This window comes from Hippopotamus amphibius, chromosome 2, assembly GCF_030028045.1.
Source record: "Hippopotamus amphibius kiboko isolate mHipAmp2 chromosome 2, mHipAmp2.hap2, whole genome shotgun sequence".
NCBI lineage: Eukaryota > Metazoa > Chordata > Mammalia > Artiodactyla > Hippopotamidae > Hippopotamus > Hippopotamus amphibius.
In genome coordinates this window covers 35,676,119-35,747,409 of record NC_080187.1, presented here as the reverse complement: position 1 = coordinate 35,747,409, position 71,291 = coordinate 35,676,119, and the positions used below count along the sequence as shown (strand labels likewise).

The window sequence follows — 71,291 nt, the reverse complement described above, 5'->3', positions numbered from 1 at the left end:
CCTTGCTGGCTGTGCACCAGATACCACCCTCAGTTCCTTCTTTTGGGGGCCTTTCCGGTATGGCAGCTTGTTTTATCAAAGTATGCAAGCCAAGAAGGCAATAGAGTCTGCAAGCAAGAAGGAAGTCATGAGCTTGTAACCTAATCATGGAAGTGACATCCCACACGTTTGCTGCACTTTATCCATTAGAAACAAGTCACTACTTCCACTCCAGGCTCCTACCCCAGGGGAGGGAATTACACAAGGGCATGATTATTAGCAGGTGGGGATTATTGGAGGCTGTCTTAGAAGTCTGCTTATCCCAGCAGGGGGCTGGGCTAGAGCCCAGGGTGTGCAGCTCTTAGTCTGGCCCTTCTTCCTGGACATGGAGATGTGTTGGCACGGTGGACGGAGGTGGCAGGTGGCGATCTTCCCTCGTCAGTGCTCTAGGGAGGCTCTCAGGGCCATGCAGAGCCTGGGCTAGACTTTTCCATCCCAGGAAGAGAGCCGGCCCCATTTTAATTACATTGTCGCCCCCAGGGAAGCCTGTGCTCTTCTCCAGATAGTTTAGCTCCCCCTTTACTGCCATTGCTGTCTTTAAATCAAAGCCGCTCTCTGTTCAAGGGCTCCTGGCCACAGGCAGGGTGAGGATTTATGAGTGGGTCATCCGGAAATGTAATACAAAGGAGTCAGGACCCAGACAGTAATGTAAACTGAGAGGTCCTGGGGAGGCAGTCGGCCAGGGCTCAGTGACCTCTCAGGCTCCGCAGCCATCACTGCCTCCCCCTTTATGAAACTCTTCCATCATCCATTCTTCCTTCTGCCTACCCCCACTGTCTCTTCTTACTGCGCGTGCTGCAGCCTCCCCCGCCACAGCCAGAGCCCAGGTCACCTGCATCTGCCTCAGGCTGCCTTTCTAGAACTGCTTCTGCTGTCCTGCTCTCTCCTGTGTCCCTTCTTACATCCTTCCGGGCTCCAGTCTAGGCGAATAGACTCCTATCTCGATGCCTTTGCTCAGGCTGTTTCCTCTCCTGGGATTATCCTTTTCCCCAAGCACTGGAGATGAAACCTCCTTTAGGACTCCTTCCCTGACCTGTCATTCTCTGTCCCTCTCTCAAGGCACTGAGCACTGTGAGCCTTAATATTGGAGTTTGTTACATCCATGCTATCCTTCTTGCATTAGACTGAGGCTTCCTTAAGGGTAAGAGCTGGGTTGGAGCCCACCATGGTTCTACCACTACCTGACTCATGGGAGGTGATCAGTCAGTGTTGGAATAATTGGAAAAGTCAAGGTCAGAAAACACTAGTTCAAAATGATACATGCACCCCAAAGTTCACTGCAGCATTATTTATAATTGCCAAGATATGGAAGCAACATAGGTACCCACTGACAGAGGAATGGAAAAAGATAATGTGGTACACACACACACACACACACACACACACTGGAATATTACTCAGCCATAAAAAAGAATGAAATCTTGCCATTTGCAACAGCATGGATAGACCTGGAGGGTATTATGCTAAGTGAAATAAATCAGAGAAATACTGTATGTTTTCACTTATACGTGGAATCCAAAACCCCAAACAAACAAATATAACCAAACAGAAACAGACTCACAGATACAGAGAAAAACAAGCGGTTGCCAGAGGGCAGGGGAGCAGGGGGAAGGGCGAAATAGGTGAAGGGGATTAAGAGGTACAAACTATCAGTTATAAAACAGACAACTCACAGAGATGTAATGTACAGCACAGGGAATGTAGTCGACACTTTATAACTGTGTGCTATGTAACCTATAAAACTATTGTCACTATGTTGTACACCTGAAACTAATGTAATATTGCAAGTCAACTACACTTCAATTTAAAAAAAAATGGAAAAGTAAAAAAAAAACCAAACCAAACCAAAACAAAGAAAAACACACCATCTTTGAGCAAATAGTGCTCTCCCTTTACCCATTCCACGTATGGTCAGTGACTGGCCCCCCACTCCTTTTCTCCTCCCTGGGGTACTCTCCAGTGTCAGGCCTGCTGGGTACAGCACCCCGACCCTGCCACGTACCACATGTTCCAAGCACCTATTCTACACCTCCCACACACGTTTGGGAGACTGTGGGTGGGAACATGACAAAACCACCTTCCCAGACAGACATCCAGAGGGACACAGACACGTGTGCTCAGAAGATGCCACCTCACCCTCTCCCGCTCTCTACCTGACTTAGTTGCCTGGCCATGGGCTGCTTGGGTGACCTGGGAGTCACTCTGACTGCTGCTTCTTCCTCAACTTTTCACCAGTCTCCAGTCAGTCCCATGTTCCATAAGTTCTACCTTTTGTTGAACATGCTCTTCCCCTTCTCCATCCCAACTGCCACTGCCCCATCCAGGCCACCAAGGATCCCTTCTTTGTTGCTCTTCCTGCCTCCACCTCACCCTACGCATCTATCCTCCACTCAAGTGGCCAGAACCATCATTTGTACCAAGTCCCTTCCTTGCTCAAAACTCCATGGCTCCCCCCTGCCTGGGAACAGCACTCAAGCACTGCACAATCTGGCTGTTCTGGAGCTTCTCTGGCCTCATCTCCCATTCGCCCATCATCTCCACCCACACTCTCGGGGGCCACGCACACTGGACCACCTCTCGTTCCCCAGTGCTCCTGGTGCTTTCCCACCTCCACTTGGAACGCTCTTCCTCCTCATCTCTGCCCATATAGCCCTACTGTCCTTCCAGGACAGCACAAAGGCTGCCTCCTCCTTGAAGCCTTCTTTGACCACCTTCCAGGAGGCAGTGAAATAACTTTCAGTCCTCTGAGCTCCCAAAGGTTTCGCGTTGAAGGTATAAAAGGCATTCTTTTCTTGCCACATTTCACACCCAATCGTGAGCTCCCAGGGGGCAAACACTAGCCTCAGCTCCTTCTTTTCCAAACCCCACCTCCTGCTGCTGCTGCCTCCTCCGCGGAGACGAAGACAAAGGCTTCCCTTGGGGGAGGGGAGCTGCCTTGAAATCTCTTGGAGGCTCCTGACAGCTCAGTCCCGGAGAAGAAAGCGGCCCAGAAGGCTGCGCTCCGCGGGAGGGGTTCTCACCAGAAGGCCCAGTGCTGGGCCTGAGCCAAGGAGTGTTTGCGGGAGCGCAGGGGTGTGCCGATGGGGGAGGGGGACTTGGCAGCCACAGGGGTTGGTTGTGATCTGCTCTTGTTCTAGTTCCCTGATGTCTTTGTTCTGAATCCCCAGGGCGCTCCTCACCAGCAAGGGGTGGGGATAAGGACGGCTCAGAGAAGGGGCAGGGCCAGAGACAGGGGAGACCCGAGAAAGGGGAGGAGCCTGGAAGGAGCCCTTTTGTTACAGGGCATAGCTGGGCGTGGGTCCCTTCCTTTCCTAGGGTCTGATTCCTTCTCCTTCAGGCTGTCCTGTCTGCCTGTCCCGAGTCTCTGGCCTCTCCCTCTGGGCTGGCTCCTTCTCTTCAAACAGCCCGCCCCCACTCACGTCGGGCTCCCCTCCCCTCGCCCCGCCCAGCCCCCTTTCCTGAGGGTGTCCTTACCAAGGATGCTGTGGGTCAGGGTCAGCCCCCACCCTCCTCTTCCTGGGCCCTCAGGCCCACCCACCTGTCTGAGCCAATCTGGCCAATCCATTTTCTTTCCTGCTCACCCTCCCTGACTCTGAAGTAAAGTTTCTCTCACCATCCACACAGCCGGAGGGACAGTCCAGGTTTCCATCTTATCTCTGCCCCATAACTTATACCCAGGTGCCCTGGGCAGGTCCCTGCACCACTCAGAGCCTCAAATTCCTCACCTAAAGTGGAAGAACAGTACTTGCCTCACAGGTACTGAGGTGCTGACCAAGTGCTCAGAGCGGACCAGGCGCACAGGACTGCCCCATATCATCAGAAGTGCCCTGTCCTCCTTACTCAGTGTCACAGCCCCATGGCATCCCCTCCACAAGTCTTTCCTTGTGATACCCACCTTTCCAAGCAATCCTTCCCAGGATCTTCCTTCTCCGCCCGTCTCTCCCCTCTGCTTTCCTCCTGCTTTTCCTGGGCAAGCACAGCCACCCCTCAGCTTCTGCAGCCGTGAGGACACCATCAGCTCCCAAACCTGCATCTCCAGCCCAGTCTCTCCTGAGCTCCAGAGGCCCTTCTTTGCCCTCCCTCGGGCGCCTCAAACTCAACAGTCCCAAACAATGCATCGTCTTCCCCATCACACCTGCTCTTCCTCCTGAGTTCCCCCATCTCAGGGAATGGCCCCACCATCCATGCAGTCCACAAATCCTGAAGTGAACCTTCCCTTCAAACAGCCCAGTTTCAGTGAAAGCTCTGTCACTTGCAAGCTGTATGACTTGGGGCCTCTGTTTCCTCATCTATGAAATGGGATAATAGCCCAGAGATTGTGAGAGGGTTAAATGGCATCATTCACACAGGATGGCAGCATCAAACATGATATGGCCTAAAAGCACTGGAAGCTATTATTATGATTACTCAGTGGGCCCTCCTCTTAATCTAACAGCCAGTGTCCCTCTGGATTGGCTTGGGAGGAAGGTAGGATGATGCCCCTGGAGTCGTGGAAGAAGATATGGGAGGATGGAGCCAGATGAGGATTAGGAGGGGTTCATGGAGCATGGGACTCCTGACTGTTTGTGGGCCATGAGAGATAAGGCTCCTGAGGAAGAAGAGCTGGAATGGGACAGGGAGATGTCCAGGACATGCTAATGGGGCCCAGGTTAGTACCCAGATGACTCCCTCTCAAGTACTTTCCAGCCGTACGTGCTCCCATTCTGGGGAGTTCTCTGAGTCTGACACCATCCCCTTCCTAGAACATTAAAGTCAGAGAGGCATCTCACTGAGCTCAAGACCAGAACTTCCAGCAGAGCTGTACCCTCATGCAATAGGCTGCCTCGGCAGGTAATGAGCAGCTGGTCAAAGAAGGTATGCAAGTGGAGGCTAGTGGGCACTTGGCAGGCAGGCTCTAGAGGGGATTCAGGATGATAGGATAATGATGATAGGGAGAATGAAATGATCTTTACGTTTCCTTCTTGCCTCCTGTCCCAAGAGACTATTGTCAAAATATTCCTAATTAAACCTTGTAATAAACATAAAATATATAGGCATTAAAAAGTACTAGACTTAAATCCATACCATGGAATACTACTCAGTAATAAAAGGGAATGAACTCTGTTTTATTGATATATGCAACAACTTGGGTGCATCTCCAAGGAATTACGCTGAGTGGAAGGGTGGTGGTGGGGGAACCAATTCCAAGAGGTTACATACTGTATAATTCCATTTCTGTGACATTTGTGAAATGACAAAATTTTAGAAATGGAGGACACGTTTGTGGCTACTTGTGCTGGAGGGGGGCGTGGATGCTGGAACAGAGGCGGATGTGGTTATAAAAGCATGTATTCATTTCCTATGACTGCTGTAATAAATTACCATAGATTCAATGGCTTAAAGCAACACAGATTTATTCACTCACAGTTCTGGAAACCAGAAGTCCGAAATCAGCATCACTAGGCTAAAGTCAAGATGTTGACAGGGCTATATTCCTACTGGAGGCTTGAGGGGACAATCTGTTTCCTTGCCTTTTCTAAAGCTTCAGGAGGCTTTGCTGCATTACTTTGACACATGACCCCTTCCTTGCATCACACCAACCTCTCATATCCATCATCACATTTTCTACTTCTTTCTTTGACCTTCTTGCCTCTCTCTTACGAGAACTCTTCTGATCGCATTTAGGGCCCACCTAGATAATCCAGGATAATCTCCCGCATCTCAAAATCCTTAATCACATCTGAAAAGTTCCTTTTACCATGTAAGATAACGTTCACAATTTCCAGGGATTAGACTGTGGCTGTCTTTGGGGAGAGGTGTGGTAGCATGCTTTAGCCTACCACAAAGGGCAACACAGGGATCCTATGGTGTTGGATGCACAGACCTACACACGGGACAAAATTGTATAGAATTTGACACTCATGGAAACACAACTGAGTACAAGTAAAAATTAGTGAAGTCTGTATATATACTACCAACTGTAAAATAGATAGTCAATGGGAAGTTGTTGTATAACAAAGGGAGTCCAACTCGAGGATGGAAGATGCCTTAGAGGACTGGGGCGGGGAGGGTGGGGGGGACTCGAGGTGGGGGGAGTCAAGGAAGGGAGGGAATACGGGGATATGTGTATAAAAACAGATGATTGAACTTGGTGTACCCCCAAAAAAATAATAAATAAATAAAATTAAAAAAAAATTTTTTTTTTAAATAAAAAAAATTAGTGAAGTCTGAATAATGTTGGTAGGTTGTATCAATGCTAGCATCCTGGTTGTGATAATATACTATAGTTTGGCGCACTGGACAAAGGTGCACAAGAGCTCTCTCTGCATTATTTTTCACAATTGCATGTGAATCTACAATTATTTGAATAAAAAATTCAATTAATAAAAAAGTACTAGACTGAGGGTGTGGCAGAAGCCAATTTGTTTATCTTCTGAGTGCCTCTTCCCTGGAAACCTCAGTCCCGCCCACAGGGTGGGCTCTTAGCAGCCATGGTTGTGAGGTGAGCTTACCCTCTAGGCTACAGGGCCAGGAGTGGGCACTTGACCCAATTAGAGCCACTCCTCAGTTCTTTTGGACAATTTAGAATTGGGACACCAGAGTTGTTCTTTTGAAGGCTGGACTTACAATGCATAAACATGTACTTTGGGTGTCATCTTCCACCACGCAGAGGGAGGAGCATGGGATGCACAGCTGCAGGCAGAGATGATCAGAGCCTGTGCAGAGAGAAGCAGACCAGAGCTGGAGAAGAGGGCACCCTGGGTTCTCATTAGCTTTCCACTTCCTGTTTCTAATCCCTCTGGGGTGTGGCCTGACCGAGCCCTTGGATTTCATAATATTCTTTCTGTACTGGTACAAAATCTCCTCCCTCCCCATCCTCTAACCTCCAGCTAGCCAAAGAGGATTTCTCTTATTTACAGTCAGGAAACCCGACCTAATAAAAATGGAGCATGTCAGGACTCTGCGTCCCATGGCCTGCCTGTCCCCACCCAGGTGCCATGGGGAGGTCCATGTGCCACCCCTCCATGGTCCAGGGCAAGGAAAACAAAGGGTCCTTTTTTTATGCTGGGCTTTAACTCCTGTCTCTCACCCTCTGGGCAATGCTTGTCTGTCTGCACAATGAAGGAGAAGGCCTGGCCCAGGAGCTCTGTCAGCTCCCCACACTGTCCCACCGCAGGCACTTGACAAATGTGCATAAGGCAGAGTAGAAGCCATCCTGAGAATCCTTAGTCTCGAGGCAGAGGACAGTCTGAGGAGTGGGCTAGCCGAAGCACTGTCACATCTTAGAGAGAAGGAGAACGAGAAGAGTCCACGTCGGCTCCCCCAGGCAACCAGGAAACAATTTGCAAGATGGAATTCAACAAGCAATGCCAACAAGATCATAATGACCATATTTATGGGAGAATGTGGATGCCCGAGCGTGGGGTTTCATTATCGTGTGTACAAATGTGATCATCTCCGTGCAGCCAGCCTCCCGCTCCAGGCAGCAGCTGTTGGCTGGTGCATGGTAATTTGATGTAAATTGCCCCCAAATATGGTAATTCTCTCTTCTACCAGGGGAGTTTGAAGTCACAAACCTGGAGATGTTGGCAGCAGATGTTTTCTTACTTCTCTGCAGGCTGCTGGTATTGTGGAAAAGGGCGAGCAGATCTGGAGACAATGCTTACTTTTGCTACTTCCTGCATGCGTGCTGTGCAGACTGGAATGAGCCAATTTACCTCTCTGAACCTCAGTTTCCTCATCTGTAAAATAGGCACGATGTCTGCCAGGGTTGCTTTGAGAAATAGAGAAGATATACTCAGAGCACCTAGTACGGTGCTTTTATTAATATTATTTTTTTGGTCCTCAAAGTTGCCAGTTGTGAGGGGTTGAGCAGTCAGTGACCAGGAATGTCTCCTGGTCCCCTATAGTGAGTTTCCCCAGGCAAAAATCAACAAGAATAAGATAACTAAAATAAACATAAAAAGCACTGTGGGGGAAATCTCTGACTGAGGACAGACTAAGGATTAATATCTTTACAGTGTAAGAGCTCACTGGAATTCATAGGGAAAACATCAATACCCCAATAATGTGAATGAGCAGAGGGTACAGATAGACCATTCCCACCAGAGAAAGACAAATAGCAGTCAAACCCAAGGAACAATGTATTCTCCTTCTTTTTCTTTTCTTCTTTAAAAAGTCCTGAAGGGTGCTTCACTAGCGGTCCAGTGATTTTAGACTTCGCCTTCCAAATCAGGGGGTGTGGGTTCAATCCCTGGTCAGGAACTAAGATCCCACATGCCTTGCAGCCAAGAAACCAAAACATAAAATGGAAGCAATATTGTAACAAATTCAATAAAGACTTTAAAAATGGCCCACATCAAAAAAAAAAAAAAAACTAAAAAAAAGTAGTGAAAGACATCAAGTTGAAACAACTTTAAGATGGCTTTATTCCCATAAAATAGGAAAACTATTAAAAAATGGAACCTGATCCAGATGAAGTTTCTAGTGAGAGTGAATCACCCAGCTGTTGGGGTGACAAATTCCCCGGGCACGGACCTTTTGCAAGGTGATCTAACAGTGTGTACCAAAAGTCACAACAAGACAAATGATCCAGGAGCCTCACTAATGTATGTTTCTCCTGAGGAAATAATCCAATAGAAGTGAAAAGCCGAGTGAACAAAGATGCTGTGAAAAAATGTTAAAAAGCAGGGAATGCATCCATTAGTGGTAGATGGTGAATCAAGCCATGATGCTTCCACATGAAATACTCTGACGTGTTTAAAAGGGGAATGTTTTGAAGAGTGGGCATACCATATGGAATAATGTTTATGGTGTATTTTTAATTTAAAAACAGAGAACAAAAGGCTATTTACAGCATGATAGAAAGTATAAGCACATGTGCCTGTGTGAGGGGAGGACAGCCATTATGGAAAGGAGGAGCTCTTGAGAGAAGGGGGGTGCCAGCACAAAGGGAGACTACCTGCAGCATGAGAGCTATGTCTCTAGGTCACAAAACGTTGTCCCAGAGTAGCTGCAGCAGCAGGAGACAGACTTTGATGGCCCTGGAAAGCAGACCTGGGGTGAGAGGAGAAACTCTTTCTGCGGGCTGCTGGCAGCTCTGCTCTGGGGAAAACCTTCTTGTGGTCAGAGCCTTCTAATGATGACATGGGCTGGGTCCTGAGGTAGTGAGCTCCCAGGGGCTGGAGGTGTGCAAGCAAAGGCTGGGGCAGAGTCAAGTGCAGGTGGGCAGCTGGATGAGACGTCACCCATTTAGATGCTTAAATGATGCTAATTTCCTGCCTACTCATCGCAGCACATCTGGCTAGATATCCCCCAAACAGAAACAGGGTAAATGCATTTTTTCATGGAACACAGAAAAGAGGGAGAGAGAAAGAAGACAGAGGAGGGAGGGAAGGAATGAGGGAGAGAGCAAGGGAGAAAAGGAAGGAAGAAGGGAGGGAGGGAGGGAGGGAGGGAGGAAGCGGGAAGGGGGAAAGGAGAAGGAAGGGAGGAGAGGTGAGGCCTATCATGTGCTAAGCAGGGATCTAATCCCTTTGTAAACACTGTCAGAAACTTGTCTTCCTAATTGAAAAGCCCATGCGGTTGCTTAATCCAGTCCATGTTAATGAGACCGAAACACATTACAGCAGATATTGACTCCAGTCGTGGTAGCGCCAGGGCTGAGGACACCAGAGGGGATACATCCACAGAGGCGAGGCTGGGGCAGTCTTGGCCTTTATGGACATCATCGTGCTGTTCCCTCACTCAAACCCACCTTGTCATACACAAGGCGCTGCAGGATGTTTGTGGGGGAAAGTACCACTCCCATTACCTAGATTGTTGACCCTCTGAAATGAAAGAAAGTGGCCTCTAAAGTCCTAGATAAAAACATCTGCTCAAACAAGAATAGCAAAGTACAAATCTGTTCATGGGACAGTTGTGTGTTTTTGGGTTTTTTTTGCCTGTTTAATGACTTCAAAGAAATTGTTACCGCGTTGAAGTGGGCCGTTTGGGAGGTTGAGGCTATGTTCAACCAATTCTTCCCTCCTGCTTGTGACATTTCACCCCTCCTACAAAAGGTTACTGCTGTTATCTTCAGCCTTGCGCTTAGCAAAAGGTATCTCATTATATTTTCAATTAATTAGTGAGGCACCAAAGTGCTGTGGCCGTGGGCCTAGACCTTGGAATAGCACCAACCTTGTTCTGGCCTTGCCATCCCTCACGTGGTTCTCAGGACAACTGTGTATCAATTTCCTGCTCCAACCTCACCACCCTCCCCAGGTTATCCTCCACACAGGTTACCAGAATGTTCTTTCTTTCTCTCTCTCTTTTTTTTTTTGGCTGCTTTGGGTCTTCATTGCTACACGCGGGCTTTCTCTAGTTGGGCTACACTTCATTGCGATGCGCAGGCTTCTCATTGCAGTAGCTTCTCTTGCTGCGGAGCACAGGATCTAGGTGTGTGGGCTTCAGTCATTGTGGCATGCAGGCTCAGTCATTGTGGCTCGTGGGCTCTAGAGCGCAAGCTCAGTTATTGTGACGCACGGGCTTAGCTGCTCCGCGGCATGTGAGATCTTCCCAGACCAGGGATCAAACCTGTGTCCCCTGCGTTGGCAGGCGGATTCTTATCCACTGCACCACCAGGGCAGTCCCCAGAATGTTCTTTCTAATTTACCATTCTGATTCTGCTTAAAGACCTTCCACGCTCCAAGTTGCCTACTGGATAAAGCCTAAAATCGTTCATCTTCATTCATTATTGTTCTAGCATTAGCTCCTATCGCCACACCCCTAAGCATCACCACCCCAGTCCCCACTACTATCACACGTCCTACTATGCTCCAGCCGTTGACCTTCCAGGAGAAAGTGACCTCACTCACAGGACTGGGCTCAAACCACAATACCTAGGCCAGTGCACTTCACACTTCATAGAACATGTAGTCATCTGGTTTGAAGAATTCTTAAAAATAGAATCCTAGCTTTTCACAACACTTCTCAGTTTACCAGCTTTTTCATGTAAATATTTCATTTAATCCTGACTTCAACCAACTCCGTGAGTGGATGTTATTCATGCCTGTTCTACAGGTGAGGAGCCAGAGGCTCAGCGAGGGGGCTCAGAGGCTGGAACCCAAAGACAGGAACCAACGTCTCCGAGCACATTGTGCAGTGCAGTCTGGCCCAACGGTTCCCAAGATCCCAGGTGTTACTTCTCCTATCATACGAAAGAGGACGCTGTGGTGCAGAGGGGCCAACGAACTTGCCGGTATCACAAAGCTACTGAGTAGTGGGACTAGAGAGACCCCAGTCCATCCAGCTCAAGCCCACATCCCAGCTGCCTTTCCACAGCCGCTATAGAGAGGCCAAGTTGAAGTTACCCTTTGACCTTGGCAGTCATTCATCGTTGGGTTCTGGGAACAGGGTCTTCTAGATCATGTAGAATGTGATGGGACGCGGGCATTTAACCAGACAACAGCTGTCGTGTGAATTGAGTGACCCAATTGTCCTTGAAAAATGTGTGTCTTCTGGGAGTGCCTCCCCGCCCCTTCTGCCCCTGATCTGAGGTGACTAATGGGAAATCCATGTCCAACCCTGAACCGGGCGGCAAAGAGAAGCGCCTTAAACCTTGGACGGGTGAGTGGGGGTGCTGCACACCCTCAAGCTGTGTTTCACAGGTTGCTTAGAAATCCTAGTTATCTGCTCAGTTATCTGCTCATTCATTCATTCCACAAACATTTCTTGAGACCTACGCTGTGTCAGGAGCAAGGCGTTCCCACATAGGGAGGCGCTGTGTCAGGAACAAGGTGTTCCCACATGGGGAACCCTCAGGGGCTTCAGTCCAGTGGGGTGTTAGACAGGTACATGTGTAAGTAGGAGGCTTTCTTAGCCAGCTCCTGCCTGGGCCACATGAAGGAGCAGAGGGCTGGGGGCGGGGGAGGCCCTCCTCTGCTTTCAAAGAAGAGATCTGCACAATTTTGCATTCGAGCTGGAGACCTCACACTGGCATTTTTTCAGGGGGCTGAAGGGGTTGAAATTTCTGTTTTCCCCAAGGCAAACTGCAGGAGCGTTCCTTTGACAAGATAGTAAAACATCTGTGTTTACAAGAGAGATAAGGAGGAATCTGGCAGCTGAGGGCCTCTGAGGCTGCCTCCTGAAGGTGTTGCCTCACAAGACACAGTCTGAGGTGGAGACATCTAACGTGGCAGCCGGAGCCTGGCCCAGAGCCGCAGGTGCCGATTTCTTCCTTCTGGTCTCCCATCTTGGTGGGAGCCAGCAGACCCTGGCCCTGGACCGGCTCTGGACTTGCTTCCCACTGAGTGGTTGTTTGATGGATGGATTTTATCTCATCTCTACCCTTTGCCATCCAAAACTCAGCTCACATGGAGCTCAGAACGTTTCTTAATCCTGCTCTTTCCCATCTCCTAGATCATACTGAGCTCCTTATCTTCATAGTCAAGGCCTTTACTACGGCTCCCCATGCCAGCCTCATCTCTCCTCCTCAAACACGCCCGCATCCCGTGCTGGACCCAGATCAGAGTTCTTACTCCTGGACACGTGCCTTCTTTCCTGCAGGCCTGTGCCCTTGCTGTATGTCCCCGCTGGCGGGCACACCGTTCCCTAGGCCTCTGCTCCTGTCCATTCGGTGCCATCCTCCTCCCCGCCGGGAAGATGAGATTGGCCCCCTCTTTGTGCATGCTCCACTTCCCTGGGTGTTGAGGCGGCCCCAGAGGCATCACGTTCTGCCTGTTTCCTCTGCACGTCCCCCTGGTGAGAGTAATATGCACTGGGAGCTCTTTGGGAACCGTATCAGGCAACACACTATCAGGAACTAGTGAGAGTGTCGGTGGGTGCTTGGCTTTTCCCGGGGAACAGCAGCTGAGTCAGTCCCATGATGAGGGTGACTGACTTGCAAGCGTAAGTGCAAACAAACTCTCTGCTGTTGACACAACCCTCCGCTCTTCCACGGGGGGCTTACTTGGACTCAAGTTGTAAGTCTGTGGTTCCGTCACTGGTCATGATATTTGCACTCTCAGAGCCTTAGTTTCCCCATATATAAAGTGGGAAGGATGAACCTGTCCATTCTTGGAGGTGGAAGTGCTTTGTAGACTGTGAAGTGAGGTAAACCCAGCAGAAGGTCCCAGGCACCCAATGGCATCTGAATTCTATCCCCCTGGACCAGAGATACCCCCTGAACAGCCGCCTTTAAGCAACAAGAGGTCTCATCACACAAAGTCTCACTCGGAGTAGCCAGGAGTAATCCCACTGAAGAGATGCCAGTTGAACTCTTCCTGAGGCCTGGAGGTGCAGAGGGCTGGTGGAGGAGGACCTACTGCACACAGGAACCTTGGACGCACCACAACTGAGAACAGGAAGGGTTTGCAGGCTCGTGGTAGGGCAGGGTTGGGGGGGCCAGGGCCAGGGCTCTTGTATCATGGAAGAGAAGCTGGGCAGAGGGACCCATTCCCAATTCTCTGGGTGGTGATCTGGGGCCCAGTGAGATAAAAGGAGGGACAGAGGCCAGGGACACAGGACGTGCACGATCTGGGCCCAACTCCACCACAGGTTCACTGTGTGCTTTCGGGCAAGTCTCTTCCCCTCTCTGGGCCTCAGTTTCCTTACTTGCAAAATAAGAACAAGGTGGCCTCAAAGTCCCCCTAAAGCCCTGAAATTCTGTGGGTCAGTGAGAAATCTCCCCCAGTTAGCAATCTGTTCCTGCACAAACCTACAATGTGAAGAAGGCAAAGCAGGTTGTTCTATATTCATTTGGAAACTAATTCCCTGAAGCAGTCTCTTCTCCCCCAGATGCTTGCTACTGTCTTTCCAGATCTCGGCATCAGAACCACAAGTTCCAGGTATCTCTGCATTTGATGCAATTTCTCATTAGGCTAGAGAAAGCTCTCCTCCCAGACCACAGCCAAATGGAGCCATCTGCAACACAGAGCTGAGAATAGAACAGCAAAAAGACTGCTGTGTTGCTGTGAGTAGAGAAGAGGTCCAAAATGACCCCTCAGTCTCAGGAGGCAGAGATAACATTGGAATGCCAGCCCTTGACTACAGATGGCTCACACGGAGGGATAGTCTGTGTCCCATGAAACTGACCCTCCTCACAACAGCCTCAGGAGTTAGGTGTCATTTCACCCATTTTAGAGGTAAGGAAAGCAAGGCTCAGAGAGGTGAAGTCACCCGCCCAACATCACACAGCCAGTGGCCAAATCAAGCTTCAAAATGTTGTTACACCAAGCTACATGACCTCCCTGCCACAGACACTGATCAGTTACAAGCATGTTCCCATTAGCCGAGTGTCCCTCCAACAACAAGAGCTAGGTAGACTCAGTTCTTATTCTAGGGCTCTCAGACAGAAAAGATGCTCAGTAAATGTGGGCGGAATTGAATTGAACTGAATTTCCACAGGAGCCCACCTGACACTGGAAATTGATGGACAGGTGATCCCATCAGGGCCGTGGTGTGTATCATCTTTGCAGTGGTTCCCAGGGAGTCCGGCAGACAGACAAAGTGGTTCCGTCCCAGCAGGGGGCACAAGGTCAGACTCTTAGAAGGAATTAATAATATCCAAGGAATTTCTCTGGAACAGTAGGGGGGAATAAAGATTCTTCAAAGAAGGCCTAATAGCGAATTCTCTGGATTTTCCAGCTAATTTGAAGGTACCTACTTGGAACATTTTCTTGTCAGAAAAGATTTTAAAATACATTCATTCAGTGTGACATGATAATTGGGCTTGGCTGCCTGATGAATGCCTTTTATCTATTCCTGAGCTATTGTTCCCTGGGATCGAGCTGATGGGCTGGAACGGGCACTTTGTTAAGTGCACAAACAGAGAGACTTGCGATGATTTCTGGCCATGGGATGCAGTGGGGTCTCAGAAAGATGCTGTCGGAGGTTTATAATGATAAGGCATCAGAGAAAGAAGAAACTTTAGAGATCGGAAAAGACAACTTCCTCGTTGTTCACCTGGGGAGACTGAAGCCCAGGGAGGGACAGGACCTGCCAGTCCCACACGCCAGGGAGATGGCAGAGGTGGGACTTAGACCTGGATGTTCTGACCCAGAAGCCAAGCCTCGCCTTCCTGCCTATAGGACTCCTTTGGAGAAAACACAGCAATGGACAGTGTGTGTCCGTGCCACTCACTCTCCCACTTGATCCTCAGCCTGTCGCCTGGGGAACACTCACTTGCTTCATGCCAGGGCTTGGCTGCCAGAGCGCGATGCATTTCTGACAGCTGCCTCTTCTCAGCTATACAATACTGTTATCAAATCAGCTATTTTCACAGGCCCTTTTCCCTTTCTCCTTCTTTTATCTTTTCCTTTATTTTAATGCCTTTGTCTTATTGAAGGCAACTTTCCAGGCCTGGCCATCTGATAATCACTTGCAAAGGCTCATGCCTCTTTATCATTCTTTCTGAGAGGGAAGGACTTGTTTGGACTTATTGTTTATCTTTACATAATATTATGGCTTATATCGATTTTTCTATCTAAGTTTCTTTAGTATTTTTTTAAACCAGTTTCTGTGTTAGGGTGTCAGAGAGAATTCCATTTGTTAATAAATTGTTTGCAAAATTGTGACTTGGGTTTTCTGCTTTGTCGGAGCAGGGTGGCTATTTCTGTCTTTAAAAAACTCAGTGAACTGCCTTTCATTAACATGTAACGAATAAAACAGTTCCATCGGGAGTACGAAGCTGACATTTCCACTGTTTTCCTTAGAAAACACCGCAGTGTTAATCATCCCTCAAGGGACTCCGTTTTCCACAAATGTGAGATAACAAAGGCCCGGGCAGGTGTGCATGTATGTGCACACATGTTGGTATTTAGGCATGAATGCATGTCTGTGTTTCCATGCTTGTCTGTGTGTCTGAATGTGTATTTATGACACTTTACATGTGACTGTACCTGTCTGCCAACGTGTAATCGGCTGTGTGTATGTCTAGGTTGTTGGTGGTGGTGGGGGAGCATGTGTGTGTGTGTGTGTGTGTGTGTATAGATGAACCTGTGTGGATCTGAATGTGTGTGGGTATATGCATTGTGTGTCTGTGTGTGTCTTATGGCCATGTGACTATGTTCACGAGTCAATGTTTTCATGCACATGTGCTGGTATGTATGTATATACACATCTAACCGTGTGTACATGAGTGCTGTATGTGTGATGATTTGTGGGTTTGTGTGTCCATGTGTCTGAATGTAGGCACATGTGTGGGGATGTCTTTGTCCGTGTTTCTCTACTTGAGTGTTTGCAGGAGAGGATGCCCAGATTAGTGTTCAGAGCCTCCTGTACACATGTACACAGTACCCTCTAGTGGACATCAAAAGAAAGCATCACCAAACCCCCACAGAAAAGCAGGATCTGAATCACAGCTAATTCCACACTCGTCTGTGGCTACATACAAGGCAACGTTCCCAGGATGGTCCTTGAGAGGCAGGGAAGGGTCAGGCTCCCACTTAACACGGAACCCCCTGCAGGGTCCAGCCCACTGGCAGCTGCTTCTTAGTGTGGAGTGAAAGGACGTCCTGTCGTATGGAGGCTAGATCACTGAGCTTCCACTTGGTGGGTCAGTAGGCCGGGAAGAAGGGAACCCACAAGCCACCACATCAAGGCACAGAGGAGACTTACTCAGAGCTTTCACATTTGCTGGGGCCCTGCCTTTTCCTTTGTCGTGGTCAGGCACAATTCTAAAAACAGGTTCAGCTCCACACCCTTCATGTACCAATGTACCAGGTCTCACGTCCTGGGAAATAGGATCCCTTCACTTGAGATGCTAAATGAGTTTCCTCTTGCTTCTGTAACAAATTACCACAAATTTAATGGCTTAAAACAACCCAAATGTATTATTTTAGAGTTCTGGAGGTCAGAAGACCATGTTCCTTCTGGGGGCTCTAGGGGAGAATCTGCTTCCTTGCCTTTTCCAGTTTCTGGAGGCTGTCTGCAGTCCTTGGCTCGTGGCCCTTCAACACTGACATCTCCTTCTGCGGTCACATCTCTGTCTCTTACTCCCACTCTCCTGCCTCTCTCTTTCCTGGACCCTTGTAATTACATTGGGCCCACTTGGATAATTCAGGATATTCTTCCCATCTCAAGATCCTTAATCACATCTCCAAAGTCTCTTACCACATGAGATAACATTCTCAGGTTCTGGGTATCAGGACGCGGACATCTTTGGGGATCCATTGCTCAGCTTTCTGCAGACACCAACCCCAGAGTCCCTCATCTCCCTGTACACTTCTGTGTAGGTCAGGACAGACAGACTCAAGCACCTAGGTTCATTTGTGGAATGTTCACCCTGTGTCTGACATTGCAGACTCTTTATGGGCCATCTTGTTGGATCTTCCCAACATGTCTATGAGGTAAGCACTGTTGTTATAGTATAACTAAGACCTAGCAAGGCTAAATAATTGGCCCAAAGTCACACAGCTGGAAGTCATGGGGACAGATTTTAAAACCAGAATTTTTCAGCTTCAAACCATGTTCCTCACCATGAAAAGACATCACAAGAGGCAAACTTCCATTTTATGGATGAGAAAACTGAAACCCAGAGGCAGGGCATCTGATAATAACTTGACATCAATCAGTGCCTTACGAGAAATGTAAACATCTGTCCTTTAAGGCATAATTTACATATAGTAAATTTCACCCGTTTGGGATGTACAGTTCTACAAATTTTGACAAACATATGTAGTTTTATAACTACCACCACAATCAAGAAATAGCATATTTCCGTGACCCACCCAAAAATTACCTGGTGCCTCTTTGAACTCAAACCCCTCCTTCCGTCCCAGCCCCTCCAACCATTGACCTAGTTTTATGTTCCTTCAGTTTTTACCTTTTCCAGAATGTCATAAATGGACGCATAGATGGCCTTTTAATTCTCTTTCTTATTGGGGTCTTATTTACATGTTGTAAAATGTGTGCTTTTTGGTATAGAGTTCTACAAGTTTCAACAAAAATGCCACAGTCATGTAACCAGTGGCACAATCAAGACACAGAACTGTTTTATCACCCCCAAAATTCCCCTGTGCTGTGCTTCTGTAATCATCTTTTCTCCCCACCCTGACCATCAGTGATCTGTTTTCTGTTCCCATAATTTTGTCTTTTCCAGAATGTCATATAAGTAGAATCATACAGAATGTAGCCTCTGAGTACCTCTCCTTTCACTAGCCATAGTGCATCTGAGATTTATCCACGTTGATGTATCAGTACTTCATTCCTTTTAATTGCTGGGCAGTAGTCTATTGTATGAATGAACCAGTTTACCTGTTGACCAGTTGAAAGACATTTAGGTTATTTCCCAATGTGGCGATTATGAATTATTCTTTGTAGGTTCTGCTGAATTTGCTTTGATAATATTTTATTGAAGCTGTTTGTATTTATATTCATGAGGAATATTGGGCTATAGTTTTTTCTTTTTTTTTTAGAATGTCTTTGTCTGCTTTTGGTATCAGGGAAGTACTAGCCTTATAAAATGATTGGGAAGTGTTTCCTCCTCTTCTAATTTCTGTAAGAGTTTGCGTAGAATTGGTATTATTTGTTCCTTAAATGACTTAGAATTCACCAGTGAAGCCATCTGAGTCTGGAGTTTCCTTTGTTGGAAGGTTTTCAATTATGAATTCAATTTGTTTAACGGATACAGGCCTATTCTTGTTATCTGTTTCTTCCTGAGTGAAGCTTTGGTAGTTTGTGTCTTCCAAGGAATTTGTCCATTTCATCTGAGTTATTAAATTTATTATTGTAAAGCTGAGGAGAAAGTGCTGAATTAACCAAACAGAGGAGTGAATGAGTTACCTAAGGAGACCATAGCAAACAAAGAACAGAAATTCTGGGTTAGGAAATAATCTGAAATTCATGAAAAACTTTATGCTTTTTTGAAACGAGTCAGTTTATTAAAAAGTACAATTATGCACAAAGATGTAAAGCAGTCTTATCAAAAAACTGGAAACCACATAAATGTCAAAGAAAGTTAATAGAGTATATTCACTTGATAGAATATATCTTATATGTCATTGAAACCATGTAAAAATATGCATAGCAAAGTCTAGAAAGAAAAACACCAAAATGTTAATAGTTATTTGTTAAGGTTTTGAGTCTATGGGGTTGTCTTTTGCTTCTTTTCTATTTCCTCCTAATTTGCTATATAACATTTTTTTTATAAATTTATTTATTTATTTATTTAATTGGCTGTGTTGGGTCTTTTTTGCTGTGTGCGGGCTTTCTTTGTAGTTGTGGTGAGTGGGGGCTAGTCTTCATTGTGGTGCGCAGGCTCCTCATTGCCATGGCTTCTTTTGTTGTGGAGCACAGGCTCTAGGCACGTGGGCTTCAGTAGTTGCAGCACATGGGCTCAATAGTTGTGGCGCATGGGCTTAGTGGCTCCGTGGCATGTGGGATCTTCCTGGAGCAGGGCTGGAACCCGTGTCCCCTGCATTGGCAGGCGGATTCTCAACCACTGCGCCACCTAGGAAGCCCTATAACATTTTTTAATGGGACAAAAAATTGCATTTCCTCCCACCTCTAGTGGGGCATAACTAGAGCTCCTATCAAACACAGGACCTGACCCATAGTAGCCCCTCAGTAAATGCAGTAAAGGACCAACACCTGAGATTTGAAGGCCCTTCTCTCCTGGGGCCCTGGCTGCCGCCAGGACTGCTCCTTCTGTTGCTGCTGTCAACATCACAGATCTGGGCTCAGGTCCAGCCCTGGCTGCCTCCTTGGGTCCTAAAGCACTCCAGACTGCCCCAGCTGTAGTGTGTGCACATCAAGTGGCCAGGTCTGCTTGGTCTGCACACAGCCCTGTCCCCGTGGGGCTGAGCCCACACACGCATGCCCTGCCACCAGGCATGTCTCCCCTCTCACACGCGCGCCCCATTGTCTCATTAGACTTCATTTACAAAACACAAGTTCAAAGGTAAATTGATTAAGCGTTTCAAGACAATGGCAGAAGAACATAAAACAAATGCCCTCCCAGGAGCTCCTGACAATCCTGAGAGTCCTGGCTGGGTATTCTGTACAATGTCCCCCAGACTGGTTTAGCTCATGGTTTTCTCATTAGACTGGAGTTATAGGTTTATGGAAGCTGAAGTGCCCTTCTCATCACATCATTCCAGGTGACACCTGATGTCACTGGTGAGGTTCTCCTTGTTTGCTTGGTTGAGGTAGTGTTTGTTAGGTATTTCCACTGGAAAGTTACTATCTTTTTCCTTTCCATATTTTATTCTGTGGAAGCAAAGATAGGATCTAGAATTCTATCCCGTGTGTCCCAGAACCTATCACCATATTATAATTAAGTGGCGATTCAATGATCTGAGAATTACTATAAACATGCTACACTGTGTTACTGAGATTACAAAATAACCTCGATCATGGAGAGGTAGGATGAGAGTGTCAGTGGCACCACTTAGTGCTATTTGTCATAAGCCCTGTTCATATCTCCAAGCCTGGCTGCATCCGGCCCCCTGTGACAAATGACATAGTTGTTCCCAGGCCCCTGCTCTGTCCTAGATGTTGTCTTGGGCTCTGAGGCTTGGACCATGGAGTTGAGCTGCTTCAGCCTCCCTCTTATACTGTAGGGAAACTGAAGGCCAGAGGGGGAGAGGGCTTACCTGGAGTCAAGCAGCCCTTGAGTAGCAGAACCAGAGTTGGAACTTGTGTCTGTCACTTTCCCAGCATTCACAGTAATGCTAGTCATCATCTGGGACCCTCCTCCCCCCAACTCCTGTTCAGTCAGTAGGGGTTCTCTGCTTTTCTGCATGGCTTCCCATTCCAGTCTCAGTATCTGAGTCCCTGTTGTACAATCAAGCCTAGGTCTAGCCTGGAGGGTCCAGAGAAGGATGACCATACTTCCACACAGTCTTCAAGGAGCTCCTGGCAGGCAGGGTGACAGTTCCATTGAGGGCTTAGTACATGCCGGGCATAGAGTGGATGTAAATAACTGTTGGATGAATGGATTAGCAGAAACAAATTCACCAGCCCCTTCCACCTGGTTAAGGCCCATCACCCACCTTGAGGATAGCATACTCCAGCCCTTGAGAACACTTGGCGATCTCGACCTTTACACCAGTGGTTTGACTAAAGACCTACCAAGGGCCCCTCCTCTATAAGAACCTATACTCTGAGGGCAGGGGGCCATGTCAGTCTTGCTCACCAGCTGGATGTCAGCACTTAGCACAGAGAGTAAGCACCTAGTAGACGTTTGATGGGTGAATGAGTGAGTGAGTGAATGAATGAAGGAGGTCCCAGGCATCGAGAAGACTGGGCTGTCACATACATACAGCCAAGTCTTCTAGTGGCCCAGAAGCAGCCTCCATTTCTCACCAACTGCCAGGCCATCACATCAGACACAGGTTTTCAAATAGAAGCGAGAAGTTGAATGTTTGAAGCTAAACAAAGCAGTGGGCTGAGCCAGCTTTCCTAGAGGCAAGCTGTTTCCCCCTCCACCCCGCCTGGCACCCCCGAGCCTGCAGCCAGGCCTGTCCTGCAGCCAACCCTCAGTTTCCAAAATCTGCACCCAGTCAGGGAATATGGGGCTAGGGGCTTCTGCGAGGGAGGTCCCCCACCATCTTCCCATCCTGGATGGTCAGGGCAGACCCGGCTCTCCTCCCCCAGTCCACCGCACTGCTGGCCAACACCCGGATCCCAGGGGTGGAGAGGGGCGGAGGAAAGAAGGGAAGAAGAAAGGAAACCCCACACCTGGGCACGCACTGGGAGCTCTGCTAGGTGCTGGGCACCGCACCTGGGCTAGTTGCTTGTAGCTCATCACAGGGCAGAGGCAGGGGCTGTTACCCCTTTTTCAGATGCGGAAAAGGAGGCTCTGAGGAGAGGTTACTAACTTGCCAAGGCCACACCCCCCCACTGGTGGCAGGGCTGATTGGACCTCAGCTCTGTCTGATCCCAGAGCCTGGAGTCTTGCCTCAGGCTGTGGAGAAGCGGTTTCTGACCCCAGACTCTCTTGTCTTCCTCATTTCCAGGGTAGTTCCCTTTTCTCCTTCAGTCCACGTGAAATGCCACTAGGATGAGTCACTCCTTTGTTTGTTTAATTTGTTTTTGTTTTTAAGGTTAATGTAAGTAATGAGGGGCAGGGGTGTATTTACAGAGCTACCAGCCATTCACTCCGGTGTGAATTACTCCAATCCATTTGCTTTCCTTTTTTTTTTAAATTTATTCTATTGAAGTATAGTTGATTTACAATGTTGTGTTCATTTGCTTTCCTTTTGATTCTGACCTCCAGCTGAGTCTCCCTTGCATGGAGCAGGTGGAAATGTTAAGGAAAGAGAGTCAGGGTCACTTAACAGCCTTCATTGTAGTCAGTGGGCAGATTGGGAAACGGGGTCAAGAGCAAAGAAGAGAAATGCCCAGAAGCCAGGTTAGGAAAGCAGGCAGAGGGAGACCCCAGTTCAGGAATAGCAAAGGAGAGTCCCAACACTGGGGTGAGCTCTTCCCACCAAAGTCCCCTGGTGAAAGTGAAGGAAAAGCAAAGGTAAAGGTAGGAGGGGAGGGGTGTGAAAGGAAAGATGGAGGTTTTCAAAGAGAGGGGCTTTCTGAAAGGGACCATATCATCTGGGATACAATTGCCTGTCCTAGTAAAGGAGGCCCCAGCCCCTTCAACCCCCCTCCCCCCATCACCCCCAGCACCCACTCACTTATCTGAAGACCCTGGTTTAAAAAGATGCAAGCAATCTAACCCCATGGCAGGCAACAGCCTAGTAGCTTATAAAATTCATATTCTCCACCTGGGTTCTAGCTTCTGCTCCATCACTTACAAGGCTTGTGGATTTCTCTGAGCCTCAGTGTCCTCTTCTGTGAAATGGTTGCTTCCTTTTGAGGGAAGAGTTCATGAGTATAAAGCATGTAAGTACACTTAGTATATGATTGGCTTTCATTAAAAAGAGAAAAATTACCTTTTGTTAGGACTAGAAATGGACTTCTTACTTGATCCTCACTCTGGTTCTTCCTAGGGCCTGACTTGAAATCTCTCACTGGTCTGCACAACCCAGCAGAAACCCCTCCCAGGCAGTGCATGGAGGCTAGACCCGGGACCCTGGAAACCTGGATTTAGTTCCTACCTCTTCCACAGACATGCTGTGTGACCATGGACCTGTGCCTTCGCCTCTCTGGGCCTTAAATCTCCCATCTGGCATTGAGGATAACAGCCTCCAAGTGCTTTATTTCATTTATTCTTTATGCCTACCTTAGGTGATAAGTATTATTGACATTCCCTTTTCACGGATGGGGAACTCAGGGCACAGAGAGGTAAAGTGACGTGCCTAAGGTTATTCACCTAGTGAGAGGCAGGGTCGGGATTCAGTCAGGTCTCTCTGATTTCAGTCATCCTGGAGAACCTTAGAGCAGGAGCGGTGAGGCAGATGGTGGGCCTGGTGGGTTCCAGACAGGCTTGCGAGTCTGTGGCAGATGTGAGGAGAAGGCAAAGGTCTGAGAGGCTAGGAGGAGGTGGGGGAATGCCTGCCTCATCAAGTGAGCTGCAAGGAGAGGAGCTGGTGAGGACTGAAGGCAGTGGGTGGAGTCGGGCCAGAGCCAAGCCTGTGGCCAGGGGCAGAGGGGTCCTTTGGAGATTGGGGGGCCTCATGGGCACAGAAAGGAGCCCTGGACTGAAGTTAAAACTCCTGGATGGCAGAGGATTTGTGTCGGGGCAAAGGCTGACATAGGAGTCCTGGTGTCGGGTGCAGTGCTGGTCCATCCCATGGTTGTTGTATGTTTACAGCCCTCTTCACTGTGATCTGCAGGCATTTCTCAGTATGTCCTCATGTGGTCTGGGTGAGGCCTGTTTCATGAACGTTAGAGGTGGGTATTGAGTGGGAACAGAGAACTTAGAAAGCTTTGAGCCATTTGTTAGAGCTAATCCTGGGCTCCCCAGCAAAAGAGACGTAGGAAATCCTTCTAACTCTCAGCTCCACCGGAGAGGTTGAAAACAGGCGGCCACCAGTCAAATCCGTAATTTGTTTGTCTTGAAAAGGACGTTAAAAATTTGTGGTTAATATTTTAAAACAGGGAGATGTGGGACAACTGGACTCTCATCCACAGCTGTGAATGTAAATGAGAACAACCTCTTTGGAAAGCTCTTTGTCCTCATCTGCTGAAAGCTGAATACCTACATGCATGCCCAGTGGCCCAGCAATTCCTCTTCCAGTTGCATCTGGTCACAAAAAGACACACGTAAACATGTTCAAAGCAGCGCAATATGTAATTGACCCAAATTGGAAACAATCCAGAAGCCCATCAACAGTAGAGGGAATGAATAAATTGTGGCATAGTCACACAAAGAATATTATGCAGAGATGAGGATGAAATAACAGCTACGTGAATGACTCTCTCACGATGTTGAGGGGTAGAAACTAGATGCAGTGTCCTAGGAGTCTGTTTATAGAGTTCCATTTTTATAAAGTTCAGAAACGGGCTCAACCAGGTTATGGGGTCAGAAGTCAGGACAAGGGTCACTGTTAGGGAGGGTCACGGGAGGGAGCGCTGGGTGGGCTGGGGCCTTCGGGGCACTCACGGTATTTTATTTCTTCATGGTAATGCTGCTTTCACGGGTGCATTCATTTTGTGAAAATTCCTTAAGCTGTATACTTGTGATGTACTTAGGCATTTTTCTGTATGTGCATTATCCTTTAATTAAAAAAAAAATTTTTTTTAAAGCAATGCAGCTTAAAAAAAAACAGGGAGGGGCTTCCTAGGTGGCGCAGTGGTTAAGAATCTGCCTGCCAATGCAGGGGACACAGGTTTGATCCCTGCTCCAGGAAGATCCCACATACCACGGAGCAACTAAGCCCGTGTGCCAAAACAAAAACAAACAAACAAAAAAACCAGGGAGTTTTTTTTATAACTACGCAGATTTTCTACTTCTCTGGAGAGCAGGAAGCTCTGATTACTCTGGCTTGTGACCCAGCCTGGCTGTCCCAGTGAGAGTGTGTGGGATGTCAGCTGACCACAGTCCTCACCGCTTTGTCCCCTGTCCTGAGGCGGAGGACTGGTTACTGTTTATCAACCCAGTTGCAGCATTATTTTTCTTAGAGTAGAGACGTATTTGTATGGTCCCATCTACCAAAAATAGAACAAAAAGAACAACAACAACAACAACAACAAAAGACCAAGAGGGCTACATGATCGCAGAAAAAAATGGGAGGGACAATTCTTATTTGGCCCTTCACATGTTTAAAATACAAACCCACTTCACTCCTGGCGGGTCATCTGCCTGGCCCTTGGATGCATTTCCATTTGCAGTCCTTGCTCTGCAATATCCCTGCCAATGTCTGGCCTCTGTTTACACACACTGAGGACGGGGAACTCGTCCCCTATCAAGGCAGTGCTTTCCATTCACGAGGCAGTTGTACTGGTCGGAAAGTGCTTTCTCAGGCTGACCTGAAATCTGAGAGTCTCAGACTGTCAGAGACTGTGACACCTGGATGAGACTTGGGAGGTTTCCCAGCCAGAATTCCTTAGCCTTTTCATCCCCAGAGACCCCTGTCATTACCCATCCTCTCGGGCTCTTTGCTGGGATCTACAGTGTCTACCTCTCAAGCGGAATTTATTAAGTATTCACCTGAGAGGACATATTTTCAAGTGATAGTGTCCTCTGGAATATTTTAACTCTGAAGGGCCTTTGACTGGGAACTACTGGTCTACTCGTGCCCTTGGGCTTTGCAGGTGAACAGCAGATGCCCAGAATGGAGAAGAAACATGTCCAAGGACACACAGTAAGAACGCCTTAGCAGATACAGATCTCTGACCAGACATCCAAACCCTAATTGGTCCCTGGGGGTTGTTCTCATCTGGCCTGACCCTAGCAGAGAGCAGAAAGAAATGGGAAGGGGACAAAGAGGGGGTAAACTTCGGTGGAGAGAAAAGGAATGACACAAAGGTGAATCCAGGGCAGAGAGTGCCAGGAGGGAGGCCGAGTGCACTGGGCACGGGGCAGCCGGGTCTGAGGACACAGGCTGGATGGGAGATGAGTGGGCAGATGAGTAGAGGGCGGATTCCATCACAAGCTTACTGACCTAAACTTCACTCACTCCCTCTGAGCTCTCGCCACCCATCCTCGCCCGAGCCCTCCCTCACCTCCACGCTCTCCCCACCTCCAGGCCATTGGTCCCAGTGGTCCTTGGGCTGTTTCCTCCTCTCTCCCCTGCCCCTCAGGTGGGTCACCAGCCAACACATGCTGGACTTGGCTGTGTCTTTGGTGTGCTGGCCACCCTCCACAGTCATGGCTCTTTTAGTCCTTGCAGTGACCCTGCAGGTTGAGTGTAGTTATTTCTAACTTACAGACAAGAAAACTGAGGCTCAGAAAAAGTAGATTTTTAAAATTTTAGGAACAAAAAATATGAAATGGGGAAATGAGACTGGGACCCCAAGTCTTCAGGCTTCAAATTCAATGTTCTTTCGAATATACTTTACCATCCTGCTTTTCATGTGAAAAATATTCCAAACCATAGGCTCTCACGTATATTAATACAAAATAAAACTGGAATGGAAACATCCAAAAATGGGAACAGTGGTTATTACTGGATGATTTTTATCTGTTTCACTCCAACTTTTTCACTTCAATTCATTTTTTTACAATGAACATGAATTATTTATATAATCAGAAAAAAAAGAATAAACATTAAAAGTAAAAGTAAAATCCTTCTCATCCGCCCCAAAGCCCAGCTCAGTTTAGAAGGCGAGCTCCCTGTAGATTAGCAGCTCTGTCCCCTAAACCTTAGTAGTTATGTCCTGCCATCCCCTTGCAATGGACTGAATTGTGTCCACCTAAAATGCATATGTTGAAGCACTAACTCCCAGTAAGATTGTATTTGGAGATAGGGCCTATAAGGAGGTAACTAAGGTTAAATAAGGTCATAAGGGTGGGACCCTGATCCAATAGGATTAGTGTCCTTATAAGAACAGAGCTTTCTCTCTCTCTCTCTCTCTCTACCATGTGAGGACACAGTGAGGAAGTGGCTGTCTAGAAGCCAGGAAGAGTGTTCTCACCAGAAACTAACTCTTGGCTTCTAGCCTGCAAAAATGTGAGAAAATAAATTTCCGTTAACTTAGCCATCCAGTTTGTGGTATTTTGTTATGGCAGTCCAAGCAGAGTGAGACATCTCTTCAACAGCAGAGGAGAGTGAATCTAGAGCAGGGTTTAGGATACTCACAAGACTCCCCAGGGGTGCTTGCGGGGGACACAGATTCCCAGATCAACCCACACCCCCAGGATTTCAAGTGGGCATGTCTGAGGATGAGCCCTAAGAGATTCAGGTCCTAATCCCTGGAACCCATGAGTATTATCTTAAATGGGAAAAGGGTCTTTGTAGATGTGATTAAGTTAAAGATCTTAAAATAAGCAGATTATCTTGCATTATCCAGGTAGGCCCTAAGTGAAATCACAAGCATCCTTTGAAAGAGAAGCAGATAATACACTGCTGGCTTTGAAGATGGAGAAAGGGACCATGAGCCAAGGAATGCAAGAAAAGTCGTTCTAGAAACTGAAAAAGGCAAGGAAATGGATTCTCTCCTAGAGCCTCCCTGTGCTCAGGAAGGTGTATGGCCCTGACACCTTGATTTTGGTCAGTGAAACTCATTTCAGACTTCTGACTTCCAGAATCATGAGAGTAAACGTGCATTGTTTCAAACCGCAAGTTTGTGGTAATTCGTTGCAGCAGCAATAGCAAACCAATACATGGTGTCATATCCATTTGGTACAACCAGGAAAGTTTAGAGCAGGAAATAAACATAACCTCCGGTTCCAGAGCTGTAAGTGCTGGAGGTTTCAGGCTCACATATGCCTTTGTTGTTAAGGGGAGAAATAACTTCCCCAAAGCCCCAGTTCCTCTGGGAGAGCAATGACTGACACTGATTTCCGGCATGTTCAAGAGAGGCCAGGTGTGTTGGACATCCTGGGTTAGGATCCACCACTCATCAGCTGGGTGACCTTGAGCAAATTATGCAGCCCCATCTTTTCTTCTGACTCTGACTACACATTAGAATCACCTAGAGCATTTCAAACCATACCCGTGGCCAGTCCCCACCTTTAGAGACTGATTTAAGTGGTCTGGGATGGGGCTTGGGCATCCGTGTTTTGTTTTAAATGGATTTTTTTTGGCCGTGCCACACAGCTTCTGAGATCTTAGTTCCCTGGATCAGGTATTGAGCCCACGCCCTCAGCAGTGAAAGCACAGAGTCCTAACCACTGGACCACCAGGGAAGTTGCAGCATCAGTGTTTCTATAAAACCCCCTGGTGATTCTAACATGCAGCCAGGCTGAACAACCCCTCTCTAAATCTGTTCCTCCTCCAAGATAGAAATCCTCGTTAGGTACCTATCACATGGATGTGAGGAGCCCAAAATGAGGTAATCCATGCAAAGTGCTCAGCACACAGTAAGCCCTCAGTGAATATTAATTATTATTATACTTCGATCTCGACAGGTGGATCATCTTTCAGTGTCCCCTACTCTAGCCCCTTTCAAAAATTTCAGGATAAAGAGAAAGGCTCCGTGGATCAATAACGTGGTGTCATTTTCAGGTACACTTAAACCAGACTTAAACTCCAGGGGGACACAGGCGTGGACTAATCAGAGGTCTCTCTGGCTTTGTGGGGATCCAGTGCCACCCTCAAAGCAAAGGGCAGCATGGCCTGGCTGCTCTCAGGGGCAGGCACTCCTCGCCGCGGACCTCTTCCCTCCTGTCCTCTCGGTCAGTCACCTTACTGGCAACAATGTTTCTCACCCTGAACCAGCTCTCCGGTTCCCACGCTCCTGCTCCCGGACCCTCTGTTCAGCTGTGAATCGACGTCTCGGCCGGGAACACTGAGCTGCGCTGCGGACCCTCCGTATGTTTCTCACTCCCTCCCGTCTGCCACAGCTCCGCCGCTTCACCCTCTTTGAGCCCTCGTAGATGCCTCCCTACCGGTTATGTCAGGCTCCGTGTGGTCCTTTCTGGTGTCCAAGGCCGTCTGCTGGTGTTCAGCTGGTTCTCTGTGGGAATTATTGCGTCCTTCGGTGCATTCCCAATGCATCTGTGGAGAGGGATGCATTCCACGTCCCTCTACTTCGCCGCTATCTTTTTCTCTCCTAACACCATACACAAAAATAAACTCCAAATGGATTAAAGACCTACATGTAAGGCCAGACACTATAAAACTCCTAGAGGAAAACATAGGCAGAACACTCTATGACATACATCAAAGCAAGATCCTTTTTGACCCACCTCCTAGAATCATGGAAATAAAATCAAGAATAAACAAATGGGACCTCATGAAACTTAAAAGCTTTTGCACAGCGAAAGAAACCATAAACAAGACGAGAAGACAACCCTCAGAATGGGAAGAAATAATTGCCTATGAAACAGCGGACAAAGGATTAACCTCCAAAATATACAAGCAGCTCATGCAGCTTCATACCAAAAAAGCAAATAACCCAATCCACAAATGGGCAGAAGACCTAAATCGACATTTCTCCAAAGAAGACATACAGATGGCCAACACACACATGAAAAGATGCTCAACATCACTCATCATCAGAGAAATGCAAGTCAAAGTCACAATGAGGTATCGCCTCACACCAATCAGAATGGCCATCATCACAAAATCTGGAAACCACAAATGTTGGAGAGGGTGTGGAGAAAAGGGAACTCTCCTGCACTGTTGGTGGGACTGTAAGTTGGTCCAGTCACTATGGAAAACAATTTGGAGGTTCCTTAAAAAACTAAAAATGGAACTACCATATGACTCAGTAATCCCACTCCTGGGCATATACCCAAAGAAAACCATAATCCCAAAAGAAACTTGTACCATAATGTTTATTGCAGCACTATTTACAATAGCCAGGACATGGAAGCAACCTAAATGCCCATCAACAAATGAATGGATACAGAAGATGTGGCATATATATACAATGGAATATTACCCAGCTATAAAAAGGGATGAGATGGAGCTATATGTAATGAGGTGGATAGAACTACAATCTGTCATACAGAGTGAAGTAAGTCAGAAAGAGAAGGACAAATATTGTATGCTAACTCACATATACGGAATCTAAAAATGGTACTGATGAACTCAGTGACAAGAACAAGGACGCAGATACAGAGAATGGACTGGAGAACTCGAGGTTTGGGAGGGGGCGGGGGGTGAAGGAGAAGCTGAGACGAAGCGAGAGAGTAGCACAGACACATATATACTACCAACTGTAAAATAGATAGTCAGTGGGAAGTTGTATAACAAAGGGAGTCCAGCTCGAGGATGGAAGATGCCTTAGAGGACTGGGGCGGGGAGGGTGGGGGGGACTTGGGGGGGGGGGAGTCAAGGAAGGGAGGGAATACGGGGATATGTGTATAAAAACAGATGATTGAACTTGGTGTACCCCCCCCAAAATAATAAATAAATAAATAAAATTAAAAATAAATAAATAAAAAATAAACAGCCAACTACTTAAAAAAAAAAAAAGCAAAGGGCAGTGTCACCTAGGTGAGTGTCTCGCTCCCGGCATTGCCTTAAGGTTGCAAGAAATGACCCATTTATAAATATTCTGGAAGGAAAGGGCCTGTCTGGCAGGCAGACCAGAATTTTCAAAATTCTTCAGGTTTTAAGACCAAGAGCTTGATTTACTATGGACTCCAGGGCTGCCTGAAGGGGTGGCCTCGAGTTTTCAAAAATAATTGCTTTTCCTCTTCTGTGCTCCGCAGTGCTCTTCAGGCAGAGGGAGAAACAGTTTCCTAGCTGGAGAGAGCTTTGGAACCCAGGGGTTGCCAGCCCTGGGAGCAGGAAGCAGGGAACAAGCAGGGGTCGACCCAGGTTTTGTGGGGCCTAAAGCCTATACGTTAGGGGTAGGGTCGGGCACTCTCTGCCGCACCCGCTGCTCTGGGAAGCAGACAACAGTGATGCTGATTATAAAGGAATAATGACTAAACAGGCCTGCAAACGTTGCTTGGTGAATAAACCACCTGCCCCAGTACAGCCATTCTTTTGTCCGCAATTGAGGTCTGAGATGGGCTGTGTTGGAAGGCAACCTGAGATTCCAGCTGAAGGACTGTTCTGCCCCCTCCTCACCCCTCCTCTCTGTTTTGTTTTTGCTTGAAAACAAGATTGAATTATTCTTTCTTCCCCTCTGGCTGTTGCAAGTCGGGAAGCCTGTTAAATAAACACGCCTGTTAAAGGCACCGATCTGTCCCCGGCAGGCAGCTAATTGCAGCTCCAAGGCCACAGATGTAGTGGCTTCCGGATATGGAGGCTGCCTCTCGGTGGTACTCCGCCCTGGCCCTCCCTGGGACGCAGTCTCCTGTCCCGTACAGTCAGGGCGGCAATAATATGAACTCACAGTCACCCCATCACAGGGATGAACCCCTTGGACTCGAGTCCTAAATGACAAGGCAGGACTCATTTTCAGCTGAAAAGCAGTAGCATTGCCGTGTGGGTGCTTTAATATGAAATGATCACCTACTAGTTTGTAAGCAGCCGATGTCTAAGCTCCCAAGAGCCCACCTCCACTCTGACCTCCCAGCCCCTGCCCTGGGACCCTGCCCCCTCAAAACCTCCCCATGACTCAGAGGAGTAACGCCTAGCCGAGTGAGGGAGACTCAGGACTGGCCACAGAATAACTGCAGCCAGGCTCACATGCACTGCCAGTGCTGGATGTTCTGTTAGTCAGTGTTTTGAATAGCATGGCTGGGCCCCTCCACGGGCTCAGGCCCTTCCCAGTCTTGATATTGTCTCTCCGAGGAGCCTCTCCCACCCTTTACACCCCAGGGTGGGGCCCAGCTTGTGGAAGAACTCAGAGTGCAGCTGGGAATGAAGCCACCTCCCAGCCAGGGACCACCGGTCTGTCCACCCACCCTGCTTTCTGGTAGGTCATCTGGTCCAAAAAGTTGGCCCTGAGAGGACAGACCAGGCCAGCTGTGCTCCAACCCCATGGAGGACTCTCACCCGGCCAAGTGGAGGCCACACTCCCTGGTTCCTGTCCCTGAGTCACTTTACGCTGCCCCTTCCTCACGAGTATTCCCAGACGCCTCCGCCCAGGGGCACAGCTGGAAAGGGTCATGGAGCCACAGAGACCCCTGCAACTGCCTCAAGGGTCACCAGGGGGTGGGGGTCTAGCAAGCTACTCCTTTTTACCTGGCTTGACATTGGCCTTCTGTATAAGATTTCCCCTCACTGTGTGGACGGTTAGGCCCAGAGGGCACATAGTGAGGCAGGCAGCCGGGGATCCAGGCCTCTGGCCTCCCCACAAGTCTGGGGCTCTGCCCACTACATCTCCTGTCCTCTCTCTTCTGCAGTTCTGCTGTCCTCGTTGTGCAGACACATCGCTCTGTTCTGGGGAAGGAATATTTCATGATCCATACATAAACCATATGCACAGATGTGCAATGGGAAACACTGTCCTTATTCCAGCCCTGAGGCAATGTCACCAACCTGCAGCTGATGCCTTAATCAGGATGCAGCCTATCTGAAAGGTTTGTTTAAATACCACACCTGACATCAGGTGAGCAATAAATAAGACTGTGCCACCTGTGGGTTCTTATTACAGATGTTAGTCCAACCCCCTCCTCCACATGGATTCCCTGAAGGACCAGGAGAAATCCTTTCACCCCTCTGGGCCTCAGTCTCCCCATCTGCACAATAGTGAGGTTGAAGCGCTAACAGCCCCGTTGTTCCCTGATCTGTCCCTGATTCTATAAGACTGGGTGTGGGATTAGCCATCATGGGAATCCTCTCTGGTAGGGGCTGCTCCTCCTGGATGACACACTGAGGCAGATATATGGCAGGATCTTTAGAGCCAGATTTGGAGAGGAGAAACTCAAGCTGGGTCAGTCACTTCCAGTAGCTTGCGGGGTGCTTAAGAGAGTGGCATTCAAGGCCAAACTGTGCAATTCCAGATGTACCACTTGCTAGTGAACATTTTCTCCTCTGAGCCTCTGTGTCCTTATCTGTCAATGAAATCGGTAACTTGCCTCCACAGCAGAAGGGCCTGTAGACTCCTAGTTATCCCCCCGCCACGTCTGTCTTTCCACACTCATAGAATGGAAGCCCTCAAAATGACCACCCAAAATAAAAACTACTTTCCCAGCCTCCTTTGCAGCTAGCTGTACCACGTGACTAAGTTCTCACCAATGTGATGAAAGTGTACGTGTTTGGAGGCAGCTGTGGGGACCCTTCGTTAAAAGCAGCTGGCATGCATTCTTTGCCTTTTTATCTCCATTCCTCCCTCCATCCTGCCACCTGAAATCTGGTTGTGGTAGCTGACATTTTGAACCATGAAGACAAAGCTCACTGCTAAGATTGACAAAAGGATGAATTGCAAGGGGTAAGTATCCTTAAGGATCATTTTTCACCTTCCTAGACTGCTTACCTCTGGGCTTCTTTTCTTATTTAGAGAAATCAACTCCCATTTTGCCACTGTTATTAGAGTTTCTGTCACTCAGAGCTAAACTTAATCCTCACTCACCGCCATGGAATCTGATGAAATTAAAAGGTGCTCTCTAACCAAGGCACCCTCCTGCCTTAAAGTGCTTCTGTGCCTCCTCGGGATAACATTGAAACTCCTTAGCATGACACTTAAGGCCCTTCGTGATCTGTCCTTACAACCCCTCCAGCCTTGGCTCTCACTGATCCCCATCCTGCCTATCAAACCACAGGTACCAGCCAGCAGGAGCTACTCACAGCTCCCCGAGCCACCAAGCCGCCACCCACCTCTGCCCTTTAGCACATGCAACTCTGTCTTCCAGGAATGTCATCTCTCCCCTGGCCCTTTTCAGGTGTCAAAATTCAGCTAAAGGGGAGCCTCCTCCAGGAAGCCACCCCAGACCTTCCCAGGCTTTGTTTTGCTCCATTTTTCTTGTTTCTGTATCTGTCTGCCTCCCCATTCTGTGAGTGGCCTGAGGACAGGGCTGGTGTCTGGTTCATCTCTGCACTGCCAGGGCCTCTGTGACAGGGTCGTCAGTAACAGAAGCTGAGTGAGGGAGGGATAATGGATAGCAGATGCTTGCCAATGTGGAAACTGCTGGGTCTGATGAGGGCTGTGCTGAGGAAACAGTCTTTGAAGCGGCAAGAACTGACTCGAGACAGAGGTGAACGTCAAGGGCATCCTGAGTAGCTGCTCATCCCTGCTGCCCTACTCTGGTCACCTAGGAGCTGGATACTGCTGGATCCAAGAGACCCTGGTGTGTTCATTGGCAAATCTGCACTATGTGTCATTAATGGTGGGGCAGCATTTCAGGCTCGCAGTATCAGCAAGTATGTGAAGATACACTTGTGCTGAGATCAGCTCGGCGACTCGAGGTGAGTGACGGGTGCCGCAAGCTTGAATCAAACACAGACACAGACTGAAGAGAAAGATGGGACCAGGGGACTCAAGACCTCTAGGATCAAGAGCCTTGCTGATTCATCCCACGTTGCTTTTATTTGGTTCTTGGCTAACACTCCCAGGTTAATCCCATAAACAGTCATAGGCTTCACATGACTGGGGCAATGATCTTTGCCTCCTGGGTCCGAGTTGAGCAGGTGTGGATTTGAGCTGGGCGTGGAGAGCAAAACAGCCCTGGGGGCAGGAGACCTCTCTCAGATGGATTAGGGGTCTGTGCCCCACCCCTGTTGGCCCCTCTGCAGCGGTGCCTGTCTTAGGTTGTTCCTCCTCTGAGGAATCTTACCCGTCTCTGGCTAACCAGCCATCCTCCAGGGCCAAACAGGGTGATATGAGGTGTGCAGTGAGAAAGGGGCTGCGCCCCCAGAGACGGCCAACCCTCTGCCTATGCCCCCATAGTCTCCACGCCCCGCACCCTCAGCTCCTCCACTGCTCAAGCAGGACATTCTGAATCCCATCGCTCGGCCCACATCCTTTAACATTTTCAAGGTTTCAGAAAGGCTCCTGAATGTCTTCCCACACACTTGGCCCCTGCCAATTCTTTGTACTTCAACCATTGCCTCATTATGGCCCAGAACCAGTGAAGATAACAGGATGGGAAAGTCAGTTGACTAGGTTTCATAAGGAGCATGCATTTGGAGTCCAAAGTTTGTGGTCCAAGGACTCTGCTAACGATGAACATTATTTAGCAGCTTTACTAGAACTTTCTGGGGCCCTGATCACCTAATGGCCCTTCTGTCCATCTTACATCCCCTCCTTTTATAGTGGAGAAGACTGAGGCCAAGAGCGAGGAAGTTGCCCGAGGTCACATGGAGAGGCTGGTGCAGGGACCAAGAGCCAGGCTCTCACTGCAGCCCCCATGCCCTTTGCACAAGCCCTGCCCAGTTCTGTGACTGCTGTTCAATAAGTAACTGTGGATTTAGAAAGACACGGACCCCTTGGGGCCATTCATGAGGGTCATGAAGGGACAGATCCATTACAGAGCCTTTGAACCGGGAGGACACATCCTATTGCTATGGTAACATAATCTTTTCTTATTTTTTTAACTTTTTATTATAAGCAAATTTAAATATACAGAAAAAGAGAGTATAATGAATCCCCTGTGCCCACCAGCAGCCAGCTTAATAATTATCAACACCTGCTGTTCTTGGTAACATAACTTTTCAGGAAACCAGAGGAGACACATGCTCCAACCAGTATGATCTTTCAAATTGCAGACGGGATCGGCATCATGTTAACTGGCCTCCGTCTTCCTCAAGAGTCTAATAGGATCCCCTGCTGTCGAAAGGAAGACAGAGCAGGACCTCACACTGCCTTAGACAGCCTGTCTCTGGACTTCCTTTAAGTGAGGCAAAGATACACTTTTCTTTAAGCCACTCTTATTTTGGGTTTCCTCTTTCCTCAGTGGTTCACAAGAGTAGCTACATATTAGAATCAGTAGAGGAACTTAACAAAACAAAATGAAACAACAAAAACCAGATAACCCAGTACAACACTGAGGAAATTCCAGTTCATTTGGTCTGGAGTGTTTCTCAGGCATCAGTTTTAAAAAGCTTTCCAGGTGATGCTAGCACACAGCCTCAGTTGAGAACCTCTGTTTAATCATACATGTCTGAACTGATTCAAACGGGTACATAGCTCAGCTGAAAGGTCATCCTCTCCCAAGTAGTCCTAGGCAGAGGAAATCTGGGCTTCTTCTTTGTGCTCCCACAGAGCTGCGTGTTGATCTCTATTAGAGGTATATGGCAGTTTATTGCATTCATTTTGTTTGGGTCAGTCTCTCTGCTGTCTCCAGGTGGGACCACATTAGATTTACCCAGTGTGCCTGGCCCAGGAGTCAGAGTTCTTAACTGGTCCTCCAAAACTCTGCATGGCCCACGCCTCCAGCTCCTTCCAGGACCATTCACCCCTTTGTGCTTCCTGCTTTTGCCCCACTTGTCTTCTCCCAGTTCTTTGAGTGCACCTTGACCCCTCCCACCACCAGGCCTGGGCACATGCCTGTCCCTATTACTTGCAACTTGAACCTGCCTCTTCATTCAGTTGGGCCCTACTTGTCTTTCAGATCTCATCCTCTACCCTTGCTACTCAGAGCATGGGCTTGGCACTAGCAGCACTGGCATCACCGGGCAACTTGTTAGACATGCAGAACAGAAGGCATTTATAGTTAACAAGGTTTAACAAGGTCTCTGGAATATGTAGAATGCTATGATGGGTGGTTCTGACTCAAAAATATGATTGGGGTGAAGGCAGGAGAGGGGGGTGCTATTTTTAGAGGAAAGGAATGTTGGGAAGATGAAAGAAATGATGTCCACCATAATTATGGAGTGTCTACACGACAGAATACTGTCGACCACCTAGCCTGCTCCAGCGGGGCCAGAGGCCATAAACCCAAATGCCCACAAGGACTAGAAATGAGTGAATCAATGTATTAGTTTCCCATTTGTTAGCTATAACAAATTATCACACATTTAGTGGCTTAAAACAACACAAAATCTGAAATGAGTGTCACTGGGCAAAATCAAGGCATTGGCAGAGCCATGTTCCTTCTGCAGACACTAGGGGAAAAGTGTTCCGTTACCTTTCCCAGCCGCTTGCCTGCTTTGGCTTGTGGCTGCATCACTCAAACCTCTGCTTCTTTCATCGCATCTTCTCTGATGTTGACATCCCCGTCTCCCTTTGATGACGACCCTTGTGATCACATTGGACCCACCCGTGCTATCCAGGCTCATCTCCCTGCCTCAGGTTCCTTAACTGCAGACGCGCATGCATTGCCGCAATGTCTGCTTCCATCCCAGTGTTATCTGTGTGCTTGTGCGAGAGCCTCGATTCTAGTCGGAACCCAGACACTCATTCTCCCGTGTGACATTGGGCAAGTCTCTCTCCCTTTCTGGGTTTCAGTTTCCTCAACCATAAACTGAGGTGCGGAGGGAGGGAACGAGCCAGGAAGCCAGGCAGGTGGGAGGGAAACAGAGTTTGTCGCAAAGACTCAGGGCTGCTTTGGTTTGACAACATTCAGTTAGTTCATGTTCACAGAGTATAAATTTAGCAGAGTGTAGATGTTCACTAAGGAGAAACAGAGGGGGGAGGTATATGTTGGTTTGCTTTTACAAGCATCTTTATTTTTAAACGTCCATTTCCTGCAACTCTCTCCGTGTCTTGACCCAGTCTTCCATCTTCAGTTCAAATGCAGAGGGTGGAGGCACCTGCTATGTTCAGTGTAGAATTAACGCCCAGGGCAGCTTCTGTGTCTTTTTGTTTGGAATCTGTCTGATGCCCTCATTATCTCAGAGCCTGCAATCTTATTCAGTAACTTCCTCGACAGCCAAGGCTTCAGAACCCTGAAGGATAGAAATAGCTTCTCTTCCCCAACCAGGCCAGTGTAAACACATCCCTGGGTGACATTCCTTGCTGACAACGACCTGACTGTGGCTTGTGTTATCTCACCATTTCCCCTTTCGACCTTTTAGTCCAAACACTCACAGTGGCTCCAGATCCAACATCCGTTTTAGAGACCTGAATATTTTTTGGTAGTTAAAAAGCTGAATCTAAAACATTCCTTCTGCAAAAATAATCTGTGCATTTTACCCTGAGCCATTGCACATTCATCCTTCTCTCTAAACTATAAATGTCAAGCACTGTGGAAGGTTTTAATTTTTTTAATTTTTGGATACTCTTACAAGTGCCTTGCAATAGGACTACTCTGGTGACTTCTGGTGCCAGCCAGTTTATGAAGTGTCAAGGGTGGGCCTTCCGGATGGACTCTAGATACACACAAAGCATTCACTTGATAAGTCCCTTTCTGAAAACCATCCAGAGTGGAGTCATAGAATCCCAAAAAGCACTTATGCTAGTGCTTCCCAAATATAGTTGTGCATCAGAAGCATATGGGGAACTTCAAAAATTCCTGGATTGCAACCAACATCTAATAATTTAGAATCTTGAGAGGTAAGCCCAGGGAGATTATAAAGTTTTGTGGGTTTTTTGTTTTGTTTTGTTTTTGATGCTCCCCAGGCAATTCTGATGTGCAGCTAAGTCTGGGAACCTCTTGTCTAGTTCAGTCCTTATCTCATATTCTCCTCTACAGGATTTTGCTAAGTGGTTTTATATTCCCCCTTGTACTCCTCCAGTGATGGGGGGCTCACTGCCTTTCAAAGCAGCCCCTCCCACCCATCCTTAGCTAGCTCTGCTTTGTCATGAAGTTCTTCCTCTGCCCCCTGTAACTTCCCCCTCTTGGGTCTGGCTCTGTCTTCTAGGACCCCACAGATTACCTCTGTTTTTGCCCTTTGGAGATTTGGAGGGTGCAGTCCTGTCCCTTGAGCTCTGAGGGGCGGCCACTCCCAGTTCCTTCAGCTGCTCCTCACAGGACACAGCCTTCAACCTCTTCCCAAGGGGCCACTTCTTATTTACTGCTGGCCTCTCACACCTGCCACAGCTTTCCAAGAGGTCTGACCATATGAATACTGATACTTGCTTTGTCATGGACTCACTGCCGCTATCAATGAGGCCTGTTAATGACTGACCAAATAGTCCTTAAGTCAATCTACCATGGAGTGCCATGTCAAGTGCCCAAGCGGTGTTAGGCTGGCCATGTGCTGTGGGGGAGGCAGAAGGGGTTTTCAAGGGGCCACATGGTTGCTGGGAAAACGTGAACATAGATGTGGCAAGACACAAGATGTAGTGCTTTATTGAAGAACTAAATTTTGCAGCAAAGACTGAACATCCTAAGGATGACATGGTAACAAAAAATTCCATACAGATGTAGCTTAAGGAAAGAATTGTGTGAATTAGTCAGGTTTAAACAGGAAAATGTGAATACTCTAAATATGTGGAAAGGTAGAGTTAATACAGACATTGGGTGCTGACAGAATTGCTGGAAAGGCCAGAGGGAGGGAGAATCAGAGAGGACTTGACCTTCAGGACTGACACCCAGAATGAGATGGATGTGGCCCACCAACGTTGTTACTACCTGAGGCCACCTCTAGAGCTATTTAGCTCAAGACATAGCCTTGTAGCCATTATTCAAAGAGCAAGGGAACAGGTAGCTGGAGTTAAGGAGCTGCAGTCGCAGTGGCCACCCCACACCCAAGAAGCTGGAGAAGGATGCAGAAAATCCTCACGTTTCTGCTATCGTGCTAGTGATGACCCAAAGGGGCAGGACAATACCCTCCGCCTTCCACATGTGACAGGGGTACTGCTAATCAGCGCCACCTAGTTCACATCCAGAACTCTAGCTGCAAACAAGCCTGGGAAAACAGCTCGTAGCTTCCCAACCTCTACAACCAGGAGGAGGGTGCAGTGGAAGTGAAGCGACTGAGAGATGCAGGTTCAGGATTTAGCATCCTAAGGCAACGACAAGATGGAGACAATCTAAATGTCCATCAACAATCCACCCTACCACGGAATTCTACACCACCCCAGAGAGGATAATGTCTTTTCATTAATTAATGACATGAGAAAAGGTTCATAATAAATTGATGTTAAAAGGGGGGGGGGTGTAGCAAAATAGAGGTCACCCCATGATTTCATTTTTATTAAAAGAATTGTTGAAAAATGCAGAGGAAAAAAATACCAGCAAGATGAATGGCAACTTTTGGGTGAAAGAGTTGAAGGTAATGTTTTCTTCTTGTATCCTTTTCTGTGTTTTCCAAGCTTTCTACACTGTGCATATATTATTTGTCCTTAAAAAAAAAATGCAGCTTTTAAAAACACAAATATAAAATCAACTGGGAAAAAGAGCAGTGAGAGCGGACAGTCAAATTAGTGAACCAAGGGAAAAAATGAGAGAGGGGAGACACAAAAGAGGTCAAGGAGAGCTTCAAATGATGGTAACCTAACAAGGCGCATCGTGTGCGAGGGAGAAAGGAGAAATACAGTGTGGGTCCAGTCTCCCATTGCTGTGTGACCTGGGAAGTCCTGCCCATCCTTAGTCTTTGTTTCTGCTCCCAACGAGCGCCTTAGGACTCTAGCTCCGAGCCGCGTTGCGAAAGGGGAGCGCTGGCGTGGTGCGGGGTACCCCCTGGGGGGGGGACTCTGGGATGCGGGAAAGCTGGGGCCCTACCCGACCCCCGTCCGCAGCCCCATCACCGCAGTCCCAGAAGCCCCAAGTCGCCCGCGCCCCGAAGGAGGAGCTGCCTTGGCTGCGGGGCGGAACTTCGGCGGCGCCCCAGGCGCAGGCGGAGCCTCCTTGGCTGCAGAGACGGCGCGGAGGCGGGGCCTGCGGCGAGCCCCCAGCCCGAGGCCAGGCCAGACCTCGGAGAGTCCGCACCTGCATGCGAGCGTGAGCACCAGCCTGCAGCCCGTAACTGGCGCCCTTCCCCCTCGGCCCCCCGGGCAGCCCGGGGCTCCCGTCCCTGCAACGGAGGCTTCCTCTCTGGGTCTCGGTTTCCCCACATGGGGGCTGGCCTTTCTGCCCTGGCGGCGTGCCCTGTAGGAACGTCTTCACGCTTCCTACTTCCGCCGCACCCGGGTCCGGGGTCGCTCTTGATCACACCCTCGAAACTTCCCCGGGGTCGCGCCTGATCACACCCTGGACTCACACCCTCGAAACCTTCCCGGTTAGCTCGACCTCATCGCTCCCGCCCACTGGGCCTTCTCCAGCAGAAGGAGGCCAAGACACGCACCCCTTCCCCGCAGAAAGGTGGGAAAGCCACCCGGTCCTCAGTGACCCAGAAGGCCCGGTCCTTGGCACAGTGGGCGCTAATAAGGGAACTGTAAGAAATTGCCCATAGTAGGGAGGATACACAAAGCTAGGGCAGTGGGAATCCAGGCTATTCTTTCTTGCTGTGACAGTGTCCGCAGTGAGTCCCAGAACCTCTCTGATCCCCAGCCTTCTTCCAGAATGAGGGTCGGCATCTGCCCAAATCACCCCAGTGCTGCTGGAAGCCTCCGTGAGTTAACAGCTGAGAAGATGGCCTGCAAACCGCAAAGTGCCGTGTGCTGTGAGCAGCACCTCTTCCCACGTGCAGGTGGAGGCCCAGTGCACACCCCACATAGGCCGTCAGAGTAGATACAGCCTTGGCTAGACATGAAAGCGGACTTGCCAGCCTTAGTGTGTGACCACCCCTCCCACGTTTAGCCCCTCCACTGCCACCCCATGGACTGGTGACCTCCCCTGGGACTCCTCCCTCCTCAGACCCAGGCCTTTTGAACTGAAGGCTGCTTCTGTCCCAGCATGGGGCAGAGTCCTGAGCAGAGGGGACCCGAGTGCACCTGGGGAGTGCACCTGAGGATCTGGCTGGGGCCTTGTTTTCCTGGATTAGTTCTTTGCTCCTCTCCCTCCCCAGTGGCACAGGGTGTGGGTACTGGGGTAGGGCAGGTGCAATTCCTTTTGGGCACTGGTGGGGTAAAGCTCAAATGAGATAGCAAAGGTGGAGGGACTCATGTCCTAGCTGGAGAGTAACTGCTTCAACGAATCTAGGAAACTTATGTACCATTTAAATTTAATTTAATAAATTTTATAGACTGTTTAAATGTTATAGTTGTTGTTTTAACAAAGTCTACACTGTTTTCAGAGTTGTAGGCAAGAGTAAACAGAGCCTTCTTTCCAGCTGCCTGACTCACTGCACTCCTGGGAAAGCTGAAGTGGTGCCTGGGAGTGCTGGGCTGGGCTGGTTTCTGAGGGTGCTGCCAGCTCTGATGACCTGGATGGGTGTGCTAGGCTTTTATACACATGACCCCATTCAGCATAGTCCCATGAGGCATTTCACATGTGAGGAACAGACACAGAGGTGACGTGAAGCAAGCCCCTCTCTCAGAGAACATCTCTGTCTTTGAATCCCTTTTTTTCTATTCCACGCTTCGGTCAATTAAACAGCCTCAGTGAGCAGCTTTTGTGGATATTTTGACGTTTCCTCTGTCTATCATTTAATAACTACCTACTGAGCAGCTACTTTGTAGCCAGCATAATTCTAGGCATCAGGGACATAGCAGTGAATGAAACAAACAAAAAAAATCCCTGCCCTCACGGAGCTGACATTTTGTTGCATAGAGGCAGACAATAAACACATAAACATGTACATATACTATTTGGTATGTCACATGGGGGAAAATAGAACACAGTATGGAGGAGAGAGAGTCCTGGGGCTGAGGAAAGTTGCAATTTTCTAAAGTGTGGCCAGGGAAGCCCTTACTAAGAAGGTGACATTTGAGTGAAGACCCAGAAGAGGTGAAGGAGTGAGCCAGAGGCTAGATCAGACATGACAGAGTTGGACCAGAGAGTTCTTCAGGGCTTTTGTAGCCCTTATGATCCAGGTTTTCAGCGATGACACCCCTTTATGCTAGAATCTTGGAACACCTGAGCTGATGGGGCTTTGGGGCCCCCTGCTTCCCTCTTCCCGTTCACCTTGGCTCCTGTCCCTCTTCAGAGTACTCAGCATGCTGCACTTCCTGCTGCCCCGGCTGTTTTGCCTGCATGGTCCAGCTGCCCCGTACTCTTCAGCAGCTGCCCTCCCCAGCCCCATCCTGAACCCAGGCATCCGCTACAACCAGCTGTTCATCAACGAGTGGCAAGATGCAGTCAGCAAGAAGACCTTCCCAACAGTCAACCCTACCACGGGGGAGGTCATCGGCCACGTGGCTGAAGGGGACCGGGCTGACCTGGATCGGGCAGTGAAAGCAGCCTGTGAGGCCTTCCAACTGGGGTCTCCACGGCGCCGGATGGATGCCTCGGAGCAGGGAGGGCTGCTGAACCACCTGGCCGACCTAGTGGAATGGGATTGTGTCTACTTGGCCTCACTGGAGACCCTGGACAATGGGAAGCCTTTCCAGGAGTCTTACGTCTTGGACCTGGATGGTGTCGTCAAGGTGTACCAGTACTTTGCTGGCTGGGCTGACAAATGACATGGCAAGACCATCCCCATGGATGGTGAGCATTTCTGCTTCACCCGGCACGAGCCTGTTGGCGTCTGTGGCCAGATAATCCTGTGGAACTTCCCCTTGGTCATGCAGGGTTAGAAGCTTGCCCCAGCACTTGCTACGGGCAACGCTGTGGTCATGAAGGTGGCAGAGCAGACCCCCCTTTCTGCCCTGTACTTGGCCTCCCTCAACAAAGAGGCGGGCTTTCCCCCTGGGGTGGTGAACATCATCACAGGCTATGGCCCAACAGCAGGAGCCGCCATTGCCCATCACACAGATATTGACAAAGTTGCTTTCACGGGCTCCACCGAGGTGGGCCACCTGATTCAGAAGGCAGCTGGCGATTCCAACCTCAAGAGAGTCACCCTAGAGCTGGGGGGGAAGAGCCCGAGCATCATGCTGGCTGATGCAGATGTGGACCATGCCGTGGAGGCAGTGCCATGAAGCCCTTTTATTCAACATGAGCCAGTGCTGCTGTGCCAGTTCCCGGACTTTCATTGAAGAATCCATCTATGATGAGTTTCTCGAGCAGACCGTGGAAAAAACTAAGCAGAGGAAAGTTGGGAACCCCTTAGAGCTGGACACCCAGCAGGGGCCCCAGGTGGACAAGGAACAATTTGAACAAATCCTGGGCTACATCCAGCTTGGCCAGAAGGAGAGGGCAAAGCTTCTCTGCGGTGGGGAGCGTTTCGGAGAGCGAGGCTTCTTCATCAAGCCCACAGTCCTTGGTGGTGTGCAGGATGACATGAGGATTGCCAAGGAGGAGATCTTCGGGCCTGTGCAGCCTCTGTTTAAGTTCAAGAAGATCAAGGAGGTGATCGAGAGGGCCAACAACATCAGGTACGGCTTGGCTGCCGCTGTGTTCACCCAGGACCTGGATAAAGCCATGTACTTCACACAGGCGCTCCAAGCTGGGACAGTGTGGGCAAATACCTACAACAATGTCACCTGCCACATGCCTTTCGGAGGCTTTAAGGAATCTAGCAACGGGAGGGAGCTGGGGGAGGATGGGCTTAAGGCCTACACAGAGGTGACAACAGTCACCATCAAGGTTCCTCAGAAGAACTCTTAAGAACGGCTACCAAGGAGTGCCAACTCTAGTCCAAGGATGCCACAACCACCTACCAGTTGTTGCCAAACACTTTTTAGCCATGGACCCCCTTTATTTGTTTCAGATGAACTCTTAGAGGGAACCTCAAAAAATAAAGCAATTAAAATGAGAACTGCTCTAGTTAAAGCAGGGATGGGGGCTGGGCTCAGAGCCCTATCCACCCGCACTCCAGCCCCCTTGGTGGCCATGTGTTACTTCCATGAAACCTTGGGAGTCTCTGAAAGACAGATTAAAGACCACTGATCCAGACCATGGCTGTTAGTTCTTCTTGCTGATCCAAGGACTTCCCAGTGGATTAATTGATGTCTTAGTGGCTAGACTTACCTCAGACGTGGGATTGGAAGGCATTAGGAGTTTTAAACTAGACCCTATTGTCTTGGCCCCATTCTTCAGTGACATACCCTAGAAATCACGGGTGCTTTTGCTTTTCTAAGTATCCGTTGCTGGCTGGTTGGCTTGCTTACTTTGCTTCATTTTGCTACTGATTGTCCTTAATTCAAGGGGAGCGGTGGACAGAAAATGCATTTATATAACCGTTCACTTAAGCTCAGACAGCCTTAATGTCCATCAGCTAATGAGTGGATAAACAAAATGTTTCTATGGAATATCTCTTATACTGTTCAGCCTTGAAAAGGAAAGAAGTACTGACACATGCTACAACGTGGATGAACCTTGAAACCGTTATGTTAAGTGAAAGAAACCAGACGTACAAGGCCACATATTGTATGATTCCATTTATATGAAATATCCAGAATAAGCAAGTCCATAGAGACAGAAAGTATATTAGTGATTACCAGGGGCTGAGGGAGGAGGAAATGGGGAATAACTGCTAATGGGTATAGGATTTTTGGGGGGAGGTTTTGAAATGTTCTGGAATTAGTGATGATGGTTGTACAACTTTGTGAATATACTAAAACACACGGAATTACATACTTTAAAAGGGTGAATTTTATGATATGTGAATTAATTTCAGTTAAAAATTAAAATAAACGTACACATTCTGTTTGCAAATCAATTTTGTATCAATGTTCTCTTGCTGCTGAACATTTTACAGAGTCTTGGGGATGGAAGAGGCCCTGATCGTCAAAAGTCCCCTCCAGAATATTTCTAGTTTTGATTTTGTTTTCTCTCACCTGGGTGATAAAGTGCAACTTTAAGACCCACAGAGAAAAGTGCTGGGTCCTGCCTAGAGCCAGTCTATTTCAGGTCTCATTTCAAGGCTTCCGCTGGCATTGTCCCTCCAGCCCTCACCAAAACACACCAGCCCTCAAGCCGAGCTCAGCATCAGGGCCATTCTGACGTGGTAGGGTTTGGGGAATTTCAAACATGACAGCTCAGTTTGTTGTTAGTCTTACGACTCCATCCCCCAAATGATGGGTGTGAACGCAAGTCAGCCAAACCCCCACACAGAAACAGAGTGCTGATCCTCTCTCTCCTTGTCTTCCATCTTCCTGGACCCTGCTGCTCACAACCCGCTATGTTTTAGGTCCGCTCAGCCTTGGGAACGCACCCCCCGCCCCGTCATCTCTTTAACACCCTATTACCTCACCTAGGCATTGAGATGATGTTGTTCAGAGTCTTACCTTGGAGTTGGCCTGAAACGGCTTCCTGAGGATTCAGGGTCTGTTTGGTCCCCTCATCTCCCCTTCCTAGATCTCCTTTCTATGCCATTTGTCTAAGGCTGGGGTGACCCTGACTGCCCCCCAAAGTGCACCTTTTACCAGTTTCTCTTGGCGGCTATTGACGCTTTGTACCGTAGTGAAAGTTTCTTGAGAAGTGGGGAAACCAGTGAGTGGGCGGGTGGCCCTCTCGTGATTAACATGCAACATCTCAATATTTTAACAAGTTCATTCCTCATGTGCTTCCCAATACTTCTAAACCAAAGAGGAGTTTTGTAGAAGATGTCCCCGTTTGGGGGGTGGGACTGGGGAAGGATCGTCCTCTAGGTCCCTCATTTCAGTCCCTGAAATTCTGAGACTGAGAAGTCAGGTCAGATTCCCAATCAGCTCAGCCCTCGCAGTCCCTCTGTTCTCATCACCATTGCTCTGGATGAGGGGAGCTGTGAGCAGGGAGGTTGAACTAGGCATCGTCACTAAGTGTAGATGCTGCGTGCAGGACTTCACTTGGTCATAGACGTTGCAATTCCGGGGCATCCACCCATTCAACAAACTTACACCCAGCGCTTAGTTTGTCAGTCGCTATGCCTTACATGCCTTTGACGTCTCACAATAATCCTATCACGTAGGCAGTGGGGTTACCCTTTTTTCAGTTGAGGAAAGGGAAGCTGAGAGGTTTTGTATGCAGCTCATTTGGAGTCATCTTGCCACGTGCCTACGCTATGGGCCAGAAGGGAGGTGTGATACTGCGATTTGTAAGAAATACATATTTGGTTTTCGTCCATTTCTGGCACAACTCCTAAAACCCTTGGAATGTCCTGAGTGATGAGAGTGACAAAGGTGTTTTTGTTATGTTAATGAGGTAACTTTTGGGCCTTGTCAGCAGCACAGGTGACAACCTGGACGTGTGACAGGCATCTGAAGCGGCGGGTGTGGGGTGGGGCAACAGTCCAGTAGAACTGACCCCTGAATGGGATCTGACACTGTCTCTGGGTAGATAGTGTCAGAATTGAGTTGAATTCTACTCCCTGCTTGTGTCTGAGAAGTGCTTGGTGTGGGGATGCCCCGCTTTGAGCAACACACACGTTGCAGTTGGGTCCAGGAGACAGGGGAGGGGGAGGCAAACTGAGTGCACATCTAATCAAACCCCGAAGCCAGGAGAGCCCACAGCAATGCCAAACAATCCCAGACACCCAGCCTCTTTGCTGGAGCCATCAGGGCTGCTGCTCCATCACCCAGGTTCCAGGCCATTTAAGAAATTCAAGTTGGGCTGGTTGTATTCTGGGTGTGAGGGTGACCTCTGGTGGCCACTTCGTCAATTAATTTGAAGGCTGAGGTGCTGGCTCTAGGCAGGTGGTGGGGAAACAGAATTGAATGAGGCTGTCCCTGTCCTGCAGGGGCTCAGGGTCTGGCAGGGGGATAATTACAGAACAAGGGTGAGAAGTGCTGTGGTAAGTAGACGTGCAGAGGCTGTAAGATCACAGAAAGAAATAATATTAAGCACCCACAATGTTGGTAAGGCATCTACAAGGATGTTTGTTATATCAGGTAATGCTTCTGATTACCCTCAAAGCACCTGTTATCATTCCACGTTTGATAGGTAAACATGGAAGCCCAGGCATGTTCAGCTAGTGAGTGGAGCCAGAACTCAAGCTCAGAGCTTCTGATTCTGTCTTCTGCACCCAGCTCAGCCCAAGGGAAAGGACCAGTGGGAGGAGCATGGGATTCTGCAGGATGAGAAGGAGATAACCTGACAGAGGGATGCAGGAAGGATGTTCCGGGGAGAGGGAAGGGCATGAAGTCTGTGAGAAAGCCTGGAGGGTGCAAGGAATGGTGTAAGGAAGGGAGAGACCTGGGAGGAGGCAGGGGCTGGATGGGAAAGGGACTTTACCCCTGGTGAGGAAGGCCACATGACCAACCATGAGGGTTTCAAAGGAAAGTGATGGGGTCATATTCTGTTTCCTAAAGCTGGCTCTGCTTCAATGTGCGGGATAGGTTGAGGGGTCAGCTTGGAGTGGGAGGCACTGAGGACACTGCTGCCTATGCCAGGGATGCTGACCTGAACCAGGTGTGAACATGGCTGGGAGATCCTGGAAGCCAAGAGGTGGGCTTCAGGGTGTGGTGGCAGACTGCTTCCAAGAGGAGAGCGGAAGTTAGGGTGACCCTGAGTTCCTGGCTGGGATAACCAAGTGGGTGGTGGTGCCCCCACTGGGAAAGGGAACCTAGCTGGAGGAGCAGGTCTGAGGACAAGGTAGTGAGTTTGTTTATTCAGCACACCTTACTGAGTGCTGACTATGTGCTGGATAGTATTGTAGGTGCTGAGGATACATCAGGGAACTAAACAAAAGCCTTGCACATCCTCCCCACCAGGGAGAGACTGACCATAAGCAAAATAAATGAAATATTTAGTCTGTCAGATGGTTAGGGTTATTATGGAGAAAGGTCCTGCTTGGAAGGGGAATAGAGAATGTGGGTGGGGTGGGGTAGGAATTGTTATCTTCAATAAGTTATAGACCATCTGAAGAGGTCCATCACTTAACAAAGGTCTCACTGAAGAGATGACAGAGGACTGAAAGAGGTATGGAAATGGCAGGTACAAAGGTCCTGAGGCTGAAGCACATCTGGCGGGGGGTGGGGTGGGCAGAGGGGTCCAGGGAACACAAGGAGGCCAGGGAGCTGGAGCAAGCCATGGGGAGAGACGAGGACAGAGAAAAGTTAGGGCTGGTGGAGGGGCAGATGGTTAGAGCTTTGAAGATCACTGCAGATTGGGGCCTTTACTCTGAAAGATGAAGGAATCAGGAGGGAAATAGCTGTGACATGATCTGACATATTTTAAAAGGATCACTGGGTCAGCTGTGTTGACAACAGATTGCAGGGAGGGCAAAGATAGCTTGATCTTGATGATACTGTCATCAGTGGGTGGGTGGAGAATGAAAATTTTATGAAAGGTGCTAAGGGGAAGCAAGAGGAGTGGGAGGATACCTGGGAGGGAGGAATCAAGACGCTAAGGACCGCCCGAAAGGGAGGGCACCATGGGCGGAATCAAGTGCTTCCAAGAGAGCAAGTGAGAGGAGGCTGAAGCCGTGGTGGTCCCTGGAGACCTTGGTAAGGGCAGGTTGTGTGAACAGATTGGGGCAGAAGCCAGACTGCTGTGTGCCGAGAGCATGGCTTAATCTCCCCGAGCCCTGGTGATCTGTGCATTAATCCTAGACCTTGGAAGGAAAGCAGGAAGGCACATTGTGAGGGCCTTTGAGAGCCCGCAGCCTCCCCATTCACTTAACCAGAGTGGGCCAAGTGACTGTCCAAGGGCAAGGAACTCAGTGGTGTCAGAGCATGGCCTGGATTACAGGTCTCCTGCCCCCAACCAAATGCTCTTCCCACATGTGTCGGGGTAACATTAGCTGCCACAACAAATAAAGCCCCAAGCTTTCAGGATTCGGCACAGCAGTGCTTTATTTCTTGCTTATTAGATAAATAATCTAATGCAGGTGTGGTTAATCAGCACTTGTCCTCCACGTGGAGATTCAGAGACACAGGTTCCTTCCATCTTGTGGCTCCACTGTCTACAAAGGTTCTTAACCACTTTTATGTTATGAATTCCTTTGAGATGCCAATGAAAGCTAATTTTTTTCACCAGGAAAAAATGCACACATGCACATTCACACAAAATTTGGCATTCTTTCAAGGGGCTCATGGACCCCATGAAGCTATCTGTAGAATTCCTATGGGTCCAGGGGCCCAGGTGAAAACCTGCTGCTTGGGGCCTTAGAGACCTTGTGTTCCCTGGTAGATGGGGAAGAAAGTATGGGAAAGGCACAGCTACTTCTTAAGGCCCTGGCATTGGTGTGGACATGTTTTAAAAGGATCACTGGGTCTGCTGTGTTGACAAGAGATTGCAGGGAGGGCAAGGATAGCTTGATCTTGATGATACTGCTTCCATACACAGCCACTGGCAAAAACCACCAGACCCAGCTGAGGTGCAAAGGAAGGTGGGAATCGTAGTTATGGGGGCACTTCCATGTTGTCCTCAGGTTTCGGAGGACAGCTTGCCCTGGCACACATATCACCTCTTTACGGATGTGCGCAATGGTTCGAGTGTTTCTTACAAAGATGCTTTTAAAGTTTAATCCTCTTGTGGGCTGTTCACTCCTACTTTCCAGTCTTGCTCATGCTGTTTCTTTCTCTTTCCTTCTTTCCTCTCCAAATCCAGCCCATTTTCTTGGAGCCCTGCTGGGGACCCACCTCCTCTAGGATGTTTTCTCTGAGCATCTCAATCAAGCTATCTCTGGCTCCTTGAGCTCATAGCACCCACCCTTCCTTTAGTCTTGCCCTCTTGTTAGTTAACATATGTATAGTGAAATCAGTCTGATTTTCTGTCCCACTGGACTATGTCTCCCACAGACCCCCAGCATGTTTGATCTGTCTCCCTGCATCCTTGCCACCAGGCACACGGCCCTCAGTATCCCCTAGAGAGTGGACAGGGCATATCCATTCATGCATGGGATCCTCAGAGCAGCAGGACAGGGCAGTGATGCTGACCTCCCTGGATTGATGAGGAAATGAAGGCTCCTATAACAGAGGGAAGTGTCCCAGACCCACAGACCATGGCACAGTTTGACCTTGGTTCCAGGTCCTCCAACTCCAAAGCTAATGCCCATTCTACCTGAGGGATGACTGCAGCACCTTCAGTAGCAGAGACAGGTCCAGCTCTCTGCGCCAGGGCTGCGGCTCTGGGGACTGTGAGCAGCAGTAGATCCCTCAGCACTGAGCATCAGTGCCTGGTGCCCAGTAGGCGCTCTGCAGGTGGGTGTGATGGGTGGAGTTACCACTGGAGATGAGAGGCTTCTCTTCCCCATCCCCACCACCCCATTCCCTAGTAATAATGACTTTTACTCTTCCCCCAACATCCAACCACTCCCTAATATCACGGGGGAGATTTAGGATAATGAAGAGACAGCCACAGTGAAAGGAGACACAGGTGCAGTCAAGGCTGCACTCGGGCAGCGCTGACCGTAAGAAAGCTCCCGCTCCAGGAGAGAGGCGTCGGCTTGAGCCGCGCGTGGGCAGGTCTGTCCGTTCTGCCCTGGATGATGGGCTCCGCACATTCTGAATGCATTATTCAGCTGCAGACACCAGGCCACTTTAGTTTCCCCTAATTAATTAAAATATCACATAATAATCGTTCTCTGATTTAATGTTCAAGAGGCCCCGGCAAAGGCTGGGGATGAGGAAATTCATTAGAGGAGACTGTTCACTGTCAGCTGGTTTGCTCACCCTTATTAATTTTTCCTGCGTCATCCATCTCTGGAGGAGATGGGAGGGTAGTGTTTTTTTAAAGACATAGGATTAGTTTCACCCTAAAACTTGAAGGAAAAATCCATTTTGACTGAAAACCACCCTTTTTTGTTTAAGGTGGGAAAGTGGGTACCTTTGGGATTGAACACTAGCTTTTGGATTACCTTCCTCAAGCCCAGTTATAACCCGGTTGACAACAGAAGACTGAGATTCAGGCCCACCTCTTATAGCATCAAGTCCAACCTCTTCTGATGGCAGTTAGGGTTGTGGCCCAAAACTACCCCTCTACCTGCCGCTAGAGCTCTCAGCCACCACTGGTCACTACTCCCTGTGCACAAACCACACTGCACTTCTTCACCTCTGCTCCTTTGCATGCTACTTCCCTAGCCAGGAATCTCCTACACTCACTTCAATCCCCAGCTCAGATGGCTCTTCTTCCAGGAAGTTTTCCTTGCTCTCTCCCTCCTCTGCTCACAAAGCAGACACCTTGTGCTGCGGGGCAGGGTGGCAACCTTGTCCCACTCATCCCCACGCAAATCTCACCTGAGTGCAGGGCCCAAGTCCCATGCACCTTCATATTGCCAGTGTCTGCACCCTTCTGACCTCTGGAGAATGCTATTCTGTGTGATTGTGGGAGGTAAGAGAGAGCAGATCTAAGTGAATGAATTAAACAGTAGAATGCTTATACAGTGGGAAACACCAGTTCAGAGGGAGTTAGAAGGATCAGGTTGGCAGTAGATGATTAGTTAGGGCTGGTTAAAAATTGCAAGCAAGGTGACCATGTAGGACTGTAACCACAGCCCAGGTGCGAGAGGTAAGGAGGATTCAGATGAAAGTCGCTGATGTGGGCAAGCAAAAAAAGGGCAGGATGCATAAGGGATGATAGAGAAATATCAGCGGGACCGGGACCCAACTACAGCAGCGTTCCAAGAACACAGACCACAAAGCCTGTCCTTAAAAACATTTATTTTCAGAGTGCAGGGGTCATGTGACATCATCACATCTATGAAAATAGGTAGAAGACACAGACTCTGAGGACATCATGTTTCCAACTGATAACAGCCACAGCACACGTTCACTTAGCCTCTGAGAGATCTTGGGGCTCCCACGGTTGAAAAATTATTAGGTTGAACAATCATGCTAATCTGCCTTTTTGGTTTTGGTGACAACTTCAGACAGTGTCACATTTATTATTATTTTTTGTACATCATTATGATGCAGAACCCAGCCTCCTGCAGTCTTGACGCTCAGCCCTGTCACTCGGGGCTCCATCCGCCTGCTCTCTGGGTCCTCATCCAGCTCTCCAATTTTGACTGGGCAAATCTGAGGTGATTCCACTGATTGTGCCAGATGTGCTTATTAGCAGATGCATGATGTTGTTCTGCTACCTTCTCTACATTTTCCTATTCCTTCAACACAGTTTCTCTGTCTTCCCAAGCCATCTCCCAACTACTCACATCACAGAGGAATTAACTGCAGACTTGGATACGGAAATCACTGTTGTCGGGGCGGGGGGGGGGGGGGCGCAAGTAGGGAGGGAATGTGAGCAGTTTCCCCCTGAAAGGCCCGACCTCCAACAGACAAGGACAGCTTCCCTTTTGATCAGTTTCTATCCTGACTTTATTCCAATGTTTTAAAGTTTGAAAACCACCCATCTAGTTTCATTGCCTTCTTATTCAAATGAGGAAATCGATGTCCAGAAAATGAAGGGGACTTGCCCAGGGTCACCCAGCAAAATAGGGACAAATTCCCAAATGGACCTCATGTTTCTGGACTCCCGGGCCAGTCTCCTACTGTGTATGTTAGGGTGATGCCACCCCAACATTTCAGATGTGGAACAGCCAGGCTTGAAGGCAGAAAATGCAATTCCAGAAAGGACTCCAAAATGCAATGCCCAATGTGAGTATCGTGAGAGTTACTTTAAAAGTTGAGATGGGGATTGAGTGGTTACAACTTCGTACTCCCAATGCAGGGTCTGTGGGTTTGATCCCTGGTTTTGGAACTAAGATCCCACATATCACACGGCGTAGCCAAAAAAAAAAAAAAGTTGAGATGGACCTTGAGGAGAATCCCTGAAAGCTGTGGAACTGGCAGCATCTTCCTTTCCATAGTTACGAGACTGTTCTGAGAAGCAGCATCATGGAGTGGAAAGGTGCCAAAGAGGACCAGGCACCCCTAGCTCTAGTCCTTCTCAGAGGCTTTTAGACCTCAGGCAAGCGCTTTAGTCTCGGAGCCTGGTTTCTTCACCTGTAAAGGGGGAGGGACATTAAAGCTCATCCTGCCTGCTACCCCAGAGATGGGAAGTGACCACACAGACAGAAAAGTGTTTCATGAAATTTAACAACTATTCACATGTGAGATCCCGATTCTGATTTTAAAAAATTTCAGTCACCTAGGGGATCTATTTTTTTAGCCCAAATAGTAAATATTCACCTGCTTTCTTTCTTGATTAAAAGAAAAGAAAGAAAGCTTTATTTCTGGGTAAGGTCAAAACATCTCTAAGTAAAATGTATTCTACTACACTCTAATTCCACAGCCCAGAGAGAGAAATTGACCCCATTTTTACAATTTGATGTCCAAAAGTCAGGTCACCACTGCCTGTTTGGTTAGAGAATGCTGGGCTTGTTAATAAGTGGACGTCTTAATCCTCAAATGCCTAGCCACGAGGCCCCTGATTCTGGTTAAGTGTTCCATTTAGGATTAAATCTTTTTAAAATGGGAAAAGGGTAGGAACAGACGAGCTATAGCAGCTGTCCACACCCTCACATGAAGCAATGACATTTGCTTTTGAGGGAGTATCATTTTTAAAAGAATGCTAAGACTACACTTCCCATATTTTTTCCATAGGATCATCTTACTCCAGGATGGCAGTGGTTGAAGGGACATGGGTAACATGCAGTCCAAATACCACATTCACAGCTGAAGAGACCAAGGCCCAGAGAGGGAGGGACCTACCCAGGTCACGCAGAAAGTTAGAGGTCAGGCAGAGGACAGCAGGACCCTCCCCCTACCTCCTACAATACAAACTATGTAAGTCACAGAGCTCCACTACTCAGCCCTAGACAAATGAGGTAAAGAGTGACAGCTGACACATGCCTCAGTCCAGCCCTTTAGAATTACAAATATACCTACGCGATCTTCCCTTGGAAAGAGAAGTTAAAAAAAGAATTCTCACAGAGCTATTCATTTCAAAAGTATAAAAAGACTACATGCAGTCTGTTTTCCCAATGTTTGCCCTGCTAAAAACTACATCTGCATGTGAATCTAGTTTGCATCTAATTTTTAAAAACATACAAAAGGCGTCATCTACAAACACAGTTTTTCCAATTCTTCACAAAGCAAAACGATTCATGACTTGATTTTTCCGTAATCCTGTGATCAATGTTTCTGAGAACCTAAAAGAAATGAGGGAAAAGAATTAGAAAACAGAAGCCGGCTCTGTCATAACCAACTATGTGTTAGATGGAAGGCAGGGAAATGACCCTAACTCTAAATCTCCCCCCAGTCAGGAGTGGTGCTGGTGGGGAGCCACGGTGCCTGTGGGGTCCAAGAAGTACATATAAGACCAATGGGTGGGCATTTCAGGGAGGCAGATTCCAGCTTAATATGAGGAAGAACTTCCAACTACTGGAAAAATCCACAGACAGTTGTTTAGTGGTTGTAAGCCCTCTGTCCTTGGGGGTATGCAAGCAAGAGCCGGCCAATCTTGCACGTTGTAGAGGGAACTCAAGAACTGGGTGGTGGCGATGGTCTTCACATTCCATGGCTTTTTGTGACCCCTTTTGAAAACTCATCTGTAATAGACTATATTCACAGCCTGGTATCATTTCTGTTTTTAAAATATAAATATATATACTTAAAAGTTATACGTATATTTAAAATGTGAAACATATATACACACATAAGTACATTTGTGTGTATACATAAGCATACACAGGACAAAAAGTCTTGATATTGACTTTTTGACACATATATATAACTACATACATACATAAAAAACTAAAAGTTAAGTATCAGGAGGGCAACTTTAAGAGCCATCTCCTAAATGAATTCCTATTTGATGATTTTACACCTTACGTTTTCCTCTCTGTTTCTAGAAGCTCTAACTATTTGCAGAGCTACAGACAAGGAAGAACCTGGGAACAGACCCATGAACCTCAGACTGTCTTCTTTGTGGGCATGTTTCACATGTGTGCCATGTCTGCTCTCCTAGCACCCTCACTGGGCAGACTTGGAGGAAATATTCCATTCAGCCTCAGAAACAGAAAAAAATTGGTAATCTTAAAAGAAAAGAAAAAGAAAAAAAGAAAAAAAAGAAAAAAATAGGTAGTCTTTTTCACCTGATGGACACCCATAACACTCACAGCTCTGGACTTTGCATGCTAGTGGGAAGCCCAGTGTAATAACGTGTGTAGAACATACCACAGAGTCCACCTGCCAATTGTAATATGTTCCTAGTCTTGGTTTGCATTCCTCTGATTTCCTTGATTCATGTATTTTTCTTCTTATTTATTATGCATCTTATAACTCATCTCAATCTCCTGTGACAGAGGTGTACAAATACTGCAGGTGACTTGGAACACGCACACTACCCCATCACATGTGGCCATCTGGAGCCGGGAAGCGGAGGGCTCTGTACTGACTCCGATCTACCACCGTCACTGTGCCGTGCGACTGGGCCTCCCCCACCGTGTTGGCTGAATGGCACTGGTACAGCCCCTCGTCTTCCTTCCTCAGAGGGTTGATCTAGAAGTTAAACAGGCAAGTTTATACAGTCATATATGGCACAGCAAAATCACTTATTTAGTCCTTAATGATTCTGAACACTTACTCCTTTTCAAAATAAGACAGAGCTCACCCTCTATTTCTCTTCTTGCCTTGGCTGCCAAGAAGGAGTTAAACTTCCTTCTCAGTACCCTCTCTATCCTGGCTCTCATTTTCATGTTTTGTCTGCATTCCTGCCTTTTACTGTGACCTACTTGGTCCTTTTATGGAAGGTGACAGGTATAGATTCTAAAGAAAATACTGCCAATTAAAAGAACAAAATTCGACTGACCACAGAATGGCCCACGAGTTCTCCCGATGGAGGCAGCCTTTATAAAATAGCACCAGAGATAACCTTCCCCCGCCTCTCCTTGTAATCAAGTAGGGGAATACGCTTGACTTGAAACAGCCGTGGACCCAGTGGCACTCTGAGTCTCTGAGCTGGGTGGAGAAGTCACCAAACCTGGCAGAGATGGGGGTGGAATGAGGAGGACACCCTCAAGAGCCCGTCGCAGGCCCCTGCAGAGCAGATCCACAGCAGCTCCCTCCTCTCTTACTTCTCTCCTCATAACAGCTCTCTCAACTGTGAGTCCCTACAGACTGGAGAGGGTTTCTGCACCGCATCTCATTTTGATCCCATCGTGGCTGCAGGGGGAGCACCATTACCCTCCCATTACAAGAGACTCACAGGTAAGTCACAGGCCTTAGGGTCACGGCACACGGTCCTGTCCAAAGCCCCCTTTTCATGGCTGCAGACGCTGAAGCTCAGAGAGGTAGAGCGACTAACCCCACATGGGCCCCCATCTCGTCACTTCATCGCCCTCTCAGACGCAGGGCATTCCCGCAGCTCAGCCAACTGCTGCACACGGCAGAGCAGAGCCCTGCAGGAGGACACGAATGTGCCACCCTCCCCCTTCACCAGCCACGTGGTCTCGGGCAAGTATATTCGTTTCCTATGGCTGCTGTTACAAATGACCACGCGCTTAATGGCTGAAGACAACACAAATTTATCATCTACAGTTCTTGGGGCCAGAAGTCCAAGTGGGCTAAAGTCAAGGCATCAGCAGGGTCGCCTTCTTCCTAGAAGCCCTGAGAGAAGCATTCTCGAGGCTGCCTGCAGTCCTTGGCCTGTGGCCCCCTCTAGCATCTTCAAAGCCAGCAACAGTAGTTCACATCTTCTGACACTGCCATCTCTCTGGCTCTCTCTCCTCCCTCTTCCACATTTAAAGGACTCTTGTGATTACACGGGGTCAACCCAGGTAACCCAGGATAAATGTGTTAAAGTCAGCTGATTAACAGCCTTAACTCCATCTGCAGCCTTATTCCCCTCTTGCCATATAACATGTCCACCCGTCCGAGGGATTAGGACATAGATATCGTTCTGGGGCCGTCATTCTGCCTATCACTGAAGATCACTTCTGCTCTCAGGGGTTATACTAACTGCCCTGCTTTCCTCTCAGTGACTGTAGGGTCCGAGGAGAAATGGATAAGAAGGCTTGAAAAGGTGTAACATGTTATAGAAATATAAAAGGTGCTTTATAAGGGCCAGTCAATAATAGCCAATAGTCCTAAAAAAATGAGATACTCACCAAAACCCAGGCCATGGCTGCATGGTCAGAAGGGCCGCCTTGCACCTGGACAGCTATATTGATGTGATCCCCAGGCAGGTCCTCCAGCACCTGGGTGCCCTCAGGCGACCGTGTGACCTACAGAGGACAGAAAAACCAGGAGTGGTTTAGAAAAAGCATTTCTGGATAAGAACCATCCCACATACATCCTCACTGTATTCATCTTCCTGCTGACTTGAAGGCTGAGACCCTAGTATCTCTTATTAAATGTCAGTTGCTTCCTAAGCCTGAATGTATGTATGGACAGCGCCCCCTGCTGGAAAGCAATGGTGTAGACACCATCACTATCAGAATTTCATTGCCCTTCTCAGGGCTGTGGAGACCAGGGGACAAGATATGCTGTGACCCATGCCAGTCTCTCAAAAACTGAGCTGCAGGAAGATCTAGTTTTGGACTAGGATTGGGTCATCTTCCACCAGCCAAATATTTCTAAAACCCAGATCCCGTGAAGGAAGCTCTAACTCCATCACAGCTTCACAGCTGACCTAGGCTAGATAAATACTTCCTGGACAGCTAAGCCGCAGAGGGAACAAATGGCAACACTCCTTCTCTGGGGAGAGCTTTGGGGTAAAAGTTTTGAGGCATAAATCTGGAGGCAGAAGAGTGAGATGTAAGGCTTTTTTTAAATCCTCCAATTCACGTATGAAAATAAACACACGAACACACTTTAAAAACATTTATACCTCCACCACCCCCCCCACCCGTCACCCGCTGCCACACACAGAGAAGTTCTTGGATATAAATACCTTCCTCCACGTGACGACTGGGGTAGGCACAGCCCTCACCTCACAGGACAGGTACACCTGTGCCCCGGTGACGTTGTGAACACTCTGGGGTGGAGTGATGACCACAGGAGCTGAGAGGAGAAGACAAGGGAAGACAACCTTGACCCTGTCAAGCCCCCTACCGCTAAGGTCCCCTGCCTGCAGAGAGCATGTTGAGGCAGATGAGAGCTGCCCACAGAAAGGGCACACTCGTGTGCAAGGAATCACAGAAGGGAGTTTTCTCAGACGTGGAAGGGTGCCTACATGTTTCTTCCTTCCTCGCCGTTGTTCTACCAAGAGGAAAACAGGGATCCAGAGAGGAAAGGTGACTTCTCAAAGTCACCCAGCACGTCGTCTGTCTCTGGTCTCATCACACTCCCTCCCAGGACCCCTTCCAGGACCCCAGCTGCCATCTGCTCACAGCTCAGCTACACGACAGGGCGGCAGGCTCTGGGAGGGGCTGGTGTCACTCCTCTCACGGCAGCCTTCTAACAGATGGGCTTTTCTCCTTCCGCATGGAGGGCGTTTCAAAGAATAACGCCATGAAGAACAGCTGCCCTCAGCCCCTGCTGAGACCCCCCACAGTTCAAGCTCCACACACCTCCCCATCCCCCTCCCCGAGGGCAGAACTGCAGACATGGACACTGAGCCACTGAGCCTCGCTGCCCCGAGAAAGGTAAATCAGGGAATGTGGGCTTAGGCTGCCAAAAGTTACAGAAAGGACAGGGAGGCTGTGCGCTTGCTGGGTGGGACGGGAAAGCATGTGGCATTTGAGTTAGACATTCTTAGCTGATACTTCACACTCTGCGCTTCTCCCTGTGCCTGGCTCCTGCTCTGCTTACACTGGGACTAAGAACCAAGTCCAGCTGCCTCAGCCTTTAGGCCCTCCCTCTGGCCCTCCGTGTACCTGCCTGCCCTGCCCTGCCTTCTCTCTATGTGAGGTGCACCCCCGGCTCCCCATCCTGGGGGCCTGGGGGCGTGTCCTAGTCCAGGACCAGGGCATCTGCCCCCTTTGACCTGCTGAATCCCAGCCTGCCTCGCAGTGCAGGTGCTTCACCTGGTCTCACCGGCCCACCCTCGCAGCTGGGCTCATGGGGTCACATTGCATGAGGTGCAATGTGGAAACCTGGCGAGGTGAGCACTCTGTGCTCAGGTTTGCTGTCTTAAGATGGTGATAATACCCCCTGCTTCACAGGGCTGTTGAGCTGATCTTACCATGTGATGAGTGCGAATGTGAGGGTTTACGTGAACACAACATGCAAGTGGGGGGCAGGGCGGGCCTGTTAAACAGATGACTCTGCGAAGAAACACATGACAAATAACACAGCAAACACAGTCATCCTCGGGCCATCAGACCGCAGAGACCACGACTTCTGGGGGCTCGCCTGGTGACTCACGGACATCCCTGAGGCCCTCCACAGGCCAGCCTTGGAGAAGGAAAGGGCCCTTGCCCACCTCGTGGGGCTGCAGTGAAAAAGGAGAACAAAGGGAGAGAGGCAGAAGGCTGGAGGAAGAGCACAGAGGGAAGGAGTGAAAGGGTGCAGAAATGAGACTGGTCTGGCCCCTCCAGACAGACTGGGAAGCAGACCCTGTCAAACTGGTGCCAAAAAAATCTCTGGGAAAGTGTCTTAGAGCTATGGAGCCTCAAACTGGAGGGGCCCAACTCCCCAAGAACATGTGCCTGACTGTCTGTGATGTGCTCATCTAGCCTCCACTTGCATACCTCCAGTGATGGAGAGCTCACTACCTATGGAGCCAGGTCCTTTCATCTAGCTCTGCTGGTAAGAAAGCTTGTCCTCACCTGGAGCGAAAACCAGCCTCCTGTAACGCCCACCTGTGGATCTCAGGGCTGCCCTCAGGAGCCCCACAGCACCCTGGGTGCCTCAAGGCCTCCAGTGAGTTGAATACAGACCCTGCCCTCCTCACCCCCAGGCTGCTTTCTTCCCCCTCAACCTGATCAGCTCAATCCTTCGGCTGTGACCAACGGAATGCCCTTCAAGCACCACACCTCGACCTACAACCCCGAGTGTAGCCAGTCCCCCGAATGAACCAAGGTTCTAGGCTTCTAACATTGCCTGACGTGCCCCAGCCACCTGCGGACAGCCACAAAGAACCACAGCAGCTCTGCTCTCTGGCAGAGCCCCATCTGCAACGGACGACAAAGGAAGTCTAATTTATTCACATCCTCCTGCCAGCATCACATCCCCCGGAGCCCAAACCAGCCCTCAAATGGCTCACTGTGGGAACAATCAGAACTGCATCTTATTCCAAAGCCCTCAATAGATTCCAAAGGGACACTCAGTCAACATGTTTTACTTTCGTTCATGTAGAGTCATAAATTTTAAATGAGATTTCATCAGTCCCTTTCAGGCCTAAATGAATAAGTCAGTAAATCACATTTCATCTTTCTCTCTCCTTGCATTTCCCTCTCTTTCCATAACTACAATTAAGAAAGACTCTCTCGGAAATACTGCCCTTGCCACTAATTTCAAGGCAGAAAATAGCACTTCTTTTCCAAAAGAGCCCCTGCTTATGGTGATAAAGTGACATTCAAATTTTGATTTATTTTTAAATGTACATACAGTACACTCATTCCTTCTGGTGTACAGTTCCAAGTTTTGACAAGTGCACATGCCATGTAACCACCACCATACCCAAGATACAGCATTGTTCAGTTATCTCAAAAAATTTCCTCCTGCTGCCTAATCTGTTCTTAATTTTAACATATCTGATTTTAAATTTAAAATATTTTTATCCATAATAGCTCTTTACAATCAGTCAGCATTATCCTGATAGTAATTATGGTAATAATACCACCCATCTGCTTACAGGGCTAAGCCATTCTATCCTTCCAGCAATCTCCCCAGCTGCCAGCTGGGGGAGCTAGCCAGGGTTACTCAGCCCTAAAGAGCAGGGCGAGGCTAAGAGCCCAGGGGTCCAGCTCTGAGCTCTGTCCCACCATCCTGCCTTCTTTTGAGATGACACTTCCATGTGTGCTACTCCTTTCATCCTCACACCATCCCTGTGAAGTAAGCGCTTTTAGACCCACTTTACAGATGAGAAACCCAAGGCTCAGAAAGGTGACGCACCTGGAGGAGTGAGGATGCAAACCCAGGCACCTTGATTCTGCTAATTCCATATGGATTTTTAAAGTGAAACATTTGTTAGCCATATGGACTCCATTCCAGAATTAAAAAAGAGTTCCTTAGGGATTGTGTTAGGGGCCCCCAAAACAGTCCCAGGATCAATGATTTGCTACAAGGACTCGGCAGAGTTTACTCACAGCTGGGATTTACTACCACAAAAGGAGACAAACCAAATCAACAAAGGGAAAAGAGGCTCCTGGGGCAAAGACCCAGGAAACCAGGAGCACACTTTCAGGAGTCTCTCCCAGTGGAGTCACAAAGGATGCACCCAACTCCCCAGCAACGACTTGTGACAACACATGTGACATGCCCTGTACCAGGAAAGCTCACTAGACACTCAGGGCCCAGGGTTTTTCTTGGGGGCCCGCCCCCTAAGCACCGTCTGCCTACTACGTACCAAAATTTCAGACTCCCAGAAGTAAGGCAGGTGTGCAGCATAATACTGTACGGTTCAGACACAGTGAGCTACTCTCATCCGTTCTGGAAATGGTGGGAAGCCTCCCCACACCCAAAGTCTCAGACACCAGCCAAGGGTCAGCCTCACCAGCAGGACTTTCTAAGGATAACAGTCCAGGTCTGCTAAGTTTACTCTTTTCTGCACAGAAATGAAACTCTCTCTATATCACCCCAGGGAACAGCTCTTGTGAAGCTACCATTAAATGAGCGATGTGTTCTCAACCCTGTCAGGACATCCCCAGTCTTACTGTCCCCAAGGGCTCATCTGAGTGTGGTGCTGGGGCCCTCCACGTCTGACAACCACAGGCAAGAGGAACTCAGGTTCAATCCTGTGTCTGACACACTCCAGTTTCTTTCTTTTCCCCTTTCTTTTTCTCTTTCTTTCTTTCTTCCTTCCTTCCTTCCTTCCTTTTTTCTTTTGGCTAAGTTGGGTCTTAGTTGCAGCACGTGGGATCTTTGTTGAGGCGTGTGGGCTCTTCATTGCGTTGCATGGGCTTCTCTCTAGTGGTGGCCTGAGGGCTTCTTTCTGGCTGTGGTGTGCAGGTTTTCTCTCTCTAGTTGTGGCACATGGGCTCTGCACTTTGTGGCACGTGGGCTCTCTCATTGAGGCCTGAGAGCTCAGTACCTGCGGCACAGGCTTAGTTGCCCCCCGGCATGTGGGATCTTAGTTCCCTGACCACAAATTGAACCTGCGTCCCCTGCACTGGAAGGCGGATTCTTTACCACTGGACCACCAGGGAAGACCCTCCAGTTTCTTCTTCTTTAAAATGGGCACAGGAGTCCATTCTCTTCCCACTGCCCTCCCCACAGGCTGTTGTGAGGGCAGTTACAAGACCTCTTGCCAACTGTAAAAGGCTTCCACGGAGACACCTGAGGACTCCACAGGTTGTGCTACCCCAAGGGCAGTCTCCTCAAAGGTGCCTTGCCTGCTCGAGGCCCTCTATTGGCCTCTGGCAAGTGGGCCTATCGGTGGGCCCTGCCTGGAGGCTCCAGAGGCCGGGGCCCATAGCCTTCACTCCGGTGAGCCCGTGGGGTACAGCCTCTCACTTTACTGCTGCCTGAGCTGCCACACTCGTGCAAGAGCCAGGGCTCTCCTTCCTACCTGCCTCTGGCAAGAGCCATGTGGCTTTCAGGAGGGAGGAAGGTGCCTGGTTGGCGCAGTCTGTGAATGTGCCAGCTTCGTCTCCCTAGTTCTTCCTTGCCAAACACCTGCTTCCTTCTGCTCATGCCAGCAACAGCCCTGGAATGCTGGGATGGCATAAACCCACCCATCAGGTAACAGAATCATCACCCAGGTGGGCACTGGGGGTGGGCAAAATAGCACCAAGGGAAACTCAAATGCCTGGGGGTCTGGTTGCCAACCACGGGGCAAGTTGCTAACAATGTCCTCATCTGCAAATGAGAATAATGACTGTGGCCCCAGCTCCTCCAGGGTGAAAGGAGAGAATGGATGCGACTGGGTTGTTAACCGTGTGGATCTACACAAATGAAAGGGATCGATGTTATTACTATGGTGTGTGGTGATCTGTCCCCCCACCCCGTCAACTGAGTATGTCCTTGATGGCTGCAATGACAGGTTTTCACTAATGCCTCTGAGACCTCTTTAACGTTAATGGCGCTCGGGAAAGAAAGAACATCAAAAGTCATCCCCCAGGAACCCATCTACTCCTACGAAAAAAAGCACACAACCAAAGAGTTTAATGATCAATGCACTGAACAGCCCTGATAATTGATGCTAATAGTCACGTTACGATGTGGAACCAGAAACAGCTTAATCCGGCTCCCTGCAGCCTGCGCCTCGAGCCTCCTCCCTCGGCATGAAAGGCTTCTGCGCACGAGGCCCCCCTTCTTTGTCCCTCTCACAACGTGGCATGCGCTGCCTCTCCTGGTTCCCTGGTAACACATGCCTCGCACAGACTGAGGTTTCTAAGTGCAGCTGGAATTTCAACCGAGGCGAATTTCCTAAGATTTCGGATCTCGAGAGCTCACGGAAGCTTCGGGGGCTCAGTGCCCTACTGGGCATTGGCACAGGACCCCGTTCCTATCTACTGCAGTACTCAAAACACGACCTCAACCTGTCTACAGGATCCCGACCTCCTCCCAATGCTAGCAAACGGTCAGGGTGCATACGTGGAACAAAGCAGCCTTTTATTTTATTTATTCTTGGCCGCGCTGTGTGGCATGCAGGATCTTAGTTCCCTGACCAGGGACCGAACCCATGCCGCCTGCAGTGTTAGCATGGAGTCCTAACCACGGGACCTCTAGGGAAGGCCCCCAAAGCAGCCTTTTAAAGTAACGATAACAGCAACAACAACAACGCTGTGCCACCTTACTGTTGAGAAATGGAACTAATAACTCAGCACACAGTGAAGTGTCACCCGCAGCGTGGCACTCAAGGCCGGCCGTGCACCTGCCCCGGACGCCTCTGGGCCTCGTCTCCTCCGCGGCCATCCCACTGGGTACTGTCTGCGGGCCCGCCGTTCACACCTCGCCCCAGGGTCCCCCGCCTCCTTGCCTTGGTGCGTGCTGTGCCTCCCCATCCCCCCACCCCCACTCTCAATCCCGGAATTTTCTACGCATCCTTCAAGGCTCCTCTCAGATGTCTCCCCTTCTGTGAGGCCATCCCAGTTCCTCTCAGGAGCCATCACCTGGTGCTACACAGAGGAACCAGCAACAAGCCCTGCGGGGGCAAAAGGAAGGTGGATTCAGACTGAGAAACCTTCAAGCTTCAAGGGTAGCCAACTTGCAGCACCTTCCTAATCAGGTTGCCAGCAGGCTAGAGGTGCATGGCCCCACCTGAAAAGAGCCAGGAAAACTCAGGCTGGAGCCCCACCTCAGCTGGGAACTAGCCATGTGGCTCCAGGAAATTCTCTTCTGCCTACCTCAGTCTGCCCTTCTATTAAATGGGAGTGAGACCTGGCCAGGGCAGTTGTAAAAATATAGGAAGAAGATGGAATGCAAACGTGATTTCCACCAGCAAAGAATTATTCTTATGTGGGAGCACAGTGCATCTTCAGTACGTGTGTTGTTCAAAGGATTACTCTCATTATTAGCATTTTGGGGCGTTTCAGAGAGTAGAAGGAAAGGTCAGAATTTAAGCCTGAAAACTGTTTCCAAGTGCCCCTCCGAGGCATGGGTAAGAACGCTTCCCACACTGCGGAACCTAATAAATATTTACGGAGGCCTCATGCCGTTAAAGTCAGGTGCTCCCTTACTGAAGGCGTAGGCGAGGTCTGGGGAGGGGTGATTTTATTACCAATATTGAAGCAGAACAGCTGCTGCTCTGACTCAGTCTATTTCCATTCAAGTGAGGTCCCAAGGGGCATTGTTAAAAAGTGCTCCCACTGAGTCATCTGAATAAAGGATGGCTTGAGGGCAGCACAGAATGAGGTGCTGCCTTCCCTAGCTGGAAAAGATCCCCCATCCGCACCTTCATGCTTCACCAGGACACAAGGGCAGGGGCCACACAAACATTTCAGGACAAAACTCCATGGGGAAACAGTGCCGGGGCCTGGAGAGTGGCCGATGACACAACTGCTGGTAGGGAAGGAGAGCTAAATTCTGGGGAGGCCCGACGCCTGTCACTAATGGCATCATTAAAAGCAGCTTCTGAATTGCCTCTGTTTGGCCCCGTGAACATCTTTACTCCCGGGGCCTGTGCCTGGGGTGGGCTCAGAGCCCACAGATCAGAGTGGAGAGGCTGTCACATTTACTTGTCATTTGGTAATTTTCAATGAATTAGGGGTATAGGGCTTCCATCTGCCATCTGGCCGCACTCTGGAAACCATGGCAACCACCACCTGCCAGACTTAACACTATCAAGTCCTGTCCTGAAACAGTATGAACAGGGTGCCGGGGACCTGGAAGCTAGTCAGGCTTTGCTGGTCACCCTGGATGAGTCCCCTGCCCCATGGGTCTCAGTCTCCTCTGCATAATAGCAGATTTGGTCTAAATGCCTTCAAGGCAGCTCTCTCTTAGGAAGAGAACACCAGCCCAGGGAGGAATCATCTGAGACCATCAGCACCAGTTATAGTCTGGGGACCTGGTCAGCATTTCTCATGTCTCCTGCATGTGAAGTGAAACTGTTACCTGTCTGGAAACAAAGAGACCTGCCTGTGAATTAACTGCTGAGGAAAGCAGATCGTAAAAACGGGTGACAGGAAGGAGAAGGAAGGAGACAGGACTGTTTAAATGCCACAGGGCAGAAACAAAGGTTTGAAGTGGAGGGATCTCAACAGTGGCTCCCGCAGGGGCTTGACACAGCCCCTGGAAGGGACCAGCCCAAGGCCACAGCCAGGGAAGCACCAGCCAGCTCTCTTCTCCACGGGGAGCCTGAACCAGGAACAGCCATCGGTGACTTTCCTGTGCTCTGTGGGCTGCCTCAGACCCCTCAATGGGCAGCACATTATTTCCAAGTTTCTAGGAACAGGGGCCTTCTTGCCTCATTTCCAACAACCCGCTGGGTCTCCTGGACTTGAGTGGGATGCTTGGGGGGAAATACTAGAAATTTCCCAAGGCTGAAAAAGGCTATCCCCCACCCCCAAGAAGGTTCCTTGTTGGAGCTGAAGTCATTACACTGACTAAAATATTTAGGTCTGGACTTGGTCTCCAGTCCCAAGCCAGAACCCCAAGCTGGGGCTCCTTGGGACTTCCCTGCCACAAGCTCACCTACAACTCTCCACTGCTTCCTCTAGGCAGCCTAGACAAGGGGCATTTTTCCAAAACCTAATGCGCCAGCAGGGTGCTTTGCTGGGCATCCCTATACTGATATTTTGGTTTATTTCTGTTTGATTTTTTAAAAAATTACATATAGAGGGTGAGCAAAGGCGGCACCCATAGATGGTTTTATTATGATGTGAATGAAGCTTATGTTTCTAGGCAAGCAGTTAATCATTTTCTCTTACTTAGAGTTGGAGGCTCTAAATTTTATAAGCCTTAGCCTCACAAAACCTGGGTCTGCCCCTGATGGCACCATAATCTTTTCAGAGCTTAGGTCTCCCAAGGTCTTACCTGTGTTGGGTGGGAGCTTCCTCAAGACTCCCAGCAGGGCCCCACCCTACACTCACTGAGTCCTGGTGCTCTGATCTCCTGACTCCTGAGTCCCAGGCTGGAGCTCCAGCTCCTCCTGCTCCAGCATCTCCATCTGCCCTCCCTCTTCATTCAAACAACCTACCTCCGGGCCAGATCCAAGGCCAGACCCCAGGGGGACTTGGACCCAGTGGGAACATCCTGCTCCCCAAACTCCCAGTCTCCTGGAGGCAAACAAGTCAGGCCTGCAAATAACTGTATTGCCAAGTACTTAAGTACCAAAAAGGACAGCAGGTTCATCAAAATTACTACCGGCTCGGTGGCTGCTGTTTCCATGGGCTTGGTAAGGAGTACAGGATGTGGGTTCCTGCCACGGTCTCCTTAAGTAACTGGCCAGGTAAGGAAAAACTGACCCAGAGGGAAAACTGAGGGCCAGGCAGTGCTGTCCATCGCGGTGCGGGGGTGGGGGGATCCTTCACCCCACAGCCCAGAGGGTCGGGGCCCCTCTTTCTTCACCCGCCCCACTAGTGCAGGGCAGAAGCCGGACTCACCAAATTCGCAGGGGCCGTCCCGCGCCTTGTGCAGGTGGCCGGGGTGCGCGCGGGGCGCCTGCCGGGCGCGCAGGCGCAGCGCGCAAACGCTGGGGTACGAGCGGCCGTCGGAGCCGCAGACGGCGCCGCGCTGCGCGCACACGCAGAGCCCAGTGCCCTCGGGCGCGGCCCCCGCGGCGCGGCTCGCGCACACCAGCCCGGGGCCGCAGCGCGCGCCGGCCCGGCCCCCGCAGCTGGCGCCCTCGGCGCCCAGGCAGCGCGCGCAGCAGCCGCACTCGTCGCGCGCCGGGATGCTGGGCGCGGGGCAGCGCGCGGGCTCGGGGCAGCGCTCCGGCCGGCACGGACCGCACTCGGGGCTCCGGCCGCCCGCGCCGCGGAGCGCGAGGCCCGGGGCTGGCGGTGGCAGCAGCAGAAGCAGCAGCAGGACGTGCACGGGTGAGCGTGGCATGGTCCGCTCCGGGACGGCCGTGGCGCCTCTGCTTTGAGCTCGGCTCAGCGCGCGCGGCGCCACCACCCTGCCCGCCCCGCGGCCGCTGATTGGCCGGGCCTGCACCGCGGGGCGCCCGCAGTCGGCTGCCGGGCCCCGGACTAGCGCGGCCGGGTGGGCTCCTGGCCCGGCTCGGGCTCCGAGCTGGAGGGGTGTTCTGAGACTCGCTCTCCGACAACCAATGGGCTCTTGGAGACCCAGTCGGGGCGGGAACTTGCCCGGGGTCGCTCTGGTAGAGCAATGATTGGGTGTACGGTCTCCAGATCCGAGGCTGGCTCCAAGTACTATGCCACTTAATCCAGAAGGATGCGCTCTTTTATTTTATTTTGCATTTAGTAGTCTTCTAAGTTTTATTTTAGGAAGGGGATATATAGTTTAAAATTTCAAAGTTTACAAATGAATATAACTATGAAAAGAGGGCTTCCCTTCCACCCTAAGTTCCAATACCCAACTCAGCTTCAAGAGGCTACACCTTTTATCAGGTTCTTGGGTATCTTTCCAGGAATTTTGTATGTTTATAAAAGCATGTATGATTGCATAGCCCCTCCCTTTAAACACACACAGGCGCGTGCACACACACACACACACACACACACACACAAGCATGCCCTACACATTACTCTGCCCTTGGTTTTTCTACCCACGGTATTTCCCACAGTTTCCCCACCTCTTACTATCTCTGAGATCGAGGGTCTTGTAAATACAGTCAGTGGAGCAAAGTTTAACTGGCGTTCCCCCCCCTCATAATGCTACATAAAGTAGCGTACATGGTGCATCTCACAGTCAACAGTGACTGGTTGTGATGAGATGGTGATACATTTTGGACTGTCCTTGGACATTTTAACTTTGCAAAGTATTTAATTGCACAAAAACTGTAGTTATTTAACCAGTTGTTTTCAGTACTTTTGCTACTGCAAATAATGCTCTGATGTCCTGGAGCACACGCAGCAGTGTATCTGTGGCTTAGTGGGGTGTGTGTGTTGGGAAGACTCAGCAGAACAGGTTCTTTCAGTCAGATTTTTATTCCTGTGGCCCCTGTGCTTGCTCAGAGTCAAACTCTGCACCGCATCCATGGACCAGTCCTGGCAGGGGTCCCAGACAAGAAACCCAAGGGAGTCTTGATTGCTGGAGTTTAATGTGTGGCCAAAGGAAGACATTGGATGGAAGGAAGGACTTGCTGACCAGGCTTTATGAGTGGCTTTTCGTGCCTTCACCCCCTAACCTTCATTTGCCCTGTGCTGTTTTCTTTATTTTCTGAAGTTCTAGAGATGGAGGAAGTCTCTTGGAGTCTGGGAAGACCAACTACAGCACTCTTGAGTGGTGTCCATTTTGCTATTCAAGCCCAGTTCCTTCCCAGTCTGTGGCTTTCGGGAGATGTCCTTATTCCCAAAAGGAGCCCTTGCAGAGGCCACTGTATGTGGTGGTCAGAGCAGGGCCAGCTCTTCTCTTACAAGCAGAAACATAGAACAGGTACAGGCAAGCACCATGGGTGTGGTGGTAGATAGTGATAAGGACTAAGTATAATAATGTTGGTATAGCACTCAACATGGCTCTCAGTACTTATTAGCAATTGATTTCAGCTAGGAGGCTGCTGTCTACCTGGAATGGTCTTTAAAAGTGCTCTTACTCCTTGACCCTCTGCACTCTTCTATGAATCTCTCCTAAGGAAATATCACAATGTGTGAAGATTTCATCCTGGAGTTGGTCACTATAGCAAAAAATTGGAAACAACCTAAATGCCCACTGATAGGCAGTGATTAAATAAATGATGATATATCCAACAATAGAGGAATATTTGGGCATTGAAAATAAGGAAGGAGAGGTAGCTAAATTGAAACAAAAAGATGTTTGTAATATATTGTTTAGTGAAATAGCAATGATAAATTGCATGTCTAGTATTATGGCGTATTTGTAAATATGTGGTTGCACATATGTGCAGAAATTCAAGATTGTTTAATGATGTGAAGGAAACACTTATAATGTTAAACAGAACAAAGCAGGGCTTGAAAACAAAAATGATAAGCTCCATGCTGCTTTTCAGAAACATCCTTCCTAGTGGGTTCAAACTTTCAAATGGGCATAGCTCTCCAAACTGAGAATGGACTGCTTCAGGGGTAGTGAGCTCCCTGTCAGTGGAGGAGTTCAAGGATGGCAAGGGGTGTGGAGGGGATCAATACATCAGGGACTGGGTGAGAGGATCTCTAAGTCCTTCAAACTGAGCCACGGTTCCCATGGTACAGTTCCTGACCCTGACACCTGGGCTGGACAAAACATGGTCGTGATTGGCAAATAAATGTACACAGTAATAATTTGCCAGCTTTTAATGCAAACATTGAGAGTGCAGTAATTGAATGGTGTCATAATGATGAAGTTAATGTGTGCTTAGTGCAGGTTGGGATGCACAATCACAGAGGCATGTTTACAATGATCTACATGCCTTTTAAGTAGTAAGAAGAGCATTCTGTAAGTATGACTCTTTGAGAATTAAAGCAGAAGATTCATTTTCCAACAATAAGCCTGTGGTATCTGGTCAGAGAAAATATTCCAAAGCTTAGAAGGCGATAGGCATCCATTTCCTTTTTTTAAAAATTAATTAATTAATTAACTTATTGGCTGTGTTGGGTCTTCGTTGCTGCACACAGGCTTTCTCTAGTTGCGGCTAGTGGGGGCTCTTTGTTGTGGTGCGTGGGCTTCTCATTGCGGTGGCTTCTCTTGTTGCGGAGCATGGGCTCTAGACGTGTGGGCTTCAGTAGTTGTAACATGTGGGCTCAATAGTTGTGGCTCACGGGCTCTAGAGTGCAGGCTCAGTAGTTGTGATGCACGGGCTTAGTTGCTCCGCGGCATGTGGGATCTTCCTGGAGCATGGATCGAACCCGTGTCCCCTGCATTGGCAGGCGGATTCTTAACCACTGCACCACGAGGGAAGCCCAGCATCCATTTCCTTTTAAAAGTTGCACATAGCCCAGCGAACTCTGGTTCCCAGAGTGCCAGTTAACACTGTGGACAACACCTGTGGACCCACAGGATTATGGGAAAATTGGAGATGCATTCTCCTGGCGGGGAAGGGGGTTGAGGCACCTCTGCCATGTGGCAGGTATGAGCTCCCATGGCATGAATGTCTACCTCCTCTGCTCCCAGCGGGTACACAGAGGAGGCTGGCTAATGCCTTACTCAGGGTAGATGCACACACACCCAGCAGCTGCTGACATGGGTGTGAATGTCCCAACCTATTCACTCCTCCCATGAACGTAGATATGAAC

General features: G+C 49.0%; 2 protein-coding genes across 2 annotated transcripts; one reads left to right on the top strand and one right to left on the bottom strand.

Annotated features, from left to right (window-relative positions):
- The first annotated feature begins 42,705 nt into the window (after nt 1-42,705).
- ALDH1B1 (aldehyde dehydrogenase 1 family member B1) lies at nt 42,706-44,257 on the top strand. The gene is given in 2 exon segments (XM_057723265.1): nt 42,706-43,617; nt 43,619-44,257. Coding segments are annotated over 2 exon segments (1,551 nt in total).
- An 11,546-nt stretch (nt 44,258-55,803) lies between these two features.
- On the bottom strand, nt 55,804-67,992 carry IGFBPL1 (insulin like growth factor binding protein like 1). Its single transcript, XM_057725310.1, has 4 exons — nt 67,545-67,992; nt 58,346-58,455; nt 57,561-57,677; nt 55,804-55,953 (listed from the first exon to the last, which is right to left on the bottom strand). Exons 1-4 carry the CDS (start codon nt 67,990-67,992, stop codon nt 55,804-55,806), a joined length of 825 nt encoding a protein of 274 aa, XP_057581293.1.
- Between the last annotated feature and the right edge of the window lie 3,299 nt (nt 67,993-71,291).

Excerpts from the sequence above, each read along its gene's own strand:
- IGFBPL1 (XM_057725310.1), bottom strand. The coding sequence starts at position 67,992 with ATGCCACGCTCACCCGTGCACGTCCTGCTGCTGCTTCTGCTGCTGCCA. Across the intron at positions 58,456-67,544 it reads GGACGGCCCCTGCGAATTTG|CTCCTGTGGTCATCACTCCA; the intron begins GTGAGTCCGGCT and ends TTCTCCTCTCAG. Across the intron at positions 57,678-58,345 it reads CAGTCGTCACGTGGAGGAAG|GTCACACGGTCGCCTGAGGG; the intron begins GTATTTATATCC and ends TGTCCTCTGTAG.